The following is a 72,089-nucleotide window of genomic DNA, read 5'->3' on the forward strand; positions in this document are numbered from 1 at the left end:
GTAGCTGCTGGGGTGTGAGTCCATCACCTCTCTTGCCAGGACCTTTATTGTCCCTGCTCAGTGGGCAAAGTCAGCGCCAGCCTCCTCAGTCCTTGGAAATTTCCCACCAGGCGCCTGGTTTTACTTCTCTGCATTGACCCCATGCCTCGGTGTGGACAAAGCCATGCTTCCTTTATTATCTCATTGCTTCTTGCAGCAGATGTGAGATGATGTGATTAGAAGTTGATCATGAGAAATGCAATTGCGCTGCAAGAGGTCTTGGGATTCTGGCAGATTTGGTGAGCACACATGGTAGAGTGAGGATTTGAGCTGGCAAGTAAATTCAACACCCAGTGCAGTCCTCGTTTCTACACTGCTCTCTCAGTCTCTGGCTCCTCCTCCTTCCTTTAGAGCAGGTGTCCCTGGTTGATAAGCATCAAAACAACACAGTATTGTTCTAGGTAGGTGGACAAGAGTGTTCTGCGCAGTGTTCTCCAAGGTTAGTGCTTCTCAGTTCTAGATGTACTTTGGAATTATGCAAGGGAGCTTATATAAAAAAGATGGCCGGATCCAGTTTAGGACTAATTATGTGGGAGTTGAAAGTGGGTTCCAGCTGTGGTATTTTCTAAAAGTTCCCTATGTGCTTCTGTCATCGTAGCCAGGGTTCAGATGGACTGTGTTAACTTGTTCAACTTTGAGCTGTGAAGGTTCCCCAGCAACAGACAGCAGGATGCTGAGGGGAGGGACAATGACCTGGCCCTGATTCCACCTGCCGCGCGATTGGCACATTTGCTTTAATGGCATTCCCCCTTGGGCTCTTTGCTGTTGCCCTTTCCCTTGTGTCCACCAAGCACCTTACATTTTAAAAAGGGCATTAATGAAGCACCTTAAAAATCTTGTAGTATTTGCTAGCTTTCACATGTCCTTTTTTTCCAGTTAGACCCAGTGATGTTTTAAATCAAGAAGCAATTGAGTAAGCCTTAATCAGAGGCTCCTGCCTCTTAGTAAGCCCAAAGAACCTTGAGGTACAAACAGAAGTTAAACAGGCTCTCTCCAGGAAAATGAGATATGTTTGTACCACCATGCATATGTCCACATAGAGTTTACACGAAGCATTGGGGATTCTCAAAATTCTGAGGATAGCCATGATCATATTTTGAGTTGTCTGATTCAGTAGGCTTATGTTAGGGCCTGCTGATTTCCTAAGTTCTGGAAACTTCTCCTAAGTTCCCAGACAATGTTGACAGTATGGGGAGGATGTTTGGAGAGCTACTGCTCCAGAAAGGAAGCCGGTTCCTCCTGTAACGCTCTTCGATGGTGTATACATGTGTTCCAGTGTTCTCCAGCTCATAGAAAACTGTCTGCTCTAGTTTTGTGGCTCCGTGCCTGGCGTCTTCATTTGGTACGTCCATTTATTTGTGTACACAAATATTCATTAAATACTTATTGGAGTCACATCGTTTAGATGGCAATCCTTGCCTAAATCCACAGAGAGATGCCTGCATTTCTTTGGGTGTCCAGAAGGGGGTGCTTATCCCAACCTAATGTGGCAAAGCTGGGGTGGGTGGTGCAGCGGTGCCCCCAGCTGGTCATGCCCGGTACTTCACCTGGCTCTCTGAACTGCCCTTGTCTGAGTAGGCACTGCTACCTACTCTCGCCCTGGCATACAACGCTTCGATTTTCCAGCTCTAAAAAGTCAATGTGGAATTGCAATGTTCTGTCCACACCAAAGTTTTCCCATTATTTTGCTCTTGCGAACAAAGCTGTATGATACCTGTACTGTGTGAAAGTTTTCTTCAGACTGTCCTGCTTCCTTTGGTTGAGAATCTGGCGCTGAGAATGGTAGCATTGACGCTGTGATTGCCAGCTTTCCCGCTCCTGTTTTGTTTCTCGTGGATCTCAACTACACTCCCGTAACGCAGACTCCTTCCAAGGAGAGCATCCCACAGGGCAGCCCTCCGAAAGCGGCTGCTTCAGGCTCTGTTAGCACTGGGGACCTGTCCTCTGAACACACGAGGCCTCCGATGACCATGGGAAAACAATCTACATGCCTTTTTTCATTGGGCTTTTCACTAGATTTTGGCTCTTCTTCCTTGATATGGTTTTCCAAAGCTTATTTGACAAATAGGAAACACAAGCGAGCTGTCCAGGAGCAGGGTTTGAAATCTTGTGATATAATCAATTTCCCTTAGACACCAACTTCAGAATCCTGTGGGAACTGAATTCCTGTGAATTTACCATCTTTCTTAGACATAGTTGCCTTTGCAAGAGGCATGGTTGGCACAGGGAGGGGCGCTCTCAGCACCCTGATGGCCTTTGGGTGTTGGGAGTCCCCGAGGCACCAGGAGTCCATGCTGAGAAGGTCTGGGCTGGTTCTGCAGCTCATTGCTCGTTCTTGCGCTCACAGAGCCCAGGCACCGTTCATCTCCCGTGGCTTTAACCTTCGTCACTGGTTCAGATGCCGCCGCTCTGATTCGCCTTTTCTTGTTGTTAGTGATTTGAAAGGCGGAGTGGTAGAGAAGATCTTCCATTCACTAATGCATTCCGCAAATGTGAGAAACAACCAAGCCTGGACCAGTGAAATTCAGAGCCAGAAACTCTATCCAACCATGAAACCTCCACATTGTCTGTCTGCCCTCAAACAGCTGATTTTCTCCAATAAAAAAATCCTTTTGTATTTTCTGGCTCTGAGAATGTGCTTTGGTTGGTGACCTACCAACCCCAATCTGGAATATTCTCCTTTTACCATCTTGGATTTATTCCTGTGTGCTCTCCCCCCTTCCTCAACCTTCTAGAAGTTCCAGTTTTCTGGATGTCGGAGTCTAGCGTTGGTGGCCACCCTTTGCTAAAGTGCCTGGCCTCCCCATGGCCAAGGCAATGTTCCCAGGTGGGCATGGCCATTTTTGTCAAGTTTTGAGGGTGCTGCTATCCACAGATGATTTGGGTATGCATATGAGGGTTTGAGGGGGGAAAAAGAATTGACTGCTGAAATAGTTAAGCCATCCCACTTCACAAAAGAAGAGTGAAAAGCCAGATGCAGGGAGTTGGGAGGCAGTGTCCGAGCCCAGCGTGCGTGAGCTGAGTCACTGGGGCTGTGTGTGCCGCGGGGCTTGTGTGAGTGCAGAGATCCTGCCTGAGTCTCCCGTGGGAAGCTGCTGTTCCCAGCACCTCCTTGCTTTCTCTGGTGTCGCCCAAACGTTTGCACCTGCAAGTGGGATACATCTCATACCCCGCATTAGCCTGTCCCTGGGGTCACCGTTTTCAGGAGCCATAGCCAAGGAGCATGGGGAATCACTTGGACATGATTCCTGGTAGAGAGGCTGCATGTGACGGCTGTGGGCTGTCTATTTAAACACGATGCATTCAATTTAATGAACAGTCCCTCGCTAGATTTCTGTCCCTATTAAGCATTTTGCAAAATTTTTATTACTTGCTAAGAATATAAGTTATTTCTGCTCATTTTTCTTGCAAAGGATCAGTTCAATATTTCAGCTGTTCTCATTTATTGTTAATTCTCTTTGCCTAGTCATTTATTAGGAGCCCCATTTTTCTTTGAGGTTTAGCTCTTTCTTCCCTATAGTGTTTATAAAACCATCTCAAGCTCTTTTACCACTTAAAAAATTACCTTTCCCTATTTTATTACCTGAGTCTTTCTGGTTTAGCCTTCAGCTGAAGAATGATCAAATTCTTTCCTTTATTCCAATCCGTTTTCATTGCTAGACCTCTTTTAACATTTTATAACTCTCTCTGCTAAACCTATAATGGCGGTTTCTATTTTTACCACGTCTGGATGAGATGGAGACGCAGACAAGTCTGTGTAACGGAAAGGAAGACGCTTCTGCCGAGCACTCATGCAGGCCTGGCCACCACAGGGGCGTTAGGATGTCAAGATGTCACATCTCTTCCTCAAACCTGGAAGTCGCCTTCTCTCCTGTGAGAGGGGCCCAAGGCTGTCAGTGGCTCGGTCTCTGTCTCCTTCTGGATTTCCAGCATCCGTCGCCACCTGCAGAGGCCTGTGGGTTCGGGTCTTTGGGGCAGAGAGGCAGGTTCAACGTTTGCATGCAGCCTCATTCTAGTCCCCCAGTTCAATGTCACTTTCATTCAAGAGCCGATGCTGGCTTTTCCTCCAACATCCTTCTCTCTTTTCTCAAGGCTACTCCTTGTACACATGTTAAACTCCTGTAGTCACCATGCTGTACAATGACCGTTCAAGATGTTTCTCTAGATTGATGTTGAACCAGAGAGAAGTTCAGCTTGTTCTGACATATATATATATATATGTATATATGTATATATGTATATATACATATATATATATACATATATACATATATATATTATTTATTTGTTTTTATTGCAAACTTAGATACACAGAGAGGAGGAGAGACAGAGAGGAAGGTCTTCCATCCGTTGATTGACTCCCCAAGCAGCCACAACAAGCTGGAGCTACACCAATCCGAAGCCAGGAGCCTGGAGCCTCTTCTGGGTCTCCCATGCTGGTGCAGGGTCACAAGGCTTTGGGCCATCCTTAACTGCTTTCCTGAGCCACAAGCAGGGAGCTGGATGGGAAGTGGGGCTGCTAGGATTAGAACTGCTTCCCCTATGGGATCCCTAGCAGCGAGGCTACTGTGCCGGGTCCCTGACCTATATTTTTCAGTGTCCAACTCAACATGCAGATAATTCTTTCCAGTTAGAAATAACACTGAACACAATTGGAGTAAGTATTTCAGCACAAATGATGGACTAATTGAATGACCTGCAAGAGAAAGAACGCTTCATAGTTGTAGAGACCCAAGAACATATCTTGGGAGGTGTGGCCTTCATAAAACACCGAAGGATGAGTACAGTTTCCGTGGTAATATGTTTTGGGATATATATATCAGGTAGAGGGAAAATCTGTATGTAAAAAGGACAAAACAGTTACAAATATGAGGTTGAGCATTTTTTTTAAGATGATAGCCTAAGAGGGAGCAGGTGTTTTTAGTGGGAAAATGGATGCTATCATTATTCCTTCTGCAAATGTACTTATTCCTTCTGCGAAGATTTGCTGCATGTGCTGTGGGTCACAGGAGCCTGGAAGGAAGGAAGGATTACAAATGGCTTCTTCTTGGCCCCAGAAACGTGCAGTGGTCATTCCTTATGTGACAGACTGTCGAGAGTTTTTCTCTCCCTGTTAGGGTGAAGAATTTGATGGTGAAAGCAAGAACCAACCAAACGGACAGGTTATGATTTTTCCTGAAGAATTGACTGGAGCCAGCCCTCCCACCCAACCTTCCCTGAAAAAGATGGAAGGTGGGGGACTTAAATTTGCCTTGGAATTTTTGCTTTTTTAAAAATTAAAGTGTTTACTTGGTTTTATTTGAAAAGACGATTCAGAGAGAGAGAGAGAGAGCGCGAGCGAGCGCGCTTCCATTCACTAATTCAGTCCCTAAATGGCTCAATGGCTGGAGCTGTCGTTCTGAAGCTAGGAGCTTCATTTGGGTTTCCCATGAGGAGGCAGGGGCTCGAGGACCAGGTCCATCCTATTCTGCTTTCCCAGGCCACAAGTATGGATCTGAATGTGAAGTAGAGCAGCTGGGACTAGAACCAGCACCCACATATGGGATGCCAGTGCCTGCAATTGGAGGATTATCATGTTGAACCACAATTCTAGCCCTGTTATTTTATTCTTCTTAAGGGATTTGGAGCCATATGGTGGTGTTTAAGATGAATGTTGGGTCCTGGTGCACTTGCCTGGGGGCTGAAGTCCTCGTCTTACAGGTTTCAGGATCCCATATGGGCACCGGTTCTAATCCCGGCAACCCTGCTTCCCATCCAGCACGCTGCTTCCCATCCACCACCCTGCTTGTGGCCTGGGAAAGCAGTGGAGGATGGTCCAAAGCCTTGTGTCCCTGCACCCATGTGGGAGATCTGGAGGAAGGTCCTGGCTCCTGGCTTCAGATTGGTGCAACTCTGGCTGTTGTGGCCAGTTGGGGAGTGAATTGATGGACAGAAGATCTTCCTCTTTGTCTCTCTTTCTCTCTGTATATCTGACTACTGACTTTCTAATAAACATAAAATAAATCTCTTAAAATAAGATGAATGTTGAGTTCTCACATTCAAAATGACTTGGTTTGTATTTACTCCCAGGCAATGGGAAAGCTGCAGAAAGTTCAAATAAATCAAGTGAGATTAAGCGGAAGATAGGCCATGGGATAGTCTTTGCATGAACATTCTTGCTTCCACTTTTAAACCCAAATTATATTTCATCACACCCAAATTCCTTCATTAAAAACAACAAAAATTGAGTCCTCCCTTTGGCATCGCTCACTGTCCCATTCTGGCTCAGGCAGAGAAGTCTCACTGAACTCGTGCCTTCTAGGAGCCAGCCTTTGACATTATAGGGGACCTCGTGTGATCTCTCCTCCCAAAGATCAGTCTCCTCCACAAGCACTTCCATTTATGGCAGCTGCCCTCTTTTGGGAATGAAAGGAAACCTCCCGAGACCAGGAATTCAAAGTTCTTGTTGCTAATCAGATGTGATTTTTCAGCAGGAGACACAGCAAAGCGTGGCTAATGTGCTGAAATTCCAATGTAAGCAGACCAGCCAATGTCAGATGCTAAAAAAACAATCCCCGTATGTAGACACAACTGTCTAATTAATGCTTTCTCAACAGGATCATTCTGAAGCTGTAGGGTCATTAGAATAGGGTGGAGATGAAAAGAGCATAGCCAATATTTCATTATAATATCTGCTAAGGTTGCCAAAGCATTGGATTTGGGAGAAGGGAAGCTTTTAAGAAGAAAAATGTTGCATATAAATGGCTCAGTAAAATAAGTGTTTTCACATTTTACTCAGAGAAAAACATACCGTACGTTTTAGAAGAGAAAAGTGGATATTTAAATAATTTATCAAACTTCTTTCCTTAGGGAAAATGCAGAGTAGTAACAGCTCCATAACTCTCTAGAAAGGGATCCATTTTTAGTTGCTGTAAGTAGAAAAGCACCTAAAATAAGACAGGCAGAAAAAGGCGGCAGTGAACACATTGAGCCAAGCACCAGAAGACCAGGGTTGGGTGCCAGCTTTGCCACCTGCTAGTTGGATGATGTTGAATACGTTTCTTCTTTTCTTCCCAGTGCCTGCATTTTCCCAGATGTGAAAGGGTGTGCAAACTGCAACTCCACAGGGTTTGGGTATTTGCAGGTGTGAGGCTAGCTCATTCTCCCTCCCTGGACTGCTATAGAGTCCCCAGATGTTCCCAGCTACTCCGTGGGCTACCACCAGGACGCAAGACTCTGTGAGCTAGACATCTTTCCTTTGCTTTCTGGTTGCATGATAAATTCTACCTTTTTACAGGAATAGAATATTTACATTAAATGCTTATAAACCAGCAGTCACTTTGGTCACGGGAGGAAAGTTGTTTGCCGTGATACGTTCCCCAGGGGTTTGTAACTATGTCCTTCACCTTCTTAACAGGTCTGTTCATTCTGACACCAGCAGGCCTGGGCTTCCTGCCTGCTGCACGCTTGATAAGGCCCTACAGAGTCCGAAGGGAAACAGCAGCAGCCACAGTGCTGGTGCATATCAGGGCTCTGGGCTGCACTGGGCTGTTATTAGCACACAGAATTGGAGTCCAAAGAAACAGCTAGAAACTGCTTTTTTGTTTCCCCCCTGCTAATTGGTTGGTAGTGCATAGAATGGACTTCCAGATACATGCCATGGAACCATCCCCCAGCAGTGAGAAGATTTGTTATGTGTGGGAGTTTGTAGGGAGAATGACTAAGGGAAAAGTAAATAGCTATGAGAAACAGAATTGTTGTCAAAACTTGAGGCAGTAAATTATCAAATTTGATACAGATTTAATAACACACAAAGCAGCTGGTTCTTAGTGATACAGTGAACATTGATATTCCTAATATCCAACAGGGTGCCTTGGCTCAGCTGTAGCAAGCCCTCTAATCTTGATAAGGGCCAGAGTTCAGCTCCACTCCCCTGCCTGCATGTGCTAAAGGGCCTCCTACGGAACTCTAACCCAGTAGGCTGCTGAGATGTAGAAAGAGAAGCTGATTCATATAATTCACACTATGATGTTAATGGCTTCAATTTTCCCAGAATAACTATTTTGCTCCTAGTTGCCTAGTGTGGGGAAGCTGAGACTTTCAGCTTTCTTATCTCCTGTTTTAACCATTGGGGTTCTGATAGAAGAGCCATTGTTTCATAATATAAAAAGTCAAATGGAATACTAAGGTTTGTGACAAAAGCAACAAGACAGCGAAGATGGGAAGAAGCAGTTTGTGAGCTATTTCATCTAGTAGTTACTTCCTGGTTTGCGAATAATGTACCTGTGAGGCTGTTTTTGATTTCGTATGCTTTGTGCATTGGCACTCTGCTGTGGAATTCAGGATTCACTGCCATTACGAATCTCTTCTCCCTCCCAATGTAATGGTACTCTTAATTCTGAGTGCCATCACTATTATTTTATTATTTATTGTTATCTTGACTACTATTACTACTTGACACCAATTATTACGTTTATATAAACACCACTTATACATGAGTAGTCACATAATATTCTATAGTTCATTTTTTAAGAATTTATTTTCTTTGAAAGGCAGAGTTGGTAAGAGAGAGAAGGAAGGATAAAGATGAATATTCCATCTTTTAATTAACTTCCCAAATGTCCACAGTGAAGCCAGGAGCGGGAGCTTCTCCTGGGTCTGCCAAGTAGATGATCCAGGCACTTGGACCTTGTTGCTGCGTTCCCATGTGGATCATCGGGAAGCTGTATCAGAAATGGAGCAGCCAGGACTAAATGGATGCTTATTTAAGATGATGTTATTCCAGGTGGCAGCTTAATGTGCTACACCACAATGCTGACTCCTGTCTATTTTTTTTTTCTGTAAACCATCTTTCGTATTTAGCTGATTATTGCTAATTTCATTTGATTAGTTGTCAAGGTACTCACCACTCACTTTTTAAAACTCTTCAGAAATATCTAAATCTTTTCCCAATGCAACTAAATATGCAGGTACAACAGCAGTTCCATGATTCCATGTTTTATCGTCAGATGTTTTCTGCTGGTGGCTCCGCATAAACCTGCTTCATTCTGCAGCACGTCATTGGCAACTGAAGGTTTTCCTGCCAATCCACAGGGATTTCTCTTTGTCTCTTCTGGGTCTCTTGTCTTCTGGTATACATATATTCTTTCTTGATATACTTTTTCATCTTGATAGAGCGCATCCTTTACTACCTGGCTGAGTAAATTTGTGGGAGAACTGCATTTTTTATCTATTTATGTCAAAAGATAATTTAAAATATGACATTATTAGTGTCTTAATTCTTGGAGATTAAGAAATATTATCTTACATAATACTGGGACATTGGATAAAGCCTAGAAACCAATTTTGAAATTACGAACTATTTTGGAGAAGATTGAAGACCTCATAAGGGCATTTTCAGTGAGAACTAGAACTCCATTTAGATGAATCAGCTGAAGAGATTCCTGCGGAGTGATTAGAGTCGTCCTTCTATATCCTCAGTGTCATCAGTCCCAGGACCCCCATGGATGCCAAAATCAACAGAGGCTCAACAATTTTACATAAAATGGCGTAGTATTGGCATATAATCTACAGCAATCTTCCTATACACTTTATATTATTTCTATTGCCTAATGTGACATAAATATTATATTGTCATTCATTCTTCATTGTTCAAAGAATAGCATTAAGGAAAGGAAGTTTTATGCAGTAAATCTAAAAGTGCAAGTCAGGGTACCCTTGGAGTCTCCTGACATGTCTGTTTCTTGATAAGACTAATGGTTAAATTAGCTTTTACTGTTAGTGTTTAATGTTCTGCAAGTATTCATTGAGCTGGGCTTGCTGATGCCTGTATACTGGAACACACACACACACACACACACACACAATTGCAACACATGATTTTTTAAAAGTTTGACTAATTGCCTGTATATCCAATCATCCTATGCCTAGCTCTGTGACACATGTCATCAACAACATAACTCCTCCCACCTTTCCTTACTACCCTCTGCAATTGATTTGGAATTTTGATTGCAAAAGTTGGTTGAGTTGGAAGACGTGTTACCCATGGATAGAATAGCTGCAGAGTTTAGAAAGTTTTGAGCAGAGTTGAGGAAAGTGATGAAGAGTAGCAGTAGTGGGAAGTTGTTCTGACTTCAAGTTTGTATATACAAGGTGGAAAGAGAGTGCTGAGAGAATCCAGTTGGAACTGGAGCTGTGGATGAGAAGCAACTTGGAGGAAATACACAAGTTTTCACTGCAGAAATAAGGTGGAGAGGGAAGACTTCGTATCCTTAGATTTCCCATCGTTTCCTCTCACTGACCCAAATCAACCAGAAGATGCCTGGTAAGGGAACCTTGGCTACATAGCCTATGAAGACAGGCTTGGTGAGCACAGAATAGAGTAAGGTGGAAAAAGAATCTGCTGAGTACGGTTGGGCAATGCAAGCACACACTTCCTGCTAAAATTAGGACACAGAGCAATGGGAAAAATCAAAGGAAGGTTGATAACTTCCAGAGTTTGTTTTAAAGGAGAAATACAAAATATGGGAATGATTGTCCACCTTAAATAATTAGAGGATTAGAAAATATAACACATTAGGAAGAAGGCAGTATTAAAAATAGCAGTTGTGATAAATGATATACAAGGCAAAATAGTAATAGAAAAGATATGTGGATCCAATGCAATTTTATTGGAAAAATTCTGTACCAAAATTGATGAGAGCTTAGACATTTGATGAAGAAATAAAAAAATACTTATAAATGAAAAGGGGACAACCATATATATGGAAGAGAATACAGGAGACTGTTGTATGCAACTCTTTCCTTAGAATATGCAACTTTGCTTCCTTATAAAAAGAAACGTTGAAAGAACAAGTGATTCTAATGTTATTTATCCTAGTGTTCAGAGAAAAGTATCATTTAAAGAACTCATTGTGGTTTCAATGCTTAGTCCTGCTGAAGGACAAGAATAAAGTAAGGCCTAATGTATACAAGCAATGCTATGGCTCAGAAGGAGCTTGTAGTACCCATCCCATTCTCAGATCCAGAAAAAAAAGATAGGCCTAAAATCCACATGAAATCACAAGAGACATTGAATAGCTAAAACAGTCTTAAATAATGAAAATAAATCTGGAGGTACCACAATATCAGATTTCAACACATTACAGGGAATAATCAAGACAGCCTGGTACTGGCACAAAAGTAGACATGTGGACCGATGGAACAGGTTAGAGATCCCAGAAATTGGTGCACACATCTACAACTAACTAATCATTGGCAAACAAACTACATCACCTTCGGCAAAAAGGACAGTCCCTTCAACAAATGGTGCCAGGAAAATTGGATTTCTGCCTGCAGAGGCGTGTAAAGGGACTCCTGCCTTATAGTCTATACAAAAATTGTCTTACAGTGTATATAGGATCTAAGCTTAAGGACTTGAAATCACCAAGTTACTAGAGGAAAATGGCGGGGGTGGGGATGAAACACTGAAAGATGTTGGCATAGCCAAGGACTTCTTGGATAAGATCCCAGAAGCATAGGCAATAAAAGTCAACATAGACAAGTGGGATTACATCAAGCTAGGAAGCTTCTCTATGGCAAACACTCAACAGAGAGGCAACTGGCAGAATGGAAGGAAGTATTTGCAAACTATATTTCTGATCAAGGATAAACATTCCAAGTATATGAGGGGCTCAAGAATTCCAAAACCAACAAATAACTTAGTTAAGACTAGATCAGGGATATGAACAGACATTTTTTTCCAAGCATGAAATACAAATGGCCACCAGACCCATGAAAAGATGCCTAAGATCATTAACTAGTAGGAAAATACAGATGAAAACCTTCAAGTTTTTGCTGCACCCAAGTTCCAATGGCTAGCATTCAAACATCAAAACAGAATAAATGCTGATTGGAGGACAAGGTGCCCTAACACAGTACACTCCCGGTATGGATGTGAACTGGTACAACCGTCGTGAAGGACAGAGTATGGGAATCTTCACAAACCTGAAAATTGATGTACGATTATGGTCCAGCCGTTCCACCCCAGAAAACTGACTCAAATGAAATGAGATCAGCATATGAAACAGCCGTCAGAACTCACACGTTTACAGCAGTTTAACCCACAACAGTTGAGGTGGGGCATCAGACCTGATGTCAGATGATGGGCTGCTTCTCAGCAACAAAAAGTGAAATCCCGTCTTTGGCAACCAAATGGTTGCAATTAGCGATTGTGGTGCTTGGTGAAATAAGCCGTATCCAAAAAGGGTAAATACATTCTTTTCATAATTTGTGGTAACTTATATATAAAAGTATATAAAAACCTCATGTATGTGGCTGAGATTGACAATTGGAGAACAGATTACTTACAGCCTTTGTACTATTGAAGATCAGTAGTCTATTTAATGCTTGTTAAAATATGTAGTAGACTGTTAATCTTGTGATCTTGAAGTAAATTGAACGTAAGTCATTGCAAAAATTAAAAGAAAAATAATAAAGTTAAGCGCCAGGAAGGTAGCTGTGAAGGAGGCAGAGTAGGTGGGAAGTATCATTATGTTATTAAAATTATGTATTTCAAATATATGAAATTTGTTCCCTTTATCTAAATGCAAAACTGACTAAAAACCTGAATAGAATATCAGTATTAGGAATAGTGTTGCTGCAAGCTTAAATAATTGAATAGATTCATATAGACCATTTAAAGAATATTACATTAGTGTCAGAAGGTTTATACCAGAAATTTTTAAAAAATGGTTTGATGTTAGAATAACCATAAACATAGTTTATCACTTAAGTTTATTTAGAAAATAAGGGAGTAAAACATATTTGCCAATATGATGTTTGAAAAGGTATTGTGAAATCTAAGCATTACAGCTTGTTTTTCTTAACCATGTTTATTTTAAAAGTTTAGTTTTAATATTTTGTTTTAACAAATTCAGTGTGATTTCTAGAGACAGTTCTAAGAACGTATTTCCTTCTCTCACTTTCCCCTCCCTCCTATCATTCTTCAGTTTTCCTTTCTCCGTCTCTGTTTTTGAGATGATATAGTTTAAATTTACATTACAGAAAATTTAATACTTCTCAATATAAGATTAACAGGTGAGACGCACAAAGACCCTAGCTTAACAGGAATACAGGCGACAGCTATAAACAACAATTGAATGGGAAAATGACCATTTCATCCATATACAGTAAAGTTTAAAGTAATCACACATCATTAAAGCTACAGGAACATAACATCCTTAACTATGTATGGGTCTGCTTCACCTCTCGCAACACAATGCTCTCCCCTTATGTCCATTTTCCTGCAAATGCTAGGATTTCATTTTTTTATAGCTGAATAATATTTCATTATAACATACCACATTTTCTTTTTTTTTGAAGATTTATTTATTTTTATTGAAAAGTCATATGCAGAGAGGGGCAGAGACAGAGAGGAAGCTCTTCCGTTTGATGATTGACTCCCCAAGTTGCTGCAACAGCTGGTGCCAAGCTGATAGGAAGCCAGGAGCCTGGAGCTTCATCTAGGTCTCCCACATGGGTGCAGGATCCCAAGGCTTTGGGCTGTCGTCAGCTGCTTTCCCATGCCACAAGCAGGGAGCTGGATGAAAAGTGGGGCCGCCGGGATATGACCCAGTGCCCATATGGTATCCCAGCCCAACATACCACATTTCTAAAAAGCCATTCATTAGATGATGGACAGCTTGGTTGGTTCCAGTTTTGACTGTTGTGAACAGTGTTGCTGTCAAGCTGGTTGTGCTGCTGTCCCTTTTGATACAATGTTCAAGTCTTTTGGCCGTACATCCAGTGATGTGGTTTGTAGCCCTTGAAGAAATCTCCACACCATCTTCCACAGTGGCTGTGCTAATTTAGATGCCCACACACAGTGTGCAAGTGTCCACCTTTCTCCACATGCCAGCCAGCGTTTCCTTCCCTCTGCATTTTGGATTTAGCTGTCCTGACAGGGGTGAGGTGAAATGTCATTGTGGTTTTGACTTGCATTTCCCTGATGGCCAGAGATGTTAAGCTGTTGTTCCTTCTCTTTTTACTTGTTTAACACTATTGTTTGGTGCAATGTAATTGCCCAATTAAAACCATGTTAATCGGGAACAGAAGACTATCCTTCTTAAAGGATGCCTTCTTAAAGATGGCACAGTATAAACACATCCCTGGAGAGGAGGGGAAATGGGATTTCAGAATAGAAAAGTGATACAAAAATTAAACAGAAAATGAGGGACAGAGATCACAGCTCTACTGTATGAGTTTGGTGTGGTTCCACTATGCGATCTCCTTCATTACAATTGCAGAGCCCAGTTTTCTTCCCTCCCTCCCTCCCTCCCTCTCTCTCAAAAATTTTATTTTTGTTGATGTTTACATAGTTGAACTGGGTGGGAAAGGTCAAGGATCAGGCGAAAGTGGGCAAGACCATTGCTTACACATTTTTTCCCTTCTTTCTGTATCTGGGGGAGGAGAGGATACAATGGGAGAGCCCTTGCCCAGCCGCCCCAGTACCCAGTGTCATCCCAGGATCCTTGTTGTGGAGCATGTTCTGAGGGTACTGCTCAAGGGGTTTCGATAGTTCTGAGATGCTTCTGATGTAGTCACTCCAAGGATGAGGAAATTCTTCCAAGGTCAACTGGCTAACGTAGTCCATCTCAGAGTCTCCATTTACCCAGAAGTTTGCTGTCAAGTTTCACTGGGGTAGTTGATCAATTTGTTCTGCCCTCCTTCCTCTGCAAACCAATGGGTGCTGCAGCCCAGCCCAGCCCAGCCCAGCCCAGCCCAGCCCAGCCCTGCCCACCACAGGCTCACCCTGAAGTACCCCCAGGGGAGTTGCAGCCCAGTCAGAGTGACCCCTCAGGAACCATCTTTGGACCAGCTCCCAGTTCTGGTTCCTGTGCCTGCCAATATGTGTAGTGGAATGGTCTGGTCTGTCCAACATCCCATTCAGCTCTTGTATACGTCGTTGGACATTAAAGCCTATAGCAACTCAATTGACTCTATCCTCTAGCCCACACTTGTGCCAGTGAGTGCCACTACCAGTCCAGTTAGACCCACCCCCAGTCCTGGTTTTTGTGCTCACTAGTGGGACCTGCATTACATCAGAGATACCCACAGACTGCCCAATGGGCCAACTCCATGTCCCAGATCTTGCACACTCCAGTCGGTTCTGCAGTCTAGCTCAACAGGACTTGCCTTTAGTTCTAGCACTTGCCAGCTGATGCTGTGGCAAAGCCCAACCTTCCTGCCCTTACTCCAGCTTATGCTTATGCCAGTACAGTCAGTTAGCCCAGACTGGCTCTCCCCCTAACCCAGTTCACATTTAGGCCAACAGGTGTTACAGCCCTACCCAGCTCTGACGCTCACCAGCAGGAGCAGTGGCCCAGCAAGGGAGTCCTCACGACTCCCCTACTGGGCTCACATACCTCCCTCCTGTCTTGTGTGTGCTGGTGGGAGCTGTGGCCCAATCTGGCATGGTCTGTTGTACCTCAGCATTTGCTGGCAGGTTCTGTAGGTTGGCCTGGCTCGGTCTGCCCCCATTCCAGCTGTGCCCATCCTGGCACAGTCATCCCCTAGTCCCAGCCCTAATGTGAACTGGCTGGTGATGTGGCCATACCCAGCCCGTCCTGCACATAATCCTGGTTCATAACCACCAATGGTTATTATGAACTGGTGCAGCCTGGGCCCACTCCCAGACCTGAGCCACATGTATTCCAGCAGGCACTGTAACTTGGTATACCTCGACTGCTCCTTGCCTTGGGTCTTGTGCTCACTTATAGGGGCCGCATCCTGACAAAGGGGTTCTCCAAGCTCCTTCGTGGCTCTCCTCCCAGTGGCAGATCTCGTGCACACCAGTGGATCCTTGGCCCAGGCTGACTTAGTCCACCTCCTGTTCTGGTAGGAACAGTAGGCCTGCCCAACTGTCCCTTGCCCAATCTGGTTCTTACTGTTGGGTGTTACAGCCCTGCCACACCCAGTCCATGTCCTAACAACTCTCACGTGGCACAGTGGGAGCTGAAATCTAGCCTAGCCCATTCGAAACCCGCTTTGGCTCTCATGAGTACCAGTGGATGCTGAAGTCTAGCCCTGCCCGGCACACCCAGGCCCAGTCCACACTCACGCCAAGGGACACTGCAGTCAAGTCAGGGCCACACCACCAGCCCTGTTCTGGCTCTCGCATTCACCAGTATGAACCATAACACAGCCAGGGTGACCCCTTAGCTCCCCAACCAGGCCTGCTCCCAGCTGCAGATTTTGCACATGCCAGTGGTTACTATGACCCAGCTTAGCGTAGCCCATCCCCTATCTTGACCTTTACCGTTGGATGCTATAACCTGGCCTGACCTGGCTGTCCCAATTCTTACTGGACAGTGCTAAAGCCTGGCCCTGCCAAGTCCACTCCCATCTCTGACTCATGGAAATGGGCAGGTGTGATAGCCTAGCCCAGCATACTCCATATTCCATCCTGGATCGTGCATTTGCCAATCTTTCCTTTGTTTGTAGTGATTTATTTATTTATATTGGAAAGGCAGATTTATGGAAAGAAGAAAGAGAAAGATCTTCCATCTGCTGGTTCACTCCCCAAATGGTCACAACAAGCAAAGCTGAGCCAATCCGAAGCCAGGAGTCAGGAGCCTCTTCCGGGTCTCCCATGTGGCTGCAGGGTCCCAAGGCTTTGGATCATCCTCCTCTGCTTCCCTATGCCACCAGCAGGGAGCTGGATGGGAAGTGGAATATCCAGGACATGAACTGACACCCCGTTTGGATCCTGGTGCTTGGAGGTGGAGGATTAGTCAATTGAGCCACTACGTTGGGCCAGGGTTCAATTCTCCTTGTGCTTTGGTCTCATTACCACAGTTCTTCAATGGGACTCAGATGCATATGTGTGTGTGTGTGTGTGTGTGTGTGTGTGTGTGTGTATTGCCTGTATACATTCACTGATTTTCATCATTGAGGGAGGTGGAGAGTTTGGGACTGACTGCTTGTAGTTGAAGGATATGATCATTCCTTCCTCTCTGTCATCTTTGTCTCTCATCTTATGTGCCTATCTGGGACTCTAGTATACACAGAGGCTTTACTGTGAAGAAAAAGAATAGCTTACAGCAAATTCCCAAGTTTGAGTTCATTTTCTTTCTTTTAAAAGAAGATTCATATATCTGTCTTGAAAGGCCAAGTGAAAGGGGAGAGAGACAGACATCAATCTTCCATCTGCTTGTTCACTCCCAGAATAGCCACAGTGGCTGTTGTAGGATCTTGGCATTTCATCTGAGTCTCCCATGTAGGTGGCAGGGATCAAGGACTTGGGCTCTCATCTGCTTTGTTCCCACGTACAGTGTCAGGCTGCTGGATAGGGAGTAGAGTAGTCAGGACTGCAACTGGTGCTCTGATACAACTGGTGGTTTAGTTCACAGTGCTACAGCACTGTCCTTATGTTCAGTTTATGTTTTTAAAGATGTGTTTTTATTGGAAACTCAGATAGAGACAGGAAGATCTTTCATCTGTTAATTCACTCCCCAAGTGGTTGCAATGTCTGGTGCTGAGCTGATCTGAAGCTTGGAGCCAGGAACCTCTTCCAGGTCTCCCACGTGGCCGCAGAGTTCTAAGGCTTTGGGCTGTCCTTGACTGCTTTCCCAGGCCACAAGCAGGGAGCTGGATGCGAAGTGGACTGCTGGGATTAGAACTGACACCCATATATGATCCCAGTGTGTGCAAGGCGAGGACTTGAACTGCTAGGCTCCCGTGCCAGGCCCAGGTTAAATTTCTTTAAGTACCTCTTGAGTTCTGTGTACCATGGGGGGGGGGGTGTAATCATATCACACACTGATTAGTTGGTCTCATGCTGGCAATGGGAAGAATTATAAATCTCATTTTGCAAGAGGAAACAAATTTAACAAAATGATAGATAAGAGATTTGGGCTGGAAAAGAGCTGTATGAGTTGGAATTAAGTCTGCATCCCTTGATCTCAAGCTCAGAGCCTTTCATTCCATGGCACAAGTGACTCTTACCGCCCTGATATTGTCAGAAAATTATGGGAAGTAGTGAAGGCATTGCGCATAAAACTGCAGCTTCCCTGGGGAGCAGGAGCCTGTGGAGGTGGCTGCACACCTTCTCTTAGAACTGGATTCTGGATTCGCTGCCCGCGTGTAAGAGAGCATGCCGTTTGGTTCAGTGTGCCAGGGGTCTGCCCTCCAGTTGTACCTCTGCCAAGAGCGAGTGCCTGGGTGATCCTTTTTACTCTCTCAGCTCATTGTCCCAACTTGTGTAGTGGGGACGACAGTGCATATTTTACAGGGAATCGTGAAGATGGAGTAAAATCAGCTAAAGTGTTGGCCGAATGTTCAAGTTTCATAATGTTTGATAAAAGTACTTTCTCTTTCTTCAAACCAGGGTTATTGAATCCCCCTGCAAATATTTGTCAAAGGCGCTTTCTCTGTCAGATTCAAGTACCTATATGTAGCCCAAAATAGCATGAGTTAAAATCTTTCATGTTAGCTCAGTTTCTTTCCTTTTGAGCAAAATGACAAGCATACTTAATCAGTCTGATTTTCATTTCTACATTTGATTTCTGGCATGTGAATTTAGCAGGAAATACTTTCCTGATGGAGTTTGTACGGATTAAGAGCAGAGAATGCTATGCCCCACCCAGCCCTTTGCTCTGCCTATTAAGTGCTTTTGCAACTTGATTTCTTTTTGAGTAACTGAAAACTGATACAAAGTTCAGACATGGAACATTTATGCTAATAGAGCTATTTCAGAATCACTCTTTGCCGTTTGGCCTGAAATCACTTAGGGAATAACTTGGCAGGAAGGAACAAGGTAATTTTTATAGAAATTAGTAACTCTAATCCTTTTATTCTAAAAAGATTTCATACTAATAATCTGTTTCACTTACCAGGGTGCATTTTGAAGCTGAAATCTAAGGCATTTTGCACATTTAATGCCTGCTATTCTAATAGAACGTGATAACCATTATCATCATTAAATTTTTAAATTCAGCAAAAAATGATTTGCAGATTTTTCTAGATAAAACATAGGTAATACTTTGACATTGTTTTCCATTTATTATTGTTATTATCATTTTATGATACAATTCCATAGGCCCTGGAATTTTTCCCTCCCCTCTCTCCATTATCCTCCCTGCACCCCCCCACCCGTTTACTGAGTTCTCCCATATCATTACGACAATATAGTTCCTCATAAATAGTCATAAGTCCATCATTGCAGGCATGGACAATGGCAGAAAGTCTAGCATCCCATTGTCAAGATACATCCAACGTATTCGCTGGGAGTCTCTCCCTGATCCAGAAGTGGAGATGCACACTGCACTGTATCCTCACATCTGGACATGGCAGTCTCCACTACACAGTCACTCCAAATCTCTCCAAGTGAAAAACAAGACAAAATCAGCAACAGGAAAAAAAACAGATTTACAAGCCATGAAGTTAAATGACCTGCCACTGGATATGGTAGTATCCTTTACACAGTTACTGTACATCTCCTTAAATGAAAAGCCACAAAACAAAGTCAACAGGAAGAAAAATAGAAATTTACAATACCATGAAGTTAAACAACATGCTATTGAATGACTAAAGTGTCGCTGAAGAGATGAAAAAGGAAGTCAAGAACGTTCTTGAAGAAAATGATGCTACTGTGTAGTCTATGAGTCAGTGAAGAATTTACTGAGAAAAAAATGTGTTTTGAAGAAGTAAAACTAAGAACAAAAACATCAAAATCCATGAGACATTGTTTCCACTTATCTTTGGTGAGATGTATCTCCTGTAGGCAACAAATAGATGGGTTTTGTGTTTTTAATCCAGCCTTTTAATCTATGATATTTGATTGATGAGTTTAAGCCATTTAAATTTAGGGTTAATATGGATAGATGGTAATGTGTTCCTGTCATTTAGTAATGGATTGTTCATTGACTTAGTCTTCTGTTGAAATGTTATTGGGATATTGTTCACATTTGCCTTTGGTTTTGTTGGGTGCTGTTCCTCTTTGTCGAAAGAACATCTGTAAGTATCAGTTGTAGGGCAGATTTGGAAGCGCATATTCTTTTAACTTTACTGTGGAAGAATTCTATTTTATTTTTGAATACAAAGGAATGTTTTTCTGGGTGTGTTATTCGGGCTGCTGATTTTTTGCCTTTAGAATCTGGAATCTCTTGCCCATTCTCTTCTGGTCTGTAGAGTTTCCTGTGAAAGATCAGCTGTGGATTCAGTTGCCATTCCCCTGAATGTCAATACAACTTTAAACCCCGCTTCTCTTTCTGTGTCTTGTGGAACTCCCATAAGTCTTATATTCAGCCTTTTAACAGTGTCTCTTAATTCTGGAGCACCTTTTTTTTTTTTAGCTTGATCCAGCTCTGCTTCCAGCTTTTTGATTGTCTCCCCATTGTCACGAGAAGTATCTTTCAATTCTGAGATTCTTTTTTCTTTGGCTTCATTCTATTATGGAGACTTTCTACTGAATGTGTCCTTAATTTCCAAAATTAATTCAGTTTGATCTTGTTTCAGTGTTGCTGTTTCCTGTTTGACATATTCCTTAAATTGCTGCATGTGCTTCTCATTGATAAAAAGCCTTATAACAAGCGTTTTGAATTCTGTGTCCCTCATTTCTTTGTCTTCCTCAGGTAACTGAGGTTGGCAAAGGTTTTTGCTTCTTTGCAGGGAAGTCTTCAGTATTATTCATTGTGCCTCTGTCTCTTTTGCTCTTGGCCATTGTACTTCTGGTTATCAGATTCTTCTCCATAGGTCAGGTTTCCAAGCTGTGTTACCCACAAGTCTACAGTTTGATTTTACTTATTGTAGTTGGTACACAGTTCTTTGTTTGCAGTCACTTGTGCTACTCCCTCCAGCAAGTTTCAGATCTGGGCTCTTATGTTAGACTTCCAGCATGGTCTCCACAGCTCTATCTCCTGCCTCAGCACTCTACCTCCTGTGATCCCATGCTAGTGTTGCACTGTTGTCTGTACAGCATTTCTATCACTTCTGCTTCACGCAGTCCCAGGATTAGGGAGACACCTGCTGTTCTGAATAGCTAGGTTGCTGGTGGTGCTGGTCTTGCTGGAACCTGCTGGCAGTTAACTCTGGGGGGCCACATGGACCTATTCTGATTTGTAAGATACCAAAATTGATGTTATTTTCAGTGTGGGACCGGTACAATGCACTGAGCTCAGTGAATTCACTTCCAGCTCAGTGTATGCACAGCTCATGGTTGTCCATGCAGTCTCAAAGCCTTTGCCACACTGTACAAAATAGCTCCTGATGTGTCACTGCTAGAGTTCCTGATCTGCTGGCCATCAGATCTGGGGACTACCTGGACCTATTTTGGGTGGAATCTATAGGATGCTACGTTGTTGCAATTCACTGACTCAGAGATGAGTTTGCTCCCAGTTTAGAGTATGTGTAGTGTTGTGCCATAGCTTTTGCCTCCCTACGCAAAATGGTGCCCAATTCAGCTCTACTGGGGGTTGTGGCTGTGAAATCCACCCTTTTCTGGCATCACCTGTTTGATTTGACCTGGAGCAGAGAGAAAGCAGCAGATCCCAAACAAGCCAGCAGGATGGGCAGTTCTTTGACTGGGTTCACCTCCTGAATTCCTTATGAACTCCTCTTCCCACTTGGTTGCTGGTGGATTTCCAGCAGGTGGTGCAGTTCAGATCACTGCTTGCTGAATGTGGCTGGAGTATCTGGTCACTGCAACACCACCCCGTTGCTTCTGCTGCTTTCCTGTGTCCATCAGTCTCCAGGTGCCCCTCTAACATCGGTCTGTCCTCTCCTATTTCCTGGAATGTGTCCTCTCTGACTCATCCTGGCTAATGTTTCTCTGTCTGTTAAAACATGTCCTCACCTTATTCTGCCATCTTGATTCTTCCCCATAGATTATACTTTTATCAGTAAAAAATGCTCAGAAATGCTAAAGTTAGGAAATCATGAATATGCCACATGCTAAGCATGTATTAATTTTTGGCCAAGCCTATTTCCTGAGATTGAGATTAAGGGTTTTGCTGTGTGGAAGGTATGGAAATTTATTTCTCACTTCATAATACTTTCTACTTCCTTAGATAAAATTAATTATCTCTTATAAAATGGCTGCGGGTTCTAGAGAACAAAATCCTTAGAAATCATGAATGAAAGATGCGTCTTTTCATGGTATCCGTAAGTGAGGGAACATGACCAGTAGTGCTAGGATTTCTAGAATCTTAGAAAAAAAAGCAGGTTTTCTAATAAGAGGTTTTTGATTTCTTTATAACCCTATTCTAGGGGTTGAAATACTCTTACCTTTCAAGTTAATTGCCAAAAACACTTATTTTAAAAGCACCTGTTCTGAAATTATTTTAGTTTACTTAGAACATATAATCACACACATGCGCACACATATTAGGTTACCACTTTATACTTTAAAAATGTTACTTTATTTCACATGTTTGATTTCATTTTTTCCTAAGAAAAATACTCTTAAAATCACTGACCATTTCTTGCTACCATAGATTTCCTTACAACCCACTTTGTCAGTTCCTTTCCATTGTCTCCATTTTGAAGACTAGGAATCTCAGAAGGCTGTGTGTGTATTCCAGCCAAGTTCCCACATCCAGCCATTGAGATGGCTGTTGTTTCAATCTCACAACTATTCGACATCCCTCTCGAATAAGCTTGGAAGTAAAATCCAGGAGGTCCTGTTTATTGTAGGCCAGTGTCTCTAGTTCTCAACACTCCTTAATGGCCAGAACATGAAAAGTGTTAAGTCTCTTTCTTGGGTTTGGGGAACTGTAGAAACGGGCCCGGTGGATCAGTTGAAGGATTCCCTTGGGCAGCAGGGAATTAGTTTCATTCTTTTGTTTCCCCAAAATGTATTCCTTCAGTTGAAGATTTCAAGTTTTGCTTTTTTCCTTTTTATTGCGTCCAGATTATTTATAGCAAAAATGAGCAAAACCTGCCCTTTTTCTTGAAGCGACTGTTTCCATCTAAATGATAAAATAAGTGAGTGCTGAGTAACAAGGGTTTTTAAAAATTAGATTTATTTGCTTTTATTTGAAAAGCCGGATTACAGAGAGGAAACACAGAAGGATATTCCATCTACTGGTTCACTCTCCAATGATAACAATGCCAGAGTGAAATCAGGAACTTATTCCTGGTCTCTTAAGTGGGTGCAGAAGCCCAAGGACTTGAACCGTCTGCCACTGCTTGCCAGGCCATAAGCAGGGAACTGGGTCAGAAGTGGTACAACTGGGGCAATAACTGGCGTTCACATGAGATGGCAGTGCTTGTGGGTGGAGTGTTAGTCTGTTGAGCCACGGTGCCAATTAGTAGCACTCATGCCACAGGGTACCACTCTTCTCCATAAGATACTCGAACTTCATGAATCAGTTTAAAAAATATTCTCACAAAGAGACTCAGAGAAAGGAAAAATAACAAAATCCTGGGACTTAAAAAATAGTGAAAGATACTCCTCTATGCTGTAGGACACAAGAGAACAACTCTTACATGGAACTATTCAATCCATGTCAATACTATAAGACTTGAACAGGTGGGAGGGAAGGTCCAAAAGCAGAGGCACCAGGTGCACCTGCTGGAGTGTTCAGCAAAGAGCAAGCCTCTATCTTTTTGGTGACACATGATCTCTCTTTGGTTCTACTTCCGTGATCTATATTTCAAATCTTGCTGCTGTTTTATCCTGGCATCTGACTTCCTTAGAACTCATTTTCACCTTCCTCTTTGAAATCCTTAATCCCACACATTTCAGACTCCGTCTCTGCAGACTCCTCTGTTGACTATCATGTTAAAATCCAGCCTCAGGGTTCATGAGCTCAGAGGAACTCATCATGATGTACTCCTGGAGAAACCAGATGAGTATCTAAAGAGACAATATTTTATACTTCTTTGGGCAAAGGAATATAAAGCAATAAAGTGGGCAGACTATAATAGACTTTAATAGCAGATGAGAAGTTTGTGTTGATTTCATAGGCATAGGAAGGCAATGCAATTTGCCAGCAGGAGGAAGACACCATTGCTATGGAGATAGTATGATGAATTGGATGCTGTGTAGTAGCCTAAACCAGTACTAGCAGGAACGTGCACTTGTGGGGAGGCAGTGACAGATTCTGGAGATATGAGCCTAGAAGAGATGAGATTTAGTGGGCAGATGGGGGATGAGATGGGACAGGAATGGTGACAAAGCTCTCAGCACGTGGTTGCTGTGAACAGGTTAGAGAGACGGTATTCCACATAGGATCTGAGTTGTCTCATAGATTTCTCCTAAATTTCTACCCTCACTGTCTTCAGGAACGGGACATTCTGAACCACCCATCATTTGAAAATATGTCAGTCAAGAGTGTCTTATTCAAAAAAGGATTATGAAATTTCATGGGGTTTCTAAGTAAGTCGGCTATAACAAATTCTTTTTCCTGTCAATCAGGTTAAGAAGATTAAGTTTCCTTAGAGATCATATTTATCTACCTGAATTTCACTTCAAATAAAACAGGAACATATCCATAACTTTTATGTTTTACAGAAATCTTTGCATTTCTATTGCCTAAAGATCTTAAATTCTGTGAAATAAAGATGAGTTCTTGTGTATTTTTTTTATTTTTTATTTTTTTAAAGATTTATTTATTTTATTACAAAGTCAGATATACAGAGAGGAGGAGAGACAGAGAGGAAGATCTTCCGTCCGATAATCCACGCCCCAAGTGAGCCGCAACGGCCGGTGCGCGCCAATCCGATGCCGGGAACCAGGAACCTCTTCCGGGTCTCCCACGCGGGTGCAGGGTCCCAAGGCTTTGGGCCCGTCCTCAACTGCTTTCCCAGGCCACAAGCAGGGAGCTGGATGGGAAGTGGAGCAGCCGGGATTAGAACCAGCGCCCATATGGGATCCCGGGGCATTCAAGGCGAGGACTTTAGCTGCTAGGCCATGCCGCCAGGCCCTCAAAATGTATTTTTTACATTTCATTTTATGACACAGTTTCATAGGCTCTGGATTCCTCCACCCTGCTTCCCATGCCCTCCCCCCATGGTGGATACCTCCACCTTGTTGCAGTAGTACAGTTCATATCCAGTCCTGATTCCTTCATTGCAAGCATGTACCATGCATAGAGTCCAGCCTCTTATTGTCCAGATAAATTAGACAGTTTTCTTGGGAGACCATCCCTGGTCTGAAAGTAGAGCTGGCAGAATATCATCCCCTCCAATGAAAAGCCACAACGTAACATCAACAATTTACAACATTATGGAGTTAATTGACGTGGTATCGAGTGACCAATATGTTAGAAAATGCAAGTACTTAACCACATCCTGTGACTACTTCATTGACATTTCAATTTTAGTTCATACGCAATCGGCTGCTATACATCTTAGATTGGTTATAGGATACTATTCAGCTGTCTCGTGTCTATTTCCATTTTTATATTTAGCAGCTTATAGTATTGAAGCATGATATTTACTGAACTTGGCAAATTTTAGGATAATCCAGACAGGCTTATGACTCTAACAAGGCATATGTCAACAATTGAGGAGCAGAACAGTTTTAGGAGGGGTAAATTAGTTAAGTTAGTAAATTAGTTACTCCTTAGTGAGGGGTAACTAATCTTTGTGTCCTACCTAATAAGGTATATGTGAGTCCAAGCTGACTCAGTCTTTGGTTCCACTAAGCTGTCATCACTTTCCCATACTTGACTTGACTTTTCTTTTTGCTTGCTTTGGACATAAGAAGGTGGAGAGAAGAGGAAATGTTAGAAGAATTTGGGTAAACCTGTGTGAATGATAACTCTGGGATTTTAGGGTAAAGGTGACATTCTTCACGTTATTTGATAATATCAGTGGGAGTACTTCTTCATCCCTCATGTAGGCCCTAGGCTAGGTGCAACTTCTAGAAAAGGGAAAAACACAGTCATGTACTCAGGAAACATGTGACTGAAGCACAGATCCTTCCACAGTCACACAGAAGATCTGATGGAGTGATGCCTAGGGCAGAGGAGTGTTGGAAAGCTTCATACAAGAGGCAATTTGAGCTGAACCTCTAATACTCAAGGATTAGGAAGGAAAAGACATTTTGAGCTTGCAAGAGAATGTAGAAGAACGGTGATGATTCTAGAATGAGTACACTGGATTGTGGTGTTGGGGACAGGAAGGATAGGATGAAAGTTGAGAACTGAGTTGGGGTCTGTCTTTGAGGCTAGCCTGTGAAGTTCCTTGCTTGGAAGCCTTGGAAGCATTGATTGTGTGTTAAGGAAACCAGAACAAAGGCAGGTGGTGAGAGAGGCCAAGGCAGGTGGTAAGAGGGAGGACCCGTGCTGGACTGTCAAATCCGATCTGGCCTGGGTCACTTGATCCCACACGTTCTTTAGCTGCTGCCCCATTTGTTGCTTTTCTACACAGAAAACCTCTCAATGTAGCTTGCTGCTTCTCTTTATTTCTTTACCTACCACATACTATTTATTATGTTCCAATCCAGTTTCTGTTCCCACCACTTCAGTGAAAACCATTTTGCTAAACCAGGACCCAGTCACAAAGGGCACAGCTGGGTTCTAATTCCCTTCAGCTGTGTGGGAACTTCGGCCGGAGTCATCGGCTCCTTCCAGTTACTCTGTCTTGGTGGCCATTTGGACCACAGCTTCCTCTTTTTCTACCACACGGGCTCTGCTTCTCCCGATTTTGCATTCTGCATTTCTCCCTGACACTTAAGAGTCAGAATCACAGGGTTCAGTTTTGGGTTCTTTTTTTTTCCATACCGAAAATCTCTCTGGGGCGTTTTCTCTGCTTCCTGGACACAGGAAGTACTATAATTGGGACTCAAACTAGTGCCCATATGGTATGCTGGCATCATAGGAGGCAGCTTAACCTGATGTGCTATTACTCTGGCCCCAGGTATAACACATTTTCAAGAGGAACATTGGCACAGAACAGTTTCTACCTTTTCCTCCATTTATATTATCTGCTTTCTGATGTGAGACTCTCTTTCTGATTTGATGAGATTCCAGTGAAAGTGCACAGAAAATGTCATGCTTGAGATTCCTTAACCGATTGCAGGCAGAGCCGCTCCAGCTCTCCTCCCATCCACAGTGCTACTCTAGCTTCCATGGTCAAATGCTGATGCTGTGTGATTGAGGCTTGGGGGTGTGAAAATAGTTCCCAGGAGCCTTTGGGGCCCTTTATCGTCTTGCTTCCTTTGTAACACAGCTCTGTGCTGAAGTGTGAGCACAAGTCTGACTCTTCACAAATTTGGTAGACTGAGTATGTCTTCGGACTTGTTATCATGGTAGAATGGCTGACTGGGCATTTTGCGTACTAAGGCAATCGTGTCTTCTCACTGCCAAGTGTCCCCAATTTCCCCGAACGGACATCAGTATGATTTTGTTGTTGTTGTTGTTGTATCCAAATTCCTGAGGAAAGTGATGGACACTGCCTGGGTGGTTGATGAATTCTGTGGATATGCCTCCTGTGATGCTTGAACTGCTGTATTTTATCTTTTTTCAAATCTTAGTGACTTTTGGCTGTAAAGTTTACCAATGAATATTCTCCAGACCTGAGGAATCATTTAAAAAAAAGATTAACATTGCTTTAATTTAAATTTTCAAGTCTAGAGTTCCTTAAGTATATAGCTATATATTTAACATATATATACATATGTGTATATATAGACATATATATTAAATATATATGTGTATATATTTAACATATATATATATACATATATATGTTTTGAGTTTTCTTCAGTATTGTACGTGCTAAGGAGAGCAGAAGAGATTGCTAGGATAAAGCATTTCCGTATCTGAAACATAGTTGTTAGATTTGGAAAATAATGTGAGCTGTGACATTAGAACTACACGAAATATACATGCTGTATTAGAGATGTAGTGAATGGTTTTGTTTGGAGAAAATATTGGCAAATTGGCGAAGAAAAAAATACTTGTCAAGAAAAGACGTGGAGAGTTACACGCATTGCTGTCGCTGAGCTCATGTATAATATCACTCCTTGTGGTGTCTAATTTTAAGTTTTATGTAGGTAGGCATTGTCAACAAGGGATGCAGAGTTGTTCACACGAACAGGAAAATGACAGAAGCATGTAGGGGCAACTGGGGAGAAGCTGACGGCACTGCTATGGCTCCCTGCGGGCAGGGTGCTGCAGCATGCTGGGGGTTGGACGTGACTGTTAAGGAAAACTTATCAAACTCCTGTTGCAAGCATGCCACTTGCTAACAGCTCATTCTTCTGCTGTGAGAAGAACAGATCTGTCCTACAAGCCTCTGAGGGAACACTCCATATAAGATAAAGCATGAACATTGCTGTGTGTATTGAGGCCGTCATGCTATATGGTGATGGATACTTTAGTGGGGACAGTGAGTGGATTTCTATTTGTCACAGAAGGACTCATCTGGACGCCCCCTGGGCCCTGGTATTTTCTGCTGGAGGGTCCTGTCACTTTCTGGCAGCACAGAAAGAGCTGTCTGGACAAAACCTTTTTGCTGCCCCATTTTGGAATGTCCAGTGCAGGTTCTGAGAAAGGAGGCCTGAGTAGCCAGACAGGATGGCTTCGTGCCCATGGGGAGAGGTGTGTGCCCATCATCTAATTACTGCACTCTCTTTATGGCAGTTAAGAATTCAGGGATTTTCTGCATAGATACTCAGCTCTTACAGTCAGCAAGTAAACACGGTTTTAATTTCACCTCCAATTTGCATGTGTTTTATTTCTTGCCACCCTGTTCCAACTAATATCCTACAGTGTTGAATGGGTAGGTGACATTGGATATGTCTGTATTCTGCCTGTCTCAACTACGAAGTATTTTGTCTAGCGATGCTGTCAGAGCAGGATTTCTGTACACATAGCAGTTTCCTTGTTCTCTCGGTAGCTCTACTATGAGCGGATAGTAACACTTTCCAGAAGCTTTTTTTTTCTTGCATCGATTGTCATCGTCCAATCAGTTTTGCTTTGCTTTGATTACTAAAGGGGTGGATTATATGATTAATTTTCCAATTGCTTAGCTAAACTCACATTTCTGAGATAAGTACTACTTGACCATGTCCTATTATTTTAAAATACATTTTATATACTATTTGCCAACTTTGTATAGGAGCGTCTTACATTTGTGCCTGACAAACAAAAATGGTTTGTGACTATATTGATTTTCTTATAATCTCTTAGATTTTATTCTCAGTGCAACCTAGGTGTCAGAGTTGTGCAGTGTTCATTTTTTTTTTTTTTTTTTTGGTGTGGGGAGAATCCTGTAGAATTAATATCATCTGTGTTTTAATACAAAGGAACTGGTTGTTTTTCCACTAAAATTTATTTGGTTAAAAGTCTTTATTTACATGGGCTAATTATTATTTTTATTCCAGCAAAGACCCATAGTAATCTCACAGCTGCTACTAGAAGTTTGTCTTCTCTCCCTATCTTGACTGGAGGTTTGTCAAGTTTATCAACCGTAGCTGGATCACTTTTGATTATATTAATTTTGTCTTTTTTTTCTGCTTATTTTCTGTTACAGCTAAATTTTTTCAGTTAGCCATGTCATAAATTTAAATTTAATATTCTGTCTTTTTTTAAAGATTTATGTATTTTATTACAAAGTCAGATGTACAAAGAGGAGGAGAGACAGAGAGGAAGATCTTCCATCCGATGATTCACTCCCCAAGTGAGCACAACGGCTGGTGCTGCGCCGATCCGATGCCGGGAACCAGGAACCTCTTCCGGGTCTCCCACATGGGTGCGGTGTCCCAAAGCTTTGGGCTGTCCTGGACTGCTTTCCCAGGCCACAAGCAGGGAGCTGGATGGGAAGCGGAGCTGCCGGGATTAGAACCGGCGCCCATATGGGATCCCGGGGCGTTGAAGGTGAGGACTTTAGCTGCTAGGCCACGGCGCTGGGCCCTGTTTTTCTTTTTTCTATTTACTTATTTAGAAGGCAAAATTACAGAGAGAGAGGGAGAGAGAGAAGGGGGAGAGAGCATAAGAGAGAGAGTGATAGATAAAAGGTTTTCAATCCATTGCTTCTCTGCCTAAATGGCCAAAATGCACATTGCTGGGCCCGGTGAGAGACAAGAGCCAGGAGTTCTCTGGTCGGCTGTGTGGGGTGGGGACCCTGTCCTGGAGCCATCCCCACTGCCTTCCCAGGTGTATTAGGAGGGAGCTGGGTTGGATATGGGACAGTCATGCTGGGGCTACAGTTTGTGGCTTTACCCGCTTTGCCACAGCACCAATCCACTTCTGTCTTCTCAAAGTGTATTGTAGATTATTTGCTACTTTTATAGTTAAATAATTTGATGTGCTTTTCTCTAAGTGCACTAATTGTAGCCTACACAATTTTATGTCATGTTTTAATTTCTTCAATTACCAAGATATTTTAATTTCCCTTGTAATTTTTTTAATGTATGTGTGTTACTTGCAGGTTACTTTGGTATCTGTCCCACCATATTACATTATACCTTGTCTTTAATCTAGATGGATGTGTGTGTGTGTGTTTTCAGTGTTTGGATCTTGATTTTTATTCACCTGGGTAATTTCTACCTATAAAGCTGTTAATTTAAATGAAATGTGATGATTAAAATGCTTGTTAAATCTACAGTATTTTGTTTAACTTTACATCTGTACTATCTACATCTTGTCCCATTTTACCTGTTGTCTTCACTTCTTTTGGATTACCTTAAAAATTTAATATTCCTTTTTGAATTATGCTTATGATTCTATATTTGCTTTTTAAAAAAATGATTACAGAACATGTCATCTCCTTTGAAATAACACCACTTCACATTCTGATTAGTGTAGGCTAATTAACAGCAGTGTGATTCTTTCTCAGCTTTGTGTTACCACTCTCAACATAATTTATTTTAAACATGATTATACATGATTATACATGTTTATGATGTATAAACATTGTACATATTTATGGTACATTTTCATTGTATAAAGGCATTTTTAAAATAAACTTTTATTTTTAAGCAATATATTTATTTTTATGAAAGGTATGGGGGAGATAGAGAAAAAGAGAGATGTTATCTGTTGGTTTACTCTGCAAATATTGCACCACTACAGCCTGGCACAGCAGAAGCCAGGCCCCTTGACCTCCATCCGGGTCTCCTATACGGGCCGCAGGATTCGGATACTTGGGCCGGTCTCCACTGTTTTCCCAGAAGCGTTAACGTAGACCTGGATCGGAGGCGGAGTGGCAGGGACTCAAACCAATGTTCCCTGTAGGGTACTGGTGTTGCAGGTGCGACCCACTGAACCACAATGTCAGCCCCAGAAACAATCATTTTATATTGACCTTGATTTTTTTATACTTCCGATATTCTTTACATTTTGTATTAATCAAAAATTTTAAGTAGTCTCATTTTACTTTTTCTGAAGTCCTTATTTTCACATTTCTAGATTTACTGCCATGTTTTTAGTAGTATTATTATTTAATTTTATTGCAAAGTCAGATATATAGAGAGTTGGAGAGACAGAGAGGAAGATCTCTTGTCTGATGATTCACTCCCCAAGTTGCTGTAATGGCTGGTGCTGCGCCGATCCGAAGCCAGGAGCCAGGAACTTCCTCCAGGTCTCCCACATGGGTGCAGGGTCCCAAGGCTTTGGGCCGTCCTCAACTGCTTTCCCAGGCTACAAGCAGGGAGCTAGATGGGAAGTGAAGCTGCTGGGATTAGAACTGGCACCCATATGGGATCCTGGTACATACAAGGCGAGGACTTTAGCCACTAGGCCACTGCGCCAGGCCCAATGTACTGTCTTCTAATGGAATTTCTTGGGTCTTGTTTTTCTGATAAGATTCTTATTTCATCTTGGTGTCTGAAGAGTATTTCTTCTTAGTGTAGTATTCTCCATTGGCAGGTTTTCTACCCTGTCCCCTCCAGGAGTTTTAAGTATGTTATTTCAGGCTGGCTTTACTCACTTTCTCCATTCCCTCTTTGATTTAATCCTGCTGGAGACTTTCTGAGTAGCTAGTCAGAATGCACCTCAGACTTTCCTAACTAGAAAATGGAAAAAAATAAGAGTTATTTTCTAGGGAGTCCAGGCTCTTTGGTTGATGGTTGATGTTGCCACGGGTGGATTAAATATCTAGTGTGTCTGAGCAGTTATGCACAAGAACAGACCTCATCTCATGGGAGGGAGAGGACCTCGGTGAAGAGGCAGCAAGGTGTATTGATACAGGAAGCTGTCACATGCCCCTGGAGCCAACAACTAGCAAGCAGTGCTACTTGCCTGTTGGACTTCCAGTCTCCCTTCAGTAGACGTAATGACCTCAAAAGCTCACATCTTTCTTTCTTTAATGTCCCAGTTCACTTCATTCTATCAAGCTCCTGCAGTGCCTGAAGACACATGTCCTTGGCAGCTCTGAGGTCCACACCACTGACAAGCAAATCAAAGAGGGCACCCTCACCACCTCTTTAGAAAATTCTGGGGGAAGGATTCTATAGTATCCAGTGTGGTTTCAGGAGCAAAGCCCCTGACAATCTCTTTCTATTCTGTTCTAAGGCCAAGTGAGTTTTCATTCTTGCAATCTCCCATGAGTCAAAGAGAGGTGGGAAGGAACATTTGGGCAACAGATGCAATGAGTGTTGTGACAGTGAAGCCCGAGAGGCTGACTGGCACAGGACCACCTGGTGGCATTACTGTGCTGGTCACACTCAGCTCCCAAAGAGGCCATTCTCCGCAGTCCCTCCAGATGGGTTGTGGGTCCCAGGCTGGAACATGCCAGGACAGTATTTTGCTTATGCCTGCAACCTCAGCAGCAGAACAGTGAGAAAAGTTCCAGAAAAACAATGTTAGTGAGAAATAAGTTCCAGGCAATGCCATGTATCAGTTATGTGAATATATTTTTGTGCTTTCTTGTAGACCTCTTTTAAAGTTGTTATTCATATACTAGACGTAGTTCTCCCCAAAGTAAAATTTTGGTCATTTTCAACATATCCTATTATCTTGTTAAAACCCAAAATGTGAGTAACTACTTTGAATATTGCTAAGCTAGAATACATAGCTGATCCAGTGCCCTGGCAGTAAGGGGTGTCATTAGTGTGGACGCCTAGCTGTAAGGACTGATGGGGTGTGTCAGGTGGTAGAGAAACCAGAAGCTTCAGGAGGTGGCTCATCTGGGTTGAGCATCCAGTTTCCTTATTGTTAGCCTTCATGTTTGGGATTTGCTAGCTTTTCTAACCTCCTGTTTCCTGAATTGTAAAATGAAGATGATAATTGAGATGTCTGGCATATAACTGGAACCCATCAAAGGTACCTATTGTTTTATACAACATTATCATATACAGAAACATACAATCACATTTTAAAAGATGATTTGAGTCAGATTTACAGAGAAGGAGAAACAGAAAGGTCTTCTATCTTCTGGTTCACCCCCAAGTGGCCACAGTGGCTGGAGCTGAGCTGTTTGGAAGCCAGGAGCCAGGAGCTTCTTCTGGATCTCCCACATGGGTGCAGGGTCCCAAGGCTTTGAACCATCCTATACTGTATTCCCAGGCCATAAGCAGGATGCTAGATGGGCAGTAGAGCAGCTAGGATATGAACTGGCACCCATATGGGATCCCAGCACATGCAAGGTGAGGACTTTAGCTGCTAGGCTATCACGCTGGGGCCCCACAATCATATTCTTAAAAACATAAACAAAATGGTGTAAATTGGTTGCTATGGTTTGAGTAGAATGTGGTTTTTGGAATGATATAGATGGTTAAATACCAACGTGATATGATTTTATTAAATACCAAATACTTTGGTTAAATGCCGAAGTAAGATGATTTTATTAAGCGGGTAGAAATTTAATTCAGTTATTTATCTAGGTGGGCCTGGTGTGAGAGCTTGAGGTTCTTAGCAGGTGGATACTCAAAAGGTACTTCTTAGGAGATGGTTGTTTATAGGAGTCAGGCCCACCAGCTCTCTCTGCTTCCTGCCTCTCTTTGCTCACCTTCCTCTGCACACACGCCACCTCTGCTCTCCCTCACTCTCCCAGACGCTGGACCAATGAGCCATAGAGCTCCAAACTGTCAACTTCCAAATCTGTGAACCAAAATAAACCTTGCTGCATAAACGAAGTGTCTTGGGTATTTTGTTGCCCAGATTTAAAAAAATGACTAATAGGATGTTGCTTTCCTTACAATAGCTAAGACACCCGAAAAATGAGACACAATTATCCACTTTTCAAAGGACAGAGAAAAAACCTTGATAATTTTTAAAAAGAATCATGAGCATGGTGTTTTAAGTATTTTCTGATTAATTATCTCCCTCCTTTCATCCATCCACTTTTCAGTTTACAAAGCACTTTTGTGTTCATACTGACATTCAGTAGATGCTTCCTGAGCTCTTTGAATGGGGAGCCAGAGCAGACATCTTGAAACATCAGATTCAAAACACGATGAAGACGTTTGCTAGTGAGTGGTGCTTGAGGTGAATTACCTCTGTTTGCTTTCTAGAGACCAGCTGCTTAGGCCTTCCTCAAGGGGGCCTGATGCCATGCTTCCTCAGACTATTCAGGTGACAAACATAATCTAGTTAATCTACCAATATGTAATCCTTCTGTCCTCCTAAGAGTTGATGTGGAGCTGAAGCTGCTGGAAAATATTTGGATTGCTTCCTCTTCAGAAAACTGTAATGGCTCAATGCAGATTTTATTGATTCATGGACCATGGCCAGGAAGGTCAGCCTCCTGTCTAGTCATGGCTGAATCTGTTATGGCTACTTAATGATAGATCAGCTCATTCCATTTACCCAAGAGAAGGTTGGATTTTTCCACTTTAAAACTCCTACAGTTTATTCTGTTTGCTTTGTGTTTCTCTGATATGGCTTATAAGCCATTCAAGATCCTTTTGGCAGAGTTTTTGATGGCGTTTCTGTGACTCAAACAGTCAAGCGTGTGCAGTTGTCATGACTCATAGTGTCACAGTTAGAAGTTAAAGACTTGTTAGAAGTCTGTCAGCGTTACATTTTCTCAAAGTCACTTCTGAATTACAAGGATATTGCTGAAATGCGAAGGCAAAGACCATCTCAGATAATCTATTTTTGTGGTTCAAATGGATATTGACTCTGGTTTCTGGCCGCCATTAAATCTGCTTAGCAGTATTTTTCAGAATGGTCCTGATGTCTCAAGAGGAAGTCCCGTACCCTCACTGGTCAATTCTCAGCCACAAACCTCATTTGACCATTATGTCTTAATCAGTACATGATTAAATGAGAAGAATGGGAAGAATATTTGATGAGGCATCTGGAAATGTGAGTTCTACTTAGACCCCCTCCTTAAAATCTCTGAGATTTGACCAAAATATCTAAAGAAAAAAAAAAACCACACAAAGAAATTGCAGTAAGTAGAAAAATATGCTCATATAATGCAATAATATGTTATTGCTCTTGAAATATATCCTGGACTTATGTGCATTAGCAATTTTAACACACTAATAACCAAGTATCTTCTGCACCTTTGTTGTAGCAGTGAGTTGGGGAGCAAAGGAGACAGGTGGGAGAAAAGCACTGCTAGTCGGAGACACTTGGTTTTTCTGTGTCGATAGTCCCTTACTCGAGCAAAGCACCCAGAACTGTTGCTCCTTGTAGGGGCATAGTTGCCCTGTCAGGCTGACTTAAAAGAGAGTGATTTCCTTGAAATAGGGCAGTGTGGATGGTCATGTGGTGATAGAAGCTTTAAATTCCTGTTGCCTTTCCATGGAAGGGTGTGAGCCAACAGAGGTCAATGTCTTAGGGTTTTACCACTCAGATAAAGCATCCCATCTTCCAGAGGGTGTGAACTGAGAGTTTGTCCTTGTTATGATGAAAACTCCTGCAGAAAATAGAGCTATGAGACAACTTCCTTGAGGGTATATTTAGTATAATCACAAGAGCATGAGATATGGAGTGAGTCAGTTGTTTAGTTGGCATCCTGTTTGTGTTACTTCAGGGTTATGCTAACTTGGGCAACTTAAACTCTCTGAGCCTTAATTTTCCCCACTAGCGTGGTGATAAAATTAATAACAAGAACTTCATAGGATTGTTGTCAGGATCAAATGTGGTTATATATAGAAAGCACCTAGGCACATTGCAGATGCTGCACATGTATTAGCATAGTTAATGAGTCTAGTTCACATTTGATGTTAAGATGCCTCATTGATTTAATATTAGTTTTGATAAGAAAACAGAAAACTCATTAAATTAATATAGGTATTTAAAGTGATAGAGATAGTTCTCATTGCAGACATTACAATATGAAAAATAATACCATGTTTCAGAGGTATAAGCGATTTTCTTTTTGATCCTCTTGGCTTCTGTGGCTAAAGAACGGCTTTCTTCACCAGTACTTGTTGGAGATGAGGTGAACTTTCATATTCTCCTCCTCCCTGCATCCCTTTGTGTGCTTATCGCTTGGTTGAGCCTGCTCTTCATCTTTCCCCATACCTTCCCCAACTCCTTTCTTTCCCTCCATACCCTCCACCCAGCCTCTTGCCGAGCTTTGGTTCGCATTGCAGTGTAAGTGATTAAGAACAGATTAAAGGGATGTTGCATGTACAAAGGAAATGTGCTTTTACCTTCATAGAAGAAGTTAGTGCTTTTATTCTCCATTACACCCCATCTTCATCATTTCACAGAAGGGATACTGAGGTTCCCAGAAGTGAGAGAACCTAATCTGAGTTCTGTGAGATCTGGTACTGGCAGGAGGCATCAAAACAGTGGGAAGTGGTTTTGACTTTTACCTTGGAAACTCTTGTTGGAAGAATTCCATCCATTTGGGAATAACAAATAACAAGATTAAAAGCAGAATTTCTGTCATTAAATTAGGGAATGGGACTGAGACATCCACATGCTTGGAGGTGCTGCCCAGAGGAGTCTGAGCTTTCACAACATGTGGGGCTCCTTAGATCTGTAGAACTGATGGCATGACCATAACAATCACCATTTTTTATAATAATAAAAGCTAGCCCTTTCAGTGTCTTTATTAATGCCAGGTACTATTCTAGGGGTTTTCTATGGATTGTGTGATGCAGATGCTGTTATGCCTGTGTATAGGTGTTTCAAGTGAGTAAGCTATACCAGGTCACACAGCTAGTAAATAAAAGACTCCAACAGCCACAACAGTTCACATTCAAAGCCCTTGACCTCCCCACAATGTGGAGTTTTCCTGGTGCCAGGCATGTTGTTTGCTTCCTGACAGTGTGTTCATTTTAACTGTCAGCACAGTTTCACAATGGAGGACTCTTTTTCCACTTCTGCTAGAAAATTGGCCTGTGTAGCAGAAGGGTTAAAGAAATGCCAAAGGAGCAGGCATTTGGCAAAATCATTAAGACACTGCCTGGGATACCCACATGTGCCTGGCTTTAAGTTCAAAGTTCAATTCTGGTTTCCAGCTTCCTGCTGTTGTGCTCTGGGAAGTGGCAGGTAATGGCTCGAATCATTGCGCTCTTCCCATCCCTACTGGAGATCTGTATTGAGCTTCGGGTTCTTGGCTTAGGTCTGGCATAACTTCGGATTTCAAGCATTTGGTGAGTGAATCAGTAGAGTAAGTTTTATTCTCTCTTGGCCTTTCAAATAATACAAAAAAGTCAGTAAAATTTTTAAATAAAATAAATGATCAAGACTCAAATATATCCTAGAAAAATTAGAGAATGGAGTTTAAACATAGGCCGTTTCTCTGTGTTCCCTGGGTCTCTACTTACAGTTATCTCAGGGCTACCTGAAGTAGCAGGAATGGTATTGCACTAAGCAAATCCCATATTTAAGTCTTGGTTCCATTATTTAGTACAAGATAATCTCAGCCTAAGTGCATTATTAGTTTTGTCTTTTAGAACAATGGGCTTTTGCTCTGCAATGCCACTCCACTGGAGGGAGTCCTGCCCTCAGACGAAGGAGGTGGAGATTCTGTCTCCTTGTCTCTATCCACTGCTTGTCCTCTGGCGACCTTCAGGAAGGTGGCAGGATTTGCAAATCCTGGATTCCTTGTCTAGAAAAGTGAGGTTTATAAGTGTTGATATATAATTTCCCTTGAATGTCTCATGTTTACACATCCGTGTATTAAAAGCCAATTTGTTTCAGACTATCTTTTCAAGACTGTTTACATAAGCCAGTGACTTTGGAAAGATGCAGACTTCTTCTGCAGTGAGTTTAATCACATCTATGGTGACAAAGATGAGGGTGTTTCCTGCTGCTTTCTGAAGCAGATGGGCCACATTCCAGGATAATGAAGATCAGGTGTCTCCAGAGGGGGGAGGTGGGTGTACTGGCCAATTGCCCAGGCTACAGCAGGGCATGCAAATCTCAGGGTTCCTGAAATGTGCCCTGGATGTATCACTTTGGTGTCAGATCACCTAAGAAATGGGTGTGCCTTCTCCACTGGGTCCCCTTGTCCTTGCACACTGATCACCTGGAATGGAACAGCTGCACACCTGGATTGCAGGAAACTGTTTAACCACACATGCCTACATTGTGCTGTGATGTCACTGTGCAGAGAACTTGAAGACAGTGGTGTCCATTCAGCACTTGCCTATCCTAATATTACCTTAAATAAATAACAGTTAGAATGGGAAAATGACTTTTTACATGCCCAATAGGGATGCTAGTGTACAATTTCATATGGTTAGAATTTTTAATTTATGGATGAAGAGCTGGACACTTAGAAAGGTTTTATATGCACTTGGCTTTTTCCTCAAACAAGATCACACAGCTAATGACAGGATAACAGAGGACAATAATCCAGCTTATCGAACTTCAGATGCTATGCTGCCCATCCTCCAGCAGCTAGTCATTTCATTATGGATTCTCTCTAAAGAATCTGGGTTAGCTCTAGAGGGCCAAGGCTAGCCGGACACAGAAGTTCGTGGCGCCCGGGGTCTCCCGATTCTCTTCTGAGCTGTGCTGGGACTGTAACTCCTTGCTCTGACCTGTTTGGAGTTCCTTGCTGGTGGGCTCTGGACCCAGATTCTCTCTCTCAGTCCTCCTGGGACATTGTTAACTTTTCTGATGGGTATAGGCATGTTCTGTGAAGTCCTAGCCTCCTAGCCTGGAAGCTTCTAGCTTTCAGCAGTGACTGGGGAGAGCTTCTGTGCCTCTCTGGATTTCTTGGATTTTGCCTCTCTAGCAGACCCTGCCTCACCTACTCGGCCCCCAGGGAAAGACAGTGGCACAGCATGGCGGTGCTTTCCAGGTGTTTCTCATTGCCTGTTCTGCAGTGCAGTGCCAGGCTCTTAAAGCAATATGAAATTTTAATCACCACAGTAAAGTGTAAGTTAGCATATAATAGAACATGTAAATTATTGAGGGCATAGCACCATCCTGAAATTCCTCCAAAGAGTGCTTGTTGAGCTATTTCTGCTTAGTGCAGCCATTGAAAACAGTAATATGATCTAAACAATATGTTTTTTTAAAGATTTATTTTTATTGGAACGTCAGATATATACAGAGAGGAGGAAAGACAGAAAGGAAGATTATCCATCTGATGATTCACTCCTCAAGCTGCCCAATGGCCAGAGCTGAGCAGATCCAAAGCTAGGAGCCAGGAACTTTTGGGTCTCCACATGGTTGCAGGGTCCCAAGGCTTTGGGTTGTCCTCTACTGCTTTCCCAGGGCACAAGCAGTGAGCTAGATGGGAAGTGGGGCCGCTGGGATACGAACTAGGGCCCATATGGGATCCCAGTGCATGCAAGGTGAGGAATTTAGTCACTAGGCTATGAGTGAAAAGATGGATCCGTGGGTGCGGACCCTAATGCACATGGAGAATATGGCAGTTCATTGGGTTCTGTAGCAGAGGAAGGAGAGCCGGACAAGTTAGACAGCCACCCCAGCCAAATGATGGCAGTGAAAAGCTGAGTGAATGGAGACTTGAGGTCGACTGTCTCAGCCAATGGACATTGGGCTGACTGCCTCAGCCTTGGATCTGCAAAATCGACAGCATTTCAGAACTATCCGAACTGCATGGGCAGAAACCTCGGAACATGTACCACATAGGGACCCTGGGTTAATGTCAGGTGGAAATTCCTCATCCCCGGGGATTGGGCCATTTGGTGGCTGGGTGTGGCTTCACCCTTTATCTATCACCTTTTGCCAGAGATAGGAAGAAGTAACTTACAGAAAATTCGGAGAAAACAGTGTCATCCACTTTTTCCTAGCCCTCAATCATTCCCACCCAAATCAACTATGTAATCATCATCAAACACAATAAAATAATTACATGTAAATATATTTAAACTAAAATTTGTAATTTTGTCTCCTCTACTATACTGAAAACCCCTCTAAATAGGCCTCTCACTCAAGTCTAGATTGTTGGTGTACATGTACTAAAATATTAAAAACTTATTTTGGCTCTTAGTCCTTGGAGAATATAATGTTTCCATAGTCACCAATAGAATAAATAAGGACCGCAACAAAAGCAGATGCATATTTTGTTAGGATTAAGTGTTCATAATGAGCCCCAAATGAATAATATTGTTATTTCAACTAAATTGATTGTATGTCTGCAATGTGCAAGGCTCTAAAATGTATGATACAGTCACACAAGTGAGTAAAAGTCAAAATTATGACCTTCAAGAAAATTATTTAATAAGTAATCAGACTAGGTAGTAGTATAGGAAATAAGCCTTCAGGAAAGCTCAGTTGAGACCTGGTGAGGTGACATGGACAAGATAGCCTGTATGTGACCTCCAGCCTGGCTATTGCTTTTCTCTCTAAAGAGAACATCTTTAAGTATCATTTCTAGGGCAGGTCTGTAAGAGGTGTATTCTTTTAACTTTTCTTTACTGTGGAATAATTTTATTTCTTTTCCAAAGACGAAGGAAAGGCTTTGCTGGGTACATTATTCTGGACCAACAATTTTTCCCTTTTAGAATCTGGAATATGTCACTCCATTCTCTTCTGGCCTGTGGAGCTTCCAGTGAGAGGTCAGCATTGAGTCTGATTGCCATTCCCCTATATGTCAATGTTTTTCATGGGCACATTTAAAGATCTTTTTCTTTTTGACTGAAGAGAGCTTGATTATCATGTGTTGTGGTGAAGATCACTTTTGGTCAACCCTGTTGGGAGTTCTGTGGCCCTCCTGGGTGTTGTTTCCCAATTCCTTTTCCATATTGGGGAAATTTTCCTTCATTATTTCATTGAGTACATTTTTAAACCCAGCTTCTTTTTCTGCACCTTCTGGAACTCCCATAACTCTTACATTGGGCTTTTTAATAGTGTCCCTTAATTTTTAAAAACTTTTCTTGACTCAGCTCTGCTTGCAGCTTTTTGATTGTTTCACCGTTGTAACAACACTTATCTTCCAATTCTGGAATTCTTTTTTCTGTTTCATTCATTCTATTATGGAGACTTTCCACTGAATTTTTAATTTGCTCTATTGTGTCTTTTATTTCTAATAATTTTGCTTGACTTTGTTTCAGTGTTGCTATTTCTTGTATAACACATTCCTTAAACTTCTGCATTTACCTGTGGTTGTTGATAAGAGGCTTCGTAACAGGTTTTTTAAGTTCTTTATCCCCCATTTCTTTGATGTATTCCTCAGTTAACTCTGGCCAAGGGTTTTGCTCCTTTGCGGGGGAGTCTTCAGTAATATTCATTGCGCCACTGTTTCTTCTTTTGCTCTTGGTCATTGTAGTTCTGTTTAGCAGATTCTTCTCCTTAGGGTAGGTTTCTCAGCTGTGTTACCCAAAAGCCTACAGTTCAATTTTCCTTATTTCATTTGATTCCCAGTTCTTTGTTTGCAGTCACTTGTGCCACTTCCTCCAACGAGTTACAGATCTGGGCTCTTGTGTTCTACCATGGTCTCCATAGCCCCAGTTCCTGACTCACCACTGTCTACCTCCTGTGGTCCATGCTGTGGCTGTACTCTGGCTTTACAACCTTTCTTCCACTTCCAGTTTTAGCAGTTCTCAAGATTAGGGAGACACCTGGTGTCCTAAATAACTTGATTGTGGTGAAACTGATCTTGCTAGAACCTGCTGATAGTTAGGTCCACGGACCACCTGGACTTATTTTGACCAGTGGGATGCCAAAGTTGGTATTATTTTCCTTGTGAAATGCACTGAGTTGGAAGTGAGTTTGCTCTCAGCTCAGCACATGTGCAGATCATCGTAGTTTCTTTAGTCTTTGCCACATCACACACAATGGTGCCTGATGTGCCACTGGTGGTGTTCTGGAATTGCTGGCCATTATATCTGGGGGTTACCCCAACCTATTTTGGATGGAACTTGTAGGTTGGACCTTAGTACAATGCACTAAGCTAGAAATGAATTCATTTTCAGCTTAGTGCAAGCACAGTCCACTCCCATAGCCTCTGCCTCTATATCACATGGTACCCGATGCAGCTCTGGTGGGGTTCTGGGCTGTAAAATCTACTCTGTTTCTCTACGGCCTGTTTGGGGTCTGCTGTTCTGTCTCTGCTCCTGGCTGAATCGAACAGATCAGCAGAATGTGCAATTCTTTGTCTGGGTTCACTCTGAGTTCCTGATACCTCTCTTTCTCATCTGGCTGCTGGCCACTAGTGGATATCAGATAGCTGCTCTCTGACTGCCACTGGGATATCTGGTCACTACAACACTGCACTGTTGTCTCCACTGCTTTCCCATGTCCATCATATTTATTGAAGTAGCAGTCACAGTTGCCAACATGTGGAACCAACCAGGGTGTCTAAAAGCAAATAAATGAGTAAGGAAAATGTGGTCTATACACTCACCTGACTGTTTTACCTTTAAAGAATTGGCTTCTGACATTTGCAACAAGTTAGTTGCGATTGGAAGACATAATACAGAGGAAAATAAGCAAGCACAAAAAGACTAATACTGCATGTTCTTCCTCATGCAAAAAGCTAAAACATCTTAATCTTAACAGATTGCTGATACTAAGGGCTTGGAGGGATGAGAGAGTTTTGGTATTGAGTATCACTTCAGAGTTAGATTGAATGACTTTCACAGTGTTACATAGTCTCATGGAGTGACTGCAGATCACAATAGCCTATTGTGTGTTTTGTGGACAAGGAAGCAGAATATTCTATAATGCCAAGTATTCTGATTTGATCAGAATACATTATATGCATCAATTAACCTGTTATACTGTGGCCAAAAAAAATTACTGTTAACAAAATGGATGAAAAAGAACAAAATTGAGATAAAGGAGATAAATTAAAAAAGATGTAGTTAAACAGAGCAGAGAATGGTTGGCTATGAACACAAATTTCAAACTAATAATGTAGCAGTTTCAAAATACATAAAATTTATCAGACCATGAATTGAAAGCTATGCAAATAAAACAAACCCACCAGTTATGGATAGATACACATAATAAAATCAATGTGCTAATGACAACCCAGCTTCTATAACCAACAAGATATACTTTTTGATTTTTAATGTTTCAGTAGAATAAAGAAATTTTCTATCCACTGATGAGGGTGAATATCAAACGAAATGCATTTTTTAAAAGATTTTGTTATGTATTTGAAAGAGTTACCAAGGACAGGGATAGGGGGAGGAATGTGAGGAAACTGAGATCTTTCATTTACTGGCTTATTTCCCAAATGGAAACAATGTCTGGGCCTATTCCAGGCCAAAGCCAGGAGCCTGAGACTCCATCACACTTGGACCATCGTCCACTGCCTTCCCTGGCACGTTAGCAATGAGCTGGATCAGATGCAGAGGGGCAAGTATTCAACTGATGCTCATGAGCTGTTGGCATCAGACTGCACTTCACCTGCTGTGCCACACACTGGACACTGAAAGAAATGTTAGAAATGTACTTTAGACAGAAAGAGCATTGTACTAGTAGGTTGTCAATGTGGAAAGAAATTAATGCAGTAAATATGTGGATATTGAATTTTGAAAACACTAATATGACATTTTTACTATGTAAGGTAAGAATAAAAATAGCAAAAAATAGCAAAAAGATCAGAGGGATGATGAATTTAGAGACAAAGTATTCTGATAATTTCCAAGCTCCCACATAAGGAAGTAGAAAACTTATAGTTTTATTGTCATTTATGTTGTAGTTTATAAATAAAATTTTTTTCCCACCAGGAAACTATCAGACTTATATAGCTTCTGAAAATTCTATTTTTAATTAAAAATTTATTTTTATTGGAAAGGCAGATTTACAGAGAGAAAGAGATACAGAGAGAAGATCTTCCATCCTCTGGTTCACTCCCAAGTTGCTGCAACCTCCAGAGCTCAGCTGATCTGAAGCCAAGTGCTAGGAGATTCTTCCAGGTCTCCCATGTGGGCACAGGGTCCCAAGGCTTTGGGCCGTTCTTTACTGCTTTTCCAGTCCACAGGGAGGGAACTGGATGGGAAGTGTAGCAGCTGGGATATGAACAGGCCTAATTTGGGATTCCAGCGTGTACAAGGCAAGGATTTAGATCCCAAGCCATTGCACCAGGCCCAGTTTCTGAAAATTCAATTAAAATCTTATCAAAGAGAACTTATATAAAATCCACCATTTGCTATTTCAGATTTGTGAGTTAGGCACAACTTGGATACCAAGCCAGACCAGGGTATTCCTAGAAAGAAAAATTAAAGCAAATTATACTCACAACTTGCATTTCTGCGATAACTTTCATTTTTGAGAATGATACATTAATGTTTTTGATATATTCCAGAATTCACTTTATTTTGCTTTAGGATTTTGCACAACTGCTCACAATGAAGTTTTTCCTTTTGAGAATAAGAACAAGAAAATACCCTTGCCACACTTTCACTTGAGTGGAATAGCCAGTGAAGTGAAGCAAGAAAAAAGATAAAGTTATGTAAATAAAGCTGTATTTCTTTTACCAAGGATAATATTTTGTATATAATGAATCTAAGATGACCTACAAGTAAATTATTAAAATTAAATAGGAATATGCCAGGGTTTCTAGATATAAATTCAGGGGAATGAGGGGAAAATAGCTTACTATGTACAAAAGTAAAATACATACTAAACAAGTATAGAATACATATGTGAAAGAATTTTAAAGTTGCAACTGGCAATTAGAATAAAAATCTGGGAATAATTCATCAAATATGTACAAGACCTACATACAGAAAATTTGCAAGAAATTAATGCAAATCAAGGGAAATGAAGAAATGCTCCATATCCAAAGATCGAAAGACAATAAAAGATTTCATGCTTCCCAAGTGTATGCAAAGGGTTCAGTGACTCACCTTTGAACTCTAGTGTTGAGTGTGAGGAGAACTCCATTGTATGAAATAGAAAGGCCGACATAGCTTTGTCATGTATAAGCAGTTAACTTTAAAGCAACAATGACAAGCACAGCAAAGGACTTACTAAAGTAAGTACAAGTCGCCAAACGGAAGAGGGAGCCACAACAGACACAAAGCACTTCCTTTATGGTACTCCAACAACTGAGTGTCTAAGTAACAGGAGAAAAGAAAGTTAACATCAGCTTCAAGCCTTGTATGAAGTCCGTTCCTGGTTACCAGGAGAAACTACATGAACACAAAAACAGTTGAGTTTATTGGGGAAAGTTTATAGTTAGCCTCATCATTCATAAATGAACAAAGGAGTGAATACCCCTCTCAAGGGAGCGGGCTATGTATTTATTTAGAGTGAGTTGTTACACCCGAGTTTTTCTCCTCCTCGTTCTGTTGCTATCCTCCACCGCAAAAGGATGGCGGCAGAGGAAGCCCTTGCTCGAGGCAGCCCATTCGCCTTCGCTTTTCCAGCTTTTCCAGCTTTTCCAGCTTTTCCAGCTTTTCCAAGCTGTCAGAAGCATTCTTCCAGTCTGTGGTGGTCTTCTGTGACAACACAAGTAGACTAAGGCAAACATGCTTGGACTTTTTCTAGTAAATTTGAAGATACTATTCCTTGATGTAGCACTTTCATTTTGAGTTATTTAGCCAAAATAAATATCTACCTGGTGATAAGTGTGATTTCATAACAGCTTTAATCAATAATGGCCGAAAGCTTAAAAAACAGTCCAAATTTTGACCAGCAATAAATGGGTATGAATGTCCCATAAAAACAAGTCCCACTAAAAAGAAGCAAATTCCTAAACCCAGAGCAACATATTTTCAGGGAAACAAACTGAAGACAAGATATGACATAAAGGAATGTACCCTGTGTCATTCTATTCATTTAAAGGTCAAAACATACATAATTAAACTGGAGTGATTAAGAACATGTGATTAGTTGCTAAAATAGACAGGAAAACAAGGAAGTAATTACTCGCAAATTAAGGTAGTGGTTCTGTTGGAAGAGAGGGACATAGTTGTCATTGGCTGGGAGCCTCTCAGAAAGTGAAAATGTTCTGTGTCCTGTCTTGGGTAACTCCTGCCCCGTAGACTTTGAAGAATATATTTGAAATATTCCAGGCATCCCAAAACTTGGGATAATACCTAACAGTATTTTGGCTATGTTTTCCCCCCTACAGCCATACTACAATAAAGTTTGATTTATATACTAGGTACGGTTAAGATAATATGAACTACAACTAATAAGGAGGTGCAACAAATTATAATGTTCTGCAGAAGACTGTATGAATGTGGACTCTCAGAATGTCTCCCTGCACTGATGGAAGGTGTTCTGATGTCTGCATGGAAAGAGGAAGTATGTGATGTACATTTAGGCTACTACAGAAGTGTGGGACACAAGCACTGTGATATCGTGCCAGTTGATGTGTTAGCCTAGCAAGTTGCTAAGTCCAGTGAGTAACACTGGGTAGTGCACATAGGGTGGGTGCATGGGAACAAGGGATGATTCACCATCTTTGCAAGATGGATTGGATGGTGTGGGCGTTCATTGTGCTACTCAGAATGAAATGTGCTTTGAAATGTATGGATTTGTTATTTATGGAATTTTATACTTAATATTTTGGTCTATAGTTGGCTGTAGGTGTTGGAAAGAAAAAAACTAAACTCGGGTGAGGGGGGTTGTTGTAGTTATGCAAGTATTGATTTTATAGTTGTATATTCATGTTCTTTTCTGGATGAGTGTTTACATTTCACAAAGATACTTTATATATACGTGTGCAGCTTGTATATCCTCATAAACTTCTCATTTCTTTCTCTGAATGTTTAAGGACATATCCACTGAACTGTTCCACTGGCACTTCAAACTCAACACATCTCCACTTGTGCTGATGTAACCCTAGCATGCTTTGCTGGATTCCTCAAACGGCTGATTGCTACTGCTGTCTTTTTTTCTCTGAAGCCAGGGATCAAGAAGTCTCTCTTCCTTCTCTCTTAATAACCACTCAGGAAAGTTCTGTTAATTCTTAATGTCTTTGGGACTTCTCCCTCCTGATCATTTCTCACACCTGCCCTTGTTTCCTTGCTTTGTAGAATTGAGTGCTCATGTCTACTCCATTTTGAGACGTGTGCTACTTTATGCCAGCTTGCACAAGTTACTCGGCATTTTCCTCTCTACATTTCTGAAGTATGCTTTCAGCCCGTACTTCTGAAGCAGTGTTTTATTGGAGGTGCCGCATCAATTGTCCCCTCTCCTACCTCATGGCCTTCTTTAGTAGTATGTTGCCAAAGTTACTCCTACTGTCTTACTTTGGTTTTCCAATGTGGAAGGCTCTCCTGGAGCACTTGACATTCACTTTCAGAATACTGTGCAACAACTTCCTTGGTCTTGACCTCCTGGGAGTATAATGCTGTTAATGCTCAGTAATTGTATAAAGAGCTCCACCTCTTTTTTTTTAAGATTTATTTATTTTTATTGAAAAGGTAGATAAGATTCACAGGAAGAAAGAATGACAAAGAGAAAGATCTTCCTTTTGCTGGGTTTGTTCCCCAAATGGCTGAAACAGCTGGAGCTGAGCCGATCTGAAGCCAGAAGCTTCTTTTGGGTCTCTCACATGAACGCAGGGTCCCAAGGTTTGGGCCATCCTGCACTGCTTTCCCAGGCCTCAGCCAGGGATCTGGACGGGAAGTGGAGCAGACGTGACATGAATCGGTGTTTCTATGGGATCCCAATTCTTGAAGGGGAAGGAAGTCAGTTGAACCATTGTGCCAGGCCCTAATGAGCATGTCCAATGGAATAAACTCAGGTTCAGGAAGAGTTTTGTTGTGAGAAGGTTCCAGAGATTATACTGATTACTGTGCTAGCCCTGAACTGAAAGCCGACAGAGTATTTATAAACCAGAGAATGCTACAAACACGGATGAAAAGACATGTTAGTGGTTTCACAGAAAAACTGAGTTGTATGGTATTTATGAATTTAGACCTCATATTGGGAGATTGATTTTTTAAAGCAAATTAGCTGTGTCTGCAGTTAGGTGGCTCAGCATTCGATATGAGTGAAGTTTGATGACAGGCATTATTTTCCATTGATTATTTTTATTCAATAAGTGAAAAAAAGACCATACTTCTGAAATGGCTGCAAAGTCATAAATATTTAAATCTAAGTAATTTGCCATGCAGAAACATAATCAAGGCATGATCAGCTAACTCATGTGTTTGGTGACTAGACTATTGATTTTTAAGGCTCCAACTTGAATTCATACCAAATGTCTAAAACGGCTTGGAGGAGGCTATTGTTCTTTAAAATTGCATTGTATATTCAGCTTATCCTCTGGTTATATAGAGTCAAGGAAAAAAGATCTATGAAACAATACACATGGCTCGGACCCAGTGCAGTAGCCTAGCAGCTGAAGTTCTTGTCTTACGTGTGCTAGGATCCCTTATGGGTGCTGGTTCTAATCCCAGCAGCTCCGCTTCCCATCCAGCTCCTTGTTTGTGGCCTGGAAAAGCAGTCAAGGACAGCCTAAGGCCTTGCAACTTTACATCCATGTGGGAGACCTGGAGGAGTTTCCTGGCTCCTGGCTTCGGATTGGCTCAGCTCCAGCTGTTGTGGCCACTTGGGGAGTGAATCATTGGGTGAAAGCTCCTGCTCTGTGTCTCTCCTGTCTGTATCTGGATTTCTAATAAAAACAAAAATAAATCTAAAAAAATTCATTTGAAAGCAATAGCACATGGCTCTTTTACATTCACAGGATTGAAAAACAAGAAACTAAAATAAATCAGGATTATCCTATGCTTAGTCTTCCAAATATCCAAGGAAACACTCTCAGAGGGTCAGGTGACATGAATGTCACACGTCACATAGCTAATGTGGGCCACATTTGGGCTCCAGGTGTCCTAACTCCCATGCAAAGCCTTGTCTTTTTTTTTTTTAACTTAGCTGTTTTTCTTTTCTTTTCTTCTTTTTTTTTTTTTGAGATTCACTTATTTTTATTGCAAAATCAGATATACAGAGAGGAGGAGAGATAGAGAGGAAGATCTTCTGTTCGATGATTCACTCCCCAAATGACTGCGACAGCCGGAGCTGCACCAGTCTGAAGCTAGGAGCCAGGAACTTTGCCTACCATGTCTGTAATCCTCATTGCAGAGCATAAGGTAGGTTTATTTTATGAATGAGAAGTCTGAGACTCAGAGCAACCACCTGTCCGTCTGTCACATTGTGTGATTTCTCTAATCCGTTATCAGTGGTTTCAGAATAATACTATGCACACTTGACCGATTCAAATGATAATGCATTGAACAGAGACGAAGCCCTGGCTGCATATTGCGACATTCAGCTTTCTGCTTATTTACCTGGATTGAGAATTAGAAACGGGGTACCGAGTGATTGGCCTGGCTGCGAGTGGCCCAGTTCCTCCCAGCTGTCAGAAACTGCCATCAAGCCAGTGTGAAGGTTGGGGATGTGTAAGCGTGGGGCTGCTGAGGGAGTGTTTGACAGGTGTGGAAAGACTTCTGGAGAACTCCAAGGATCAGCCCACTGTACTTGCAGATAAACTAGGGAGATGAGATGGAGTGATTTAGAAAGGGGAAACCAAAAGACATGTCTAGGTCAGACCAAGGCACCCACCCAAGCGGGAGACCTTGGCTGGGCTGAGTAGCATCATCCATTCCCACGCTGGGGCTGCTGCCAGGCAGGGTTAGGCTGCAGTACATGCCTGCAAATGTTAGGGTAGGGGCTGGGCCAAGTGAGGCTGTGTTGTGGCACCAAACTGCTCACAAGAACCAGGTCTGAGGGCAGATTCTGTCGGGGATCTGTGGGCTCAGCCCTGTGAGACTGCAGTACTCTCTGGTTTGTGTTAACGTTGGCAGTGATGACAGATGGAGGCAGGCATGACCACCTGCTGACCAACACTCATAGGTGCTGAGGTTGGGAGAGGGCCTGGCTGGGCTCGATCACAGCACCCACCAGCACATGCAGAGGGCATGAGGCCAGGCACACTGTGATGGGCAGTGTCCTAACACCCACTGGCACATGTGAGGTCTGGGGCTGGGAGTTAGCCTGATAGGGAAACTTGCAGAAGTCCCCTGCTGTTCTGCAGTTCCCGAGAGCATAGAGCTGGGATTGGGGACAGCTCAGGCCAGACCAGGCTATCGTACTTTTTGGCATACTTATGGTCTGTGTGTGAGGGTGGGCCAGGCTGGATCAGTCTACAGAACGTATTGTCATATGCAAGAGACAGAACAAGGTACAGGCCAGGCCAGTTTGGACTGCAACACCAACTAATTCACAAGAGGGCTCAGGCTACAGGGTGGTCAGGCTTGTCTAGGCTGCAGTTCCTGCAGCAAATGCTGACTTGGGGCTGGCTGGCTGTGTCAGACTGGGCTACGTTACCAATTACTGGCATGCACAAGATCTGGGTCTGAGAGTGGGCATGGTAAGGGGCTCTAGGGACTCCCTTTCTGGGCCACTGCCACTGGCAAGGATGACTTGGATTGGGGTGGACCAGACTGGGCCAGAATAGGTGCTGATCAGCTGGCCTTTACCACAGCATTTGTTAGCATGAGTTGGGACTGGGTGCAAGTCATGTTAAGCTGGACTGCGGTACCCCCTAGCAGATGTAAGACTTGGGGCTGGGAGTGATTGTGGTAGGAGAACTGTGGGAACTCCCCTGCTAGTGTGCAGCTCCCACTGGTAAGCAGGAGATCCAGGGTGGACCAGCTGAACTACATGACAGTACCCATTGTCATCCATGTGGGTCAGGTCTTGAGGCAGGGTAGGCTGAGCTAGGCCACGATACTGATAACTGTGTGTGAGATCTGGGTAAGGTGCAGGATTAACCAGGCTAGACTATAGCATATGTTGGCATGTGCAAAACATGGGGCTGGGGTGTTGAGGTGGGGGTTGTTGAGGGTCACTTTGACTAGGCTATGCCAATCGCTGGTATACATGAAGGCAGGGCCTGTGGTGGACCTGGGCTGGGCTAGACCACAGCACGCATCAGTTTGCGTGAGAGATGGGGCTGGAGTAGATCTGACTAGGCAGCTGCATCCATCAGAACATGTGTTTGCTGATATATATGATGGGTCAAACCTGACCTGCACTGGCTGGTGCACACAAGGTCAACTTTGAGGTTGTCCCAGCTGAGGTTTCTCAGAGGACTCCTCAGCTAGACCTCTAGACTCAAATCCTGGCCACTGGAAAAACCAAGTATGTGATCTGACCTTGGAGTGCTCCTCAGTCCTGATGCCTGTGTCGTGGAAAAGCACACCCAGATGACACAGAAAACATGGAAACCAGCTCATCTCGGTCAGCAGTGGATATCAGGTGCCTCATCAGAGAGGATGGAAAGCAGAGCAGGACAGACAGTTCTCCTGCCCAAGCTTTGCAGCAAATGTCTGAGTCTATGGAGGCATTAAGGTGGACGTTGTCAACCAATAAACACTGAAAAGACTTTCTCAACCCTGGAGCAGTGGAACTGGCAGTCTCCCAGAACTATCAGATTCACTCAAGTAACCGCTTTGGAGCATGCTTTACAACACTGGGGTCTCTAAAGCATCAGCAAAAGAATGTTTTCCATTCCTGGGTGCTGATGTAGTTTGACAACCAGAAGTGACCCTTTCTCCTCTCTGCCTCCCCCAGATATAGGAAAAAAATGAAACTTTATCCCAATCACCCTGCTCCATATTTTGACCCTCCCATCTTAATGTAAGGCCCATTTGGGTATGCTTCCCTCTCAACTATGTGATCAATATTTCAAAAATTTTAACATTAAATAAATTTATAAAGGGTACTAGAGCTGGAGAACTAAAAATATGCAGAATTGGTTTTGTTCACTAATCTGTCAATTAACAGGAAATATTCATGAAATGCCAACATGCTTAAAGATCCTGAGTTAGACTGAAGTCACAAACCGATTCATAGAATAGTTGAGTGCATGCTTCAAACATTGTGTTCTAGTCTAGCTTTGGGACCTGGGCAACCTGCTGAGAACCTGTCTTCAGTTTCCTCTGTGTCATGGGGTCAGAACTCAGTAGTGGTCTTATTGTATAGAAAGGTGATTCTTGGGCCCGGCACGGTGGCCTAGTGGCTAAAGTCCTCACCTTGAGCGCGCCAGAATCTCATATGGGTGCTGGTTCTGTTCCCGGCAGCTCCACTTCCCATCCAGCTCCCTGCTTGTGGCCTGGGAAAGCAGTCGAGGATGGCCCAAAGCCTTGGGACCCTGCACCGTGTGGTGTGGGAGACCTGGAGGAAGTTCCTGACTCCTGGCTTTGGATTCGCTCAGCAACGGCTGTTGCAGTCACTTGAGGAGGAAATCATCAGATGGAAGATCTTCCTCTCTGTCTCTCCTCCTCTCAGTATATCTGACTTTGCAATAAAAATAAATCTTTTTTAAAAAAGAGAGATGATTCTTACCCACCCAGAATTCACCTGGCAATGTCTGGAAAACAATGTTGCTTGTCACATATAAGCTCTTGCATGCAGAAAATATCTCCTCATAGCAAAGAATTATTAGCTGGAGAAAGTGTCCATAGAACAGTGTTCCGGTTGGAAAACCCTGACGCAGATCTCATGCAATAATATATGTGTAATGGGGACATTGGAAGGGCGTGCACTGTGTTACATTAGCAGTAACTCCTTACAGTTCATGTTTGCATTGCACCTTGATTATATCTAGGAGTCATATTGAATGATTGACCTATAGCTTTTAGGTTTGTGCAAACATACACTATGATGTTAGCATGCTGACAAACTCATCCGCAGAGGCATTGCATAGAATATACACCATGTGAAGCAACACAGGACTTCATCTGCTATGCAATGGGCCTGGTGCCCAGCAAAGGCAGGAGTGATTTTATTTATACTATTTTAACCTGTATTATTTGGATGTTGCTGTCCACGAGGGTACTAGAATTAAGAGGCTAAGTGACCATTGTCAGGTGGTAGACCTAGGGATTCATACAGGGTCACTTAATGTAGGAGATACTGTTTTAAAGTATAGGTTAGTCTCCCTAGTTATAGCCCTCACTCTCAATATATATTAACAAAGGGATGTGCCAGAATGTATATAAAATAAAATTTAAGAATTTTAGAAATAGCGAAGAAAGAATTTTGTGACTATGTAATAGATTGCTTAAGATTCCTCTATATTATGAAGTAGAGTTAGTGATAAAAGTCTCTAAAGTAAATTTTGAGCTTTTAACAAAATTTAACAGCATAATTATTTCCTTTGACATTATTTCCAAAAGTGATTCTTAGCCTTTTCCAAAATTGTTTTTTTTTAATGTAAAGTTTCCTTTCCGGTTAATATGAAACAAATTATAGTAATGCTCGTTGTGTTACTTAAAGCATATGAAATTTCTGTTCATTATTCCCTTCCAAGTGGAGTATCATTTCAGGTAAAATGTAAGTTCTGAAACCATGATTTAAAGTCATGGTTTTTAAAATGCAGCTCCTAGAGTTTGTGTTTAGAGGTAGGACTCATTATTCTTTATAAAATCTTGCCAGTCTTATTACAGGATATGCTGTGGTAGTTTCTCCCATTTGAAGCACTGTGCAAATTTTTAAAAGATTTATTTTTATTGGAAAGGTGGATTTACAGTGAGAAGGAAGGACAGAGGGAAAGCTCTTTTGTCTGCTGACTCACTCCCCAAGTGGCTGCAAAGGCCAGAGCTGAGCCAACCCAAATCCAGGAGAAGGAACTTCTTCCAGATCTCTCACATGGGTGTCGGGTCCCAAGGCTTTGAGCCATCCTCAACTGCTTTCCCAGGCCACAAGCAGGGAGCTGGATGGGAAGTGGGGTAGCTGGGCATGAAGTGGTTCCCATATGGGACCCCAGTGCTTGCAAAGTGAGGACTTTAGCCATTAGGCTACCATGCTGAGCCTGCACAATGCAATTTTTGCAGGCTGTGAACTTTACCTGGGCACTCCAAATGCCATTTTCTGTGGTGTGTGGGTGCTGCTCCTTGCCTCTTCAAAGAGCTAAATAAGAACATCACTTCCCAATTCTATATCCACTGATATTAACTAGGCAGTTTAACATTGACCACAGTGGGAAATTGGCAAACTGTAAGTCATCGTGCTGGCTGCTCGACATTTACCAGCACAGTGCTAGGCGCAGTAAAGAGACCAGGGACTGGGGATCCAAAGCTGAGCTCTTGTTCTGCTTGTCATCAGGACGTGAAGCCCTGTTCCCTGGGCTGGCAGTGAGGGTCAAGTGGCTTCTTTCTCTCCTTCAGGCAAAGCTGTGTCCTGCTCACACTGTTACATACAGACTCAATTTACTAGTGGGACATTTTCAACTAGCTTAACTGAAAGGTAACAAATATTGAACAGCTCTCTGAGTTTAGGTCAGTGGTCCCTAACTCTAGTTGATCATCTTAATTTTTTTATAACTTATCTGTATATGTGCATACACATACACATTTATATATGATTTATTTACTTTTATTGCAAAGGCGGATTTACAGTGAGAAGGGGGACAGAGTAGAAGATCTCCCATATGCTGTCTTACTCCCCAAGTGGCTATAACAGCCAGAATTGAGCCAATCTGAAGTCAGGAGCTTCTTCTGGGTCTCTCATGTGGGTGCAGGGTCATTCTCTATGTTGCTTTCTCAGGCCACAGGCAGGGAACTAGATGGGAAGTGGAGCAGCTGGAACATGAACCGGCATCCTCAAGGGATCCCAGCATGTGCAAAGCAAGGATGTAGCCACTGAGCCATCACACCGGGCCCATGACTTATCTTCACGTGCAGCACAATACAGATGTGGGAGTATAGTGGCTCCTCCCATCCTCCTGCCTGTGTTCCTCACCATACTTCTGCTTGCTTCTTTCTTCCCTTTCTCTCTTTTAATGAATTTGGAATGACATTTTCTTTTTTTTTAATTGGAAAGGTAGATACACAGAGAGAAGAAGAGACAGAACAATCTTCTGTTGATTGCTTCACTCCCCAAATGGCCCCAAAGGCCTGAGCTGAGCCCACCTGAAGGCAGGAGCCAGGAGCTTCCTCTGTGTCTCCCATGTGGGTGCAGGGTCCGAGGTCTTGGGCTAGCATAGAAACCAGCACCCATATGGGATCCTGGTGGGTGCAAGGCGAGGACTTCAGCCACTAGGCTAATGCGCTGGGACTGGCCTACTTTTATTTTGTTTTGCAATCACTGGCTTTTAATCACTGGCTCTTCATTTAAGGCGGTGTATAGTAACTATGTAATGGAGACTATCATATCTAATAACATGTTATTTAATTTCATGATGTTAATTTCTTTTTATTTCTTCCTGTTGACTTTGTTTTGTGGCTTTTCATTTAAGGGGATATATAGTAACTGTGTAAAGAAGGCTATCATATCTAGTAGCATGTTATTTTACTTCATGGTGTTGCAAATTTCTGTCTTCCTGTTGTTGATTTTGTATTGTGGCTTTTCATTTAAGAGCATGTATAGTAACTGTGTAACGGAGACCATGATATCCAGATGTGAGGACACAATGCAGTATGCATTTCTACTTCCTGACCAAAGATGGACTCCCAATGAAACTGTTTACTGTATCTTGACAATAGGATGAGATGTTGGACTCTGTCATTGTCCATGGCCGCAATGATGGACATATGACTGTGTATAAAGAACTATACTATAGTAATGTTATAAGGGAACTCGGGGGGGGGGAAGGAAAATTGGGGAGAGGAGAAAAGTAATCCCAGGGCATATGGAACTATATCATAAAATGATAATAATAAAAGGAATTAAAATAAAAATAAACACTTCATTAGGTAAAGATTTCAACACATAGAAAGTAGAAAAAAATTCCACGATTCTTTAGGTATGTTGACAAAGGCTGTAAACAATGACCAAATCCCCAAATGTCAATTTCAGTCATAAAGATTACATTTTTGTACTTTATATATTAGTTTCCACAAATCAGGAAAAATGTATGTAGCTTTTTGGGACTGATGTTTGTCTAAGCATGATGGCTTCTAATTACATCCGTTTTGTTGCAAAAGGCAGCATTTTATTCCTTTTTTTTGACTGAGAAATACTCAATAATGTATACAAGTATAACATTTTGCTTATCCAGCCATCCGTTGATGGATGTCTGGGTTGATTCCACATCTTAGATATTGTGAATTGAGCTGCAAGAAACAATGGTGTACAAATAACTCTTTTAAATGCTGATTTAATTTCCTTTTGTTAAATTCCTGGTGTGAGTTGGGCAAGTCATATGATGGACCTGTTTTCAGATTTCTGAATAATAGTTTATATTCCCACAAACAGTGGATTAGGTTATACCTTTCTCCCTATGTTGTCTCCAGTATTTCTTGTTTCTGATTCTTTTTTTTTTAAAGATTTATTCATTTTTATTACAGCCAGATATACACAGAGAAGGAGAGACAGAGAGGAAGATGTTCCGTCCGATGATTCACTCCCCAAGTGAGCTGCAACTGGCCGATGCACGCCGATCCGATGCCAGGAACCTGGAACCTCTTCCTGGTCTCCCACATGGGTGCAGTGTCCCAATGCATTGGGCTGTCCTCGACTGCTTTCCCAGGCCACAAGCAGGGAGCTGAATGGGCAGTGGAGCTGCCGGGATTAGAACCGGCGCCCATATGGGATCTCGGGGCTTTCAAGGCGAGGACTTTAGCTGCTAGGCCACGCCGCCGGGCCCCTGTTTCTGATTCTTGAATGATAGCCCTTATAATGGGTGTGAGGTGAATCTTTATTGTGGTTTTTATTTGTATTTCCTTGATGACTAGGGATCCTGATCAATTTTTTTTTTTCATTTGTCTGTTGGACATTTGACTTTCACTTTTGAAAAATACCTGTTCATGTCTTTCACCCATTTCTTAATTGGATTGCTTCTTTTGTTGCTGTTGGGTTTTTAAATCTCTTTATAGATTCTGGATATTAATCCTCTGTCAGTTGTATAGCTTGCAGATGTTTTCTCCCTTGAAAATACTTTCTCTCAATAAATAATAATAAAATAAAAAAAAAACCTAAAAAAAAAAAAACTTTCTCTCTTGCAAATATTTCTGTTGGTTACTTCTTCACTTTGTTGCCTGTTTGCTTTGCTTTATAGACACTTCTTAGCTTGAGGCAATTACATGTGTTTATTTTAGTTTACTTTCTAGTGCTTCTGGGGTCCTTTCAAAGTGTTCTTTGCCATGTCCATGTCTTGCAGCCTCCCTGATATTTTCCTTTTAGTAATTTGATGGTACCATGTCATTCGTTTCGATCCTTGATTCATTTCGAGTTGATTTTTGTAAAAGGTGCAAGCTGTGGTTCCTGTTTCAAACTTCTAAACATATAGATCCAATTTTCCTAGCACCATTTGTTGAAGAGACTGTCCTTTCTCCCTGGATTACTTTCAGCTCTCTTCTCAAAGTTTAGTTGGCTGAAGACGTCTGAGTTAATTTCTGTTTTGTTCCCTGAATCTTAACATCTGCTTTGCACCCGTTACAGGCTGTTTTGATTACAACTCCTCTTTAGTGCATCTTGAGGTCTGGTTTTATCGTGCCTCTAGCTTTGTTTCTATGGTTTAAGAATGCTTTCGCTCTTCAGGGTCTCTCGTGTTTTAGTGTCAGTTTTTCTGGGTCTGAGAAAAATGTTGTGGATATTATGATTGAGATCGCATTAAATCTGTAAAATGCTTTTGATAGTACAGACATTTTGATGATATAAGAGCCTTCAAATTCATAATAGCTGCAAAATAAATTTAAATTCCTAGGAATTAATTTAACCAAGAATGTGAAGGATCTCTGTGTTGAAAACTTACAATTCATTAAAGAAACAAAAGACACAAAAGTGGAAAAAGTTTCTATATTCATGGACTTGCAGAATTAATAACAAGTTACAATTTTAAAAATAAACATTGAGGGCTTTTGGTGGACTGTGTCTTGGTTAATGCTGCATCCGACCATGCTACTCTCCTTCCTGACGGGCAAATGGTATTTTGTCTGGGTGCTTGTTGACTCAGGGGAGGGTAACTGTATCTCCAGTTGCAGGGATTAATCATGAGTTGTATAAATCAATCAGAGTGATCATTTCTGATGTGTTTAACGATAGACTCATGACTCAGTTGTGACTAATTCCATGAAGTTAATTATGTTAAATACTTGAGACTGTTTACAAGAGGCAGTGTCTACTAAAAGACCTCTAAGGAGGGTCCTAAATTGCAAAATGAGACATGATAAATGGTGGCTCCTTTTGTATTGTGCACTTCTGGACAGAGTATAGAACACTGAAGAAGCTACTTAATATGTGAAACTGTTGTCACCCTGTTTGAACCATTGGGGAGCCAGCCTGGAGGCAAAGCTGATCGACTCAGAATAGGATAATAGCAAAATGAGACCTAGACATCCCAAGATGGCAGTGAGTCACTGAGTTAATCAGTGTTCAACTTGAAACTTCCTATTGGTCAGGCAGTTCAAATACATCTTCTCTGTGACTTTCAACTGAAAACAATGTGATGCACCTCAGGATTCTGTCCTTTTAAAAGTTTTCTAAATGATTCCAATGAAACACCAAATTAAGTTCCTTGAAAGTTAATGGAGTTTTCTGGATGGTAGGTTAAGATACTATGGTGTGCACTAGAAGTACACTGTGTCCACTTGTTTTTCAGTATTGTTCATGAAATCATAGACAGTTATTTTACAGATCAAGAATGATGATAGTAAAGATAAGATGTATTAATTTGGGTGTGACCACCAGTTACTTTGTTTTGTGTTCTTATGCTTTGGCTAGAAGGTACAGGAGTTAGATTGGTGCTGGTGGAAAGATACTGCCGTTCCTTCTACAGGGTCCAGAAATATGCTGATAAAAGTTATTTTTATTCATCACGAACATCTGCATGTTACTGACTCTTTAAAGGCAGCCATGCAGAGCGGCGAGAGCCTGGCAGCCGAATGACGTCTGACCTCCCTTCTGGCTCCTGAGCTGTCATCCTCACCCCCTGTAATACCACCTGCCCACTAAGGTGCCTGAACTTGGCACCTCCTACTGTGAACCTCCCCTTGTCAGACTTGCAATGAAGGCCCTGCCTACCTCAGGTGCCTTTAGGCCTTGATTCTGGGTGGAGAAAATGATATTTACTACCCAGCAATTAGACAGAAACTATTAATAATATATTCTCATTAAAAATTAAATTCCACACTGAAAAGAAGCCCGTTTCCACCATCTAAATATTCACCCTTATTATTTTGTTACAAAATTCTTCAAGATTTATTTATTTGAAAGGCAGAATGGCAGAAGGAGGGAGAGGGGGAGGGAGGAGGTAGGGAGGAGGGAGGGAGGGAGAGAAGGCGAGAGAGAGAGAGAGAGTGACAGAGACAGACACAGAATCCTCTACTCTTCTATCCCCAGTTCACTCCCTAAATAGCCTCAAAAGCTTGGGCTGGTCCAGGTCAAAGGCAGAAGCCTAAAATTCCATTTGGATTTCCCATGTTGGTGGCAAGGGACTGAGTAATTGGTGTTGGAAGTAGCCAGAACTTGAACCGGGGCTCTTTTATGGGAGGCCACAAAGTTGGTAGTTTAATCCATTGTACCACCATATTGATTCTTTAGATTTCTTTCTTTTTTTTTTTTTTAATATTCATGTTGTTTCACTTAAAAATACACAAATGCCACTCAAAGACCTGTGAAGCACCTGTAATTTTTTTCTTTATTTCCCTTACCTTATTATACTTTGCAGACTGCAAATCTGCCTGTAATCAGATCTACACATTTTTCCTCTTTCATGAGCACCGCTTCCCCCAAAGCACCGTTGTTTCTCACAGGAAGCACTCTAGAAGCTCCCCAAATTTCCGTCTTGCTTTCATTGTTGCTTCATAGATTTCATTTTTATTTTTCCTGCAGTCATTAGATCAATCTATACATTGTCTTTCCACTTTAAAGAACTTTCCAAAAGTTTTCCTTTGCGCTAGTGTAAGGTCTCAGGTCACAGAGCTTGGAAGACCAGTGTGGTCTGATGCTGTTTTCCTGATTTTTCTCTTCCTTTCCCTCTCGTTCCCATCACTTGTACTGCAGGGGCTTTGCCTGGGACATCAGTCCTCTGAGCTGCCTGTGGAAGAGTCTTCTCCTCAGACAGGTGCGGATTCTTACATGCCTGTGTGTCTTCCAAGAACGGATATTTCCTCCTCATCTGCTTGTTAAATTACCTAGTTCTTTCCATCAATGTAAATGCCATCTTTAAAAAAAAACCCTTATTTATTATCTCTGTTTTCTACAGAGTGAAATATAATGTACTGATGACCTTGCTTAACTTAATTATTGCTCTACCTAGAATTTCAGCTAATTTCTGACTATGGAATTATACTCAGAAATACATATGAGATGAGTAAATGAGTCTCTGAGATCAACTGAGATCCCAATGCTTTTTCCAGATGTTAGGCTGATTTCTTACATTCTCTTAATCTCAAAGTTTCATCTTTATGAAATAGATTTTTAAAAAATATTTGAAAGAGAAAGAGGGAAAGACAAAGAGAGAGAGAGCGAGCGAGCAAGCGAGCGTGCGCAGGTACAAGTGAAATGTTCTATTTGCTGCTTCATTCCGCATATGGCTACATCTACTGGGTCTGAACCAGGTCTCAGGAACTCCATCTGTGTTCACATTCTAAAATGGAATGCTGATATCACAGGGGGTGGCTTAGTCCACCGTGCTACAACATCAGCACCAAGGGGTCTTTTTAAAAGGTTATGATAAGGACACTTAACATGAGATTCATCCCCTTGACAGAAGGTAGGCAAAGGTTTTGTTATTGTTAAACACAGGAGCAATGATGCATGGTAAATCTCAAGAACTTAGTTGTTTTCCATAACAAACTTTGTGCCTGTTGAGCAGGAGCTCTGCCTAGACATCGTTCTGCTGCAGGCTGCGCTTTCCTTCTGGATGTCTTGTGTGAGCAGGATCACATTGTGTGCTGGCACTGATGAATTCCAGGTTCATCCATGTTTGCAAATTTTTTCATGCCACATGTTTGCAAATTTTCCTGCTGTTAAGAGAATAAGTAATATTCCATTGTTGATACCACATTTCTCTTACCCATTCATCCATGATGCATGTTAAGCTGAGTCTGTTTCCAAAAGAATTGAAATTTGGGTTTGAAAGTGTTATCTGTACTCCCATGTTTATGAGAGCAGTGTTCACCAAGGCCAGAGTTTAGTTTTAAAATATTAATATAAACTCTCTCTGTGTATGTGTGTATATATATGTATATGTATGTGTGTGTGCACATGTGTGTATTTACCATCTTCCCATGTGCTAATTCATTCCCCAAATGTCTGCAACAACTAGGGGCTAGGATGAGCTGAAGCTGAGAACTGGAAACTCAAGATATGTGTCCCACATAGGTAGCAGGGATCCTGTTTCTTTATTGATCCCCACTGTCCCAGGGTGCCCATTAACAGGAGTCTGACTTCAGGAGTAGAGCCAGGATTTGCCAGGAACTCCAGTATAAGTGTAGGAATCCTAAGTAGCATCGCAGGTGCTAGGACAAGTGTCTATTTCATGTTTTCTCTCTCTCTCTGTGTGTGTGTGTGTGTGTTTGTATGTGCTTACAGCTTATTTCGTTATGAGTCACAGTTAGACAGAAGGAGAGATGGAACAATCCCTTCTTCACTACCCAGAAGGCCACAACAGCTAGTGCTGTAGCAGGTGGAAGCTGGGAATCAGGAGTTTGAGCCAGGTCAGTTACGTGTGTAGAAGGGGGTCAAATACGTTGACCATCTTCCACTGCTTTGTCCAGGCCATTACCAGGGAGTTGGATAGGAAGTTGAATAGCTGTGAATTGAAGTAGTAGCTACTTGTGATGCTGGCATTGTGGGTGATGTTTTTTTCTGCTTCACCACAAAACTGGCCATGCCAGCATTTTCTAAACCTGAAAAAATGCCCAGGAAATTCTAAGTTGCTACTTCCTACATGCATAGATATGAAATACAGCAAGTTCCTCATGCTTATAATTACGTTATGGATCGAAAACCAAAACATATCTACAAAATTTATACAAAGCTTCAAAATGCATAACATTCCAATTACCAATACAGATCTGATGTGATAGATGATAATGTGAAGAAATCGAATCACCAGTCACACGGTGTGGAAGCTATCGATTGCTGTAACACAGGTTCTCCTTGTTCACAATATTGTCCTGTCCTTGCTTTGTGATGGAACCCATTTTTCAAGTACTTTCTTTTAGCTACAATAAATCTTTTAAAAATGTTTCGAATTAATTTATTTTAAGATACCATAATTTTAATTTACATTATAATCAAAGGCTGAATACTCCACCAAATAAGAGCTCAACAAATAAAAAATGAATATAGCCTAGGGCTATAAACAATAATCAAGTGAAAAGCTAATCTGCTAAAATCTTTAAAAAATACTTTTTGTTTATATGCTTTACATACTTGAAAAGCAGGGATAGAAACAGAGGTGAAGAGAGAGTGAGAGAGAGAGGCAGAGAGAGAGAGAGAGAGAGATTGTTCTTCCATCTACTGGTTCTCTCCCCAAATGCCCCAAACAACTAGTTTGGGTCAGGCTGAAGTCAGAAGCCAAGAGCTCCATCCAGGTCTCTCATGTGAGTGGCAGGGGCCAAACACTTGAGCCGTCATCATGTACCTCCCAGGATACATTAGCAAGGCACTGGCTTGGAATCAGAACAGCCAGGACTCAAACCAGCACTCCGACGATGGGTTACAGCATCTCAGGTGGTGGCTCTACTGGCTGGAGCACAACATATGCCCAACTGTACATGTTGATTTCTTTTCTCACACTAAGCTATACATGTATATATGGAATGATTATGATATCTTATGGCCACATCTGCCTCTGATCATTTTGCATTAACATCTTGCTTGGAATGCGACCTTTAGCGCACAATACATGAGAGCAGTGGCCTGGTACTGCAGCCTTGCTTGAAGGGGCTGTGCCGCTGGAGGCCCCAGCAGAGGTTTGTGAGTTGGGATATGTTATTTGCAGAGTTGTAGGAGAGTGTCCCTAGGGGAAAAAAGAAAAAAACTACAACCAACAGAAGGCAGCAACAAATGACCTATGAGTCCGAGAGTTCTAACAGAGCTCTTCCTTTGGGAGTGGGCACACTGTGAGGAGCAGTGTTCTCTGAGAAGGCCAGCTGGAGGGTGGTGGGGTGCCTTCTAGGGCACCCGTGACCCTCCTCCGTGCCTCAGTTGCCTCTCCTGAAACAATGGCAAACTCCACTGTGTTAGTGCGCATGGACTCCATGCAGCTTGGGAGCAGCGTTCTGATGGAAAAGGTCAAGACAAGAAGACACCTGACGAGGAGAGATTGTGTGGCAGGTGCTTGATTCATCTGCATTCAGGAAGTGAGCTTTATTTACTTCTTTACAGGATGTCTTTCTCATGAACAGTATCTCACAGTACATCACATACTACTAAGCATAATGTCCCATATGCATTTGCATGTCAGTGTGTTTACATAGTTACTTCTCTGTGAAAACTGGTGTTCATTTTGAATAAAAAAATAATTACAAAATTTTAAGTGTTAGCAGATCCCTCAAACATCACAAAGTCTTGGTTCCAAAGCCTGGCCTGGCACATCTTTTAACATGCCTCTCCGCCTTTGCGTTTGAGAGGAGGTCAGCGCCTGTGAGGAACCATAGCACGCCATCTGCGTTGGCTGCCGGATGGACCCATTACCCGCTGCTCTTGACCAGCCCCATCCCTTCCCCCACCAAGCCGCTTGAGACAACATTCCTTACCTCATACACTTTCCGAGGCTCTGCTGGTACTAAAATGCAAAGCCTGTCTGAAAGTTACACTTCTGATTTTTTTAAAAAAAGATTTAGTTTTATTGGAAAGTCAGATATACAGAGAGGAGGAGAGACAGAGTGGAAGATCTTCCATCTGATGATTCACAGGCCGGAGCTGTGCCAATCTGAAGCCAGGAACCAGGAACTTCCTCCAGGTCTCCCGCGCTGGTGCAGGGTCCCAAAGCTCTGGGCCATCCTCAACTGCTTTCCCAGGCCACAAGCAGGGAGCTGGATGGGAAGCGGGGCTACTGGGATTAGAACCAGCACCCATATGGGATCCTGGCGCATTCAAAGCAAGGACATTTTATTGATAGTCCACCGTGCTGGGTCCACACTTCTGATTTGTGAGATCCATGTTCCTGGCATATCTTCTACGGTCCCAACATGTCCTGATCGCATCTGTCTGCCTAGTGTGTAAACTACTTTCCCTGCCAACAACACTCCTGCCTTTTCTCACGTGTCTACTTGGCTGAGTCTCACTGATGGTCTGATTCCTGCCTCTTTGTGTAGTCTCATTAAACTCTCCGGGATGATGGGTTTTCCTCCTGAGTTGCTATGCTTCTCACAGGATTTTAAACACTGTCAGTCAGGTAAACTTGAGGGTGTTTGAATGTGGGGACTATTTCTCTGCCCTAGCCACAGATCCTCAGTACCTGACAAATCCCTGACATGAGGCTGACCCCAGCGAACGTTTGCTAGAACAATTTCCTTCTAAGGCCGTGTATCCGTTACATTGCTGGGTGATTAACATTTAGTTAATGATCACAGTAAATCATGGTGGCCACACAAGTCGGCTCCTTTTTGGTGAGATTTAGTTTGCCTAGACAAAATAACTGGATTAACCCTCAGTGAACCAATGGCCATATGCCTCAATCATCACCTTCTCCAACAGCTTGCTATTGCACTCAGATCCCCTTCCTACCAACAGAGGCTTTAAAACACAAAAGCTCAGGCAAGCAAGTTGCACCTGCTGGAGCCCCACTGAGCCACTGAGCCAAGCGGACCTGCCCTCCTTCCAAGAGTAGGTCTCAGGCAGCAGAATCAGCCCAGATGCTGTAAGAGATTCCAGCTGCTTCCCACCCTGCCCCACATCTATCCATCTCTTCCAGATGTCAGTGTGCCGATTTCAATGATTTCCTTTCTTCCTGTAAGTTAAAATGCTGTGCGAGAATGTGTGACCCTAGGGATTGATAAGATCACGGCACAGAACGTCTGCTCTGGGCACTCCTTTCCTTGCGCCGCATGTTCTCACAGCGCCGCACGTTCTCACAGCGCCACACGTTCTCACAGCACCGCACGTTCTCACAGCTCCTCAACCACGTCCTGCAGGCTGCGCTTTCCCTGATTCCTACTGCCCACGAGACTTCTAGACATCTCCACATGGAAACTCTACACGCCAGCTCCTCGAGGAGTGACTGCCATTTCACTGTGCCCGTCTTGCACTCTCTGGCTGCTCCAGCATTCGTCGTTGTCTTCAGTGGCGTGTGCTTAGGACAGACAGTGCCCCGCAGCCTTCGTGTGGACACGTGATCTGGGGAGGGGTTGTTGCTGAGACTGTAGATTTGAGTGGGTCTGAGTCTGCATTTACAACAACAGATGATGCCTTACAACTAATATAAGGACCTCACTTGAATAAGGGATTGACTTCTTCGTCTTGTGTGTTTTTCTTGCCCACTCCTGTCTCCTGGCCTGCTGTAAATATTAACTGGGCCCCAAATATATATTTTACTTAGTGTTTGTACTGCCATTGAAGAGGTAATAGTGATCAGCTAATAACTTTATTAAGTTTTCTACTTATAGTCTCACTAATTTACCCACAGGAGTATATATTTTTTAAGATTTATTTAAGATTTTTATTTGGGTCCCAGCGCTGTGGCCTAGCAGCTAAAGTCCTTGCCTTGAACGTACCAGGATCCCATATGGGCACCGGTTCTAATCCCAGTAGCTCCGCTTCCCATCCAGCTCCCTGCTTGTGGCCTGGGAAAGCAGTGGAGGACGGCCCAATGCTTTGGGACCCTGCACCTGCGTGGGAGACCCGGAAGAAGTTCCTGGTTCCTGGTTTCGGATCGGCACAGCACTGGCTGTTGCGCTCACTTGGGGAGTGAATCATCGGACGGAAGATCTTCCTCTCTGTCTCTCCTCCTGTCTGTATATCTGACTTTGTAATAAAAATAAAACAAATCTTTTTTTAAAAAATTTTTTTAGTTGAAAGATTTACAGAGAGAAGGAGAGAGAGAGAGACAGAAAGAGATCTTCTATCTGCTGGTTCTTTCCCCCATTGGCCACAACAGCTGGAGTTGAGCCTATCTGAAAAAATTTAAGCTCTCGGGGAACTGTAATGTGACTTGGGAAGGCCCCTGGGTTGCTATTTAAAAGCAGAGTGCTTTAGACTTTTTACAACTTGCTATGCAAATTAAAGGCAGCATTTCCTTTAGGGTATCTCAGCTCTGTTTCTTCATGCTAGAAGAATAAGGTCAGACTAAAAGATCCAGAATATTCTTTACTGCTCCTATCGAAAAAGTTGACCATGATTCTTATTAATTTAGTTACAGGTATTAAAGAAATGAAAACTTCAGTCAAGTAAAACAATTTCTTTGTAAATTTTACAAAGGCAGCGTGTGTATAAGATTGTGAAAAGAAATGTTTAAAATGCTTAAGAGAATACCTTCAAGCAATTTGAACCCTTGAAGAGCATGGATTTAGGTACAAAAAATAGTTGGCTAATTGCAAAGCATTCTGAATTGCTCATTAATGCACCCCGGGAGCGTGTGATTTGCTTAGATTGAGTCCCTGCATTCTTAACGACAAATGTATTTTTGTTAAACATCTTTGTACAATGTACATTTGTTTTGGTGATTCAGCTTGCAGCAGTGCGGATCCATCACTGGTGCCGGATTCTGGTGTCAGACTTTAGCGAAGTCATTGATTGGTAGTGATGAGAATTAAATGACGTATGATCTTCACAATGTTTCCTGGTGCATATATGTTCAAAATTTGTGCTAACACTATGCTGGCCTCAATTTAGTGATCAAGTATGAGCTATAATTTTATATCAAAATGAACTCATAACAAGTTTCATCTCTAAAGTGTCCACTGCCTAAGTTGCTCACTTTATTGAGGTTTTCATTGACAAGATTTCACTACAAGTTGGGGGAAAAAGGGATAGAGAAACAAGCAAGTGCCACTTTGATCAGCTCATGTCTGTCATGTAGCTCTATCTTAATCTCATAAATAAGATGGGCTAGATTAGATTAAATCTGCCAAATTGAGATTTATGGCCTTTGTGGATCTCAAGTGCATACAAAAATCATGTGTGTGCAGCTCACCAGGATAAAAGCCTGTGTGCTGTGCCATACTTCGGAAAGGTTTATCAAGAGGAAGAAGCTCTGTGTCAGTGGTCCTGGCTTGTTTCCAGTTCTGTAGTCTATAGCTATAACACATTGGCATTTTGGTGACATTACACAGGGAAATGGTTCTTTTCTGAAGAGGTTGATAGCTAAAACCATTTCCTGGCTAAATTCCAAGGTAGTATTTTGACAGTTTCTTCTGGCAATGGTAGCAATAAGAAAAAATAGGAGACAAAATTTTCAACTGAATGATGACCTTTATTATATCTCTGTTTCAGTGAAAGTGAAACCATCTATCTAGTGCTTTGGAATATTTGTATTATCTTGAGGGTTCTTATTCAGAATTGTGACAGACTTACTGTACAAAATGATTGCATTCATATTAGCTTGGGATACCAAAATTCTAGAATTTTGCTAACAAGACTGAAAAGTACACAGTTTTTCTAGGACTGTCAGACATTTTTCCATATTCATTGGGTATTTTTTTTTTTCTGTGTTACTGACTTGCTTCCCCATGAAAGGATCGGGGAAGAGGGCTCTGGCTGGAACCAAGGCTGGCTTCTGGGTCCTGGGGAGGAGCATGAAATTTCTGATTCAATAAATGTAGAGTTGGAAGGAATCAGGGGGAAGAACTGCTGAGAATGGTGGTATTACTGAATTGAGAGTGTATGGTTAGGGTAGGGTTGATATTAGGATCAAAAAGTCAAGAGATTGAAATCAGACATGAATATTAGCATTACATACACACACATATGGTAAAATACGAATCAATGCCATGTTTAACCTTTCATGCTGTAAAAACAAATAGATTCTTTTAATGTTGGATGTTTTCTTTATGGCAACCAAGCTGCCCTTCTAGATGATTGCTCCCGTGACTTCTAAGGTGGTCCCCATTATAGGCTCTGCGGGGCGTGGCTCAGATTAATGGAGCTTGCCTGGCCTCCTGTGCTTACAGGGTGCTGCTGCAAAATATTAGCTGACCACTCGTTGGAGCCCACACTGCACAGGCTCCAATCTACACAAGCTGTTGCTTCTCTTTTTTGCTTTCTCTGACAGTGTTACATCTAATCCTTTCCACCTTCATGAACAATCCTTTAACACTGATGATTTGAGAAAGCAACAAGTGTTGACTTTTGTGTCTCTCAGGGAGAGGGTCTAGTTCCTTTTTTCTCCATGTGGATATTCCATTGTCCCAGAACTGAGAAGAGAATATAATGCCTTATCCCTAAAATGTATTCTTGGTCACTTTGTCAAAGATTGGTTCTCTATAAATACGTGAGTTTATTTTCTGATTCTTTAATCTGTTCTGTTGGTGAGTGTATTTGTTTTCATGTTGATGGGTTTGGTTAATTAAGATTTATAGTACATTTTAATGTTAGGCATTGTACCATCTCTGGCTTTTTTTGTTTTGCTTAAGGTTTCACTGTCTCACCAGTGACAGTAATACCTTCAGACTCTGTTTCCTTGGTTGGCTTCTCTACAGAACTTTAGTCTTCTGACCATCTTGTGTCATCCATATATTGACCCATAGGATACTAATAAAATTAATTATTAAGCAGCAATGACTATTTATTAGATATACATATTTTGCTTTCAGTTTCTATTTTGAGAAAAAGTGAAAGAAAATAAAAATTGGAGCCAGGAGACTTAAGAGCAAATTCTGACTCTCCTATAACCTCTGCCTATGATTCTAAAAAACCCATCTGAACACTTTGAATCTCAGTTTCTTGTAATATTATGACTAATAATATTAATTATTACTAGATCATTGAAAAAATTAAATAAAATGGCAGATGCAGGTAGAACTTTGAAGGATTAGGATGCTATTAAAAATTACGTCTATACCCTCACAAAAACCTTCAATGTATGCAGAGTGACTCTTCAGGATACTAATGAGTTTCTTAGAGGACACAGCTTGAGGAACTTGTTGCTTCTTAAAGGACAAGATGGGAAGAAGAGTCATTTAGACAGGAAGCAGGAGGTGACTTTATGTGAAACCATAGCCCTGTTGTGCTGATGGATGGGCTGAGTTGGGTTTGAAACCTGCCCCATCAAGCAGATGGAACTAAGTCAAGTGTGGAGGATGGGTGGAGGTACAGGCTGAGGTAAGGTACAAGGCAGTGGGGCTCTCTGATAGAGGGAGGGGTGGAGTGTAGGAACGCAACCAGGGTCCAATGTAGAGTGGGCTCATAAGATTGCATCTCGAAGAGAAAATGGGCATTAGATAGTTAAATAAACACAGAAAATTCTTACGTCTAGAGGCAATGAAAACGTTTAGAGCTCTGGACCAGGGTAAGTCTTCCAAGACGGAAGGATAGATGGATAAAGTGCAAGATGCACCGTAAGCTGGAAGAGGCCAAACCAAAGCCTGAGCATAAAGCAATTTAAGCTTTATCTTGTGGTGTAGGAAACCATCGCAAATGTTGAAACAGAGAGTGATGGACATAGATTTTGGCTTTGTAGGAAGCATTTTCTGCAGAAATGGACAAGGAAAAGACTAAATTCAGGGAGACCAGTTGGCTGGCCATTGCAAAAATCCTCAAAAGAAATGAAGGGGAACAGATTAGGATATAGAAATTATCAGTCTAATTACTAACTGTAAGAAGTGAAGGGAGTTTAATATAGCTTAAAGACTTGCAGTTTAGTTGTCTGGGTACATAGTTATACTACTGCATAGAATCAGCAATGTGAGTGATCTGGTTTAGGATGGTGTGCCCTGTTTGTGTATGAGTGTGTGTTAGCCTTGCTTGGTCTCCCAGATTATGATGTCTGGTAGATTGTTGGATTATACTGAAAAGGATTCATCTAGCTCCACAAAGGAATATCTAGGCTTAGATGAAGATTTTGGACATTAGCAAATTATGACAAGTAGTTATAGTGGGAAAAAGGGAGGTGATTAAGTTTTCCAAGACCACATAAGCAGAGAGAGGATGGTAAGAGTTAGATTAAGTGAATTCTGTATTTAAAATTATGACTATAAGCTTCATTTGTAATTTGTTGTTGACACAGATTTCATACACTATTTTCCAATGGGCAGACACTGCATGACAATGAAGTGTGAGTGCCAAGGCCTTGATGTAATTTGTAAAGAGACTGTGTCCAAAGCAGGAAACTTAGGATTCTCAGTGGGCTTGCGTACAGCTGGTTTCCATTCAGCCTCCTAGCTGGTAATGTGGGTCACTTTTGGGTTCGTGCTACTGATTTTAGTGAAAGTTTGGATTACAGAATGGATCAGCATGTTCTCAACTACTTGCCTGTTTTGGTGTGAAGAAGCTTGACCTTTGATTTCCAGGCATTTTTAAATCGATCCTAATTGATATTTTCCCTTTGAAAAAATGTAAGAACTAGACACATCGCATATTCTTTATTTATACTTAAGCAGTGAAGGGCGTGGGATCTTTTGAGATTTCTAGATTGTCTTCCCACTGTTTGCTTTGTTCATTCTTTCCTCTGTTCTGTGGTTGACTGAATATCAATGGGACACCTATTTGGGTATTAAGTATCTTTTAGGTACTATAGTGTAGAATTTGTGAACACCATCTACTCCTCAAACTTAAAGAATGAGATACGCTAAGAAGAAAGATAAAGCAAGTAAATAGATGCTGAACAATATGCATGACACTATTGCACAGCTGAAGAAAAAAAAAAGGCATTGAATCTGGTGTCCCTTGAGGAAGCATTCTTTCCAGCACTGTCCGTGTGAGCCCCTCACACCAACTCAGGCTTTGGCATGGGATTCACTTTGGCCAACAGAGCAATGCAAATGTGGCAGAATCAGAGATATATATTCTTGGAATGCTGCTTCTGCAGACCTGGCTGCCATTCTGTATCAACATCCAAATAGCAGCATAGTGCCTCAGGCAACAGTGAAGCCTCTTGCTTCTAAAGGCAGCTGAACACTGCACAAGTGGCTAGGACTAATTGACAGCTATATGAGTGAGAGCATTTGTACTCTCCAGATGTCCCAGTGCCCAAGCCAATGTAATGTGAAACAGAAAAACATGGCCAACAGACTCATGAGAAAGTATAATGATATTGTTCTCAGCCACTAAGTTTTGCATTTGTTGTTACTATTAAATAACCAAGCAAGTCTCATGATTCCTTAATTACAGTTCCTTCAATCAACAAAGGATCTTAGAAGTGCTGTTCCTCACCCACCTTATCTGACCACTCATCAAGCCATGTCTATCCTGTTGACATTCCTCACACCCTCCTCCTTGTACTCTTTCCTCATTTATTTTCGTGGTATCATCACTTTCTTCCTGGGTTATGACAAAGCTCAACTTACTGTTTTACTTATTTCTAGTCTTTCGTCCTCTGTGAAAATACCCTAGCCAAGTCTTTGAGAACAGGGTTTCTCAGACTTGACACTCAAAAGTTTTAAGAGTGTATTTTGGTTGCCAACGTAGGAACTATCCTGTGCGTTGTAGGATGCTTCATAGCAAGCCTATAGCTTATTAATGCCAAGAGCACCCTCCTCACGACAGTAATGACAGTCTTCTCCAGATGAAGCCAAATACAGCCATGTATTACCTAGTGAGGGCAATATATTCTTGAGAAATGACTCATTCAGTGATTTCATCATTGTGTGAACCTCACAGCATACTTATGCAAGCAAAGACAGCACGAGGTCATATAAATTGGACACCACCTTTGTATATACAACCATCCTTAACCTTTTACATTAAAGGTTATATAAAATACATTAGCATTTTACATAATTGTATCTCTCAGTGGAGGAGAAATCACCTCCAATCAAGAACCACTGTCTAAAACTCCACTGGAAACCTACCTGTTTACTACGCTAGTCAAAAACCATTTGATGGTTACCCATCATTGTTGGTATG

This window comes from Ochotona princeps, chromosome 8 (assembly GCF_030435755.1).
Source record: "Ochotona princeps isolate mOchPri1 chromosome 8, mOchPri1.hap1, whole genome shotgun sequence".
Lineage (NCBI taxonomy): Eukaryota > Metazoa > Chordata > Mammalia > Lagomorpha > Ochotonidae > Ochotona > Ochotona princeps.